This window comes from Gossypium arboreum, chromosome 2, assembly GCF_025698485.1.
Source record: "Gossypium arboreum isolate Shixiya-1 chromosome 2, ASM2569848v2, whole genome shotgun sequence".
NCBI classification, from domain to species: domain Eukaryota; kingdom Viridiplantae; phylum Streptophyta; class Magnoliopsida; order Malvales; family Malvaceae; genus Gossypium; species Gossypium arboreum.
This window is the reverse complement of record NC_069071.1, coordinates 106,769,012-106,841,100: the sequence shown is the minus strand read 5'-3', so window position 1 is coordinate 106,841,100 and position 72,089 is coordinate 106,769,012. Positions and strand designations below refer to the sequence as shown.

Below are 72,089 nucleotides of genomic sequence, written 5' to 3'. Positions count from 1 at the left end.
ATTAAGTTCTTCCATCAACTTCGTCGTTAATTTAGACGTTAAATGTTAGGTTGAATATGACATGTAACATTTTTGAATCACGTGTACACCTATTTTATGAACATCTTAGATTTGACATGCTAAAAGAAATAATATTTCTAAATTCTACTAATAAAGTCATGATATTCTTCAGATATTTGAAATTTAGTAATTCTACTTTTTAAATTTAAAATTTAAATCTTGTGTTAAATTTATTGGTGTAATATTTTAAAATAAAAAATTATTCATTTAATAGCCATTTAAAATGAAAGACATAATAATGAATCTAAATTTAATAAAAGAAATTTAATTATGTCAATACTTGATCTTTCGTTTTAAAGTTAAAAAGTAGGAGAAACTTCGTATTTTAATTTTTCATTTTTCAACTCGTCAAATCTAAGGAATTCATGCAATACATACGCAATTAATGCGTGTTTTAAATATGCATAACTCCTATTTGAGAAGACAAAAGCTAATAGTGAGATTGATAGAAATATATTAATATTTTTAGGATTCAATCAAAACGTTTTGAAGTATTAAGTATCAATTTAGAAGCTGGATGATAGTTTGCATGGAATTAATCCAATTAGTAAAAGTCCTTTTTTTCTTCTGAAATAACATTGGAAGACTGCATTTTGGTGTGTTTAATACAGGAATAGTGAAGAAATAGGAAAAAGTTCAAATTGTGGTGATGAGAAATCTTTAACAACACAACTCACAATTTTCTACGCTGGGGTTGTTAACGTGTATGATAATGTTCCCAGTGATAAGGTGACAAATACTTTGATATTCTACCTTAAAACCATGCATGTATATTTGTAATAATGGAAAGATTAATTAGGCACAAGCCATCATGCTTCTGGCGGGAGAGAGTTGTGTGACAAAGTCTACCGCAAAAGAAAAGACATTAGTAGAGGCAAAAGCATCACCCAACCAACAACAAGCCGTGGGTAATAACTTTAACATCCATTTATTTTGATAGATGTCAACTATTTCCCATTTCACTAATCACTATTTTCATTTTAAGAGGTAACCATCCAGTTTTGCTACCCTATTTCAGACCTCCCCATTGCAAGAAGAATTTCACTCCGTCATTTTCTTGAAAAACGCCGGCGCAGGTATATATACACACATTATTCATTAACAATGGATGAAATGATTTCTTTTCAGTTTTCAGTTTTTTTTATAGTAATTTCTTTTAAGAAAAGGATGGTATGAAATAGAGACGTTATATCATTCTGTATTTATTACCAATTATTTAATGTTATTTCAGAATCTTTTTTCATGTCATTAACACATTATTTTAGTAATTTTTTAAACGTTGGACCTTGGACCATAAATCTTAAACATTGGACCTTGGACCCTAGACCTTGAACACTGGACCTTGTAGTGGTGGAGCCACTAAGAGACACAGGAGGGGCCATGGCCTCCCTAAAATAGTTAACTTTCAATTTAGACCCTTTATACTTTATAAAATTTTACATTAGTAATGGTAAAATTGTATTTTGGACTTCAAAAACGATAATAATTTGCTTTAAAAATTATAAATATAATAGGCTATTAAAATGACGAAATTATATTTTTACTATAGTGAAAATAAATAATTTAATTCTGGCACCCCTAAATTTTTTTTTCTAACTCTGCACTGAGACCTTGGATCCTAAACCTTGAACCTTGAACCTTGAACCTTGGATGAATCTTGGACCCTATACCTTGAAACCCTGTACTCGAACTCCAAATCTCAAACCCCAAACCCTGGACCCTGAACCCTGAGTCCAAAGTTCAAGTTAAAAAAAATACCAAAACAATGTATTAATGACATGAAAAAAGATATTAAAATGATATTAAATAATTTGTAAGAAATACAAAATGATATAACATTTCTATTTCACACCATTCTTTCCCTTTTCTTTTAAACAAATCATAAAGTGCTAATTGCTGTTTGTGCTTAAAATGGGGTTTTGTTTTGCAGGATAGTAAACAATTCTCCTTATGCAGCAGCTATTAATTGTTGTAAAAATAATAGAGATGAAGAGAAGAGGAAGAAGGAGCTAAACTTAGACCATCACATTTCCATGCAAAATAATCCTAGTATTTCTTTTTCACCATTACCTTACTGTTTAGCTGTACCACCTAATTGACCTTGACAGCCTTCATCATTATAGTTTTTAATTTGTTAATAAGTATATAGTTTTATGGATAAAGTTTATTTATAACTATTTATAGTAGTAATTTTATATTGCATGCAATAATTGATAAGTCTTTACCATTGCCCGAATTAAGGTCTAATAGACACTGTACATTTGCAAGATAAATTTTATCACAAATATAACTAAAATCAGTTAAACAAAACATTGATCATATATAGGAGTATGAAGATTATTTTATAAAAATTCATAAGTTAGAGTTGAAAATAAGTTGTAAGATAGAGACTCAAAATTTTTTTAATGGTATCTCTATTTAGTAATATAAAAAAATTTAATAAATCCACACTTCTTGAAAGGTTTAAAGCAAAATAGTAAAGTTTAAAATCATTACTCTTTAAACTTCCTTGAATAAAATTAGAATCTCCAAAAATATTAAAAGAGCGAGTGATTAAACTGTTGGAAAATTATGTACTATAAAACAAATTTGTTAGCACTGATTGGAAAGTAGATAACAAATTATGAAATAAAAAATTTACCCTGTCATGGTAAATTCACTGTTTTATAAACGAATTTGTCCTGATCAGTGTAATTGTATAGTGGACATCATCACCCAAGGTTAACACAGTGCTTCAATATTCATACACATGAATATGGAAGATGGAACTCGATTGCTGTTGCTCTTCTCAGGAAAATCACAGTAGGATCGATTCTCAAGAAAGTTTGGAGGGGTCACAGTTGGTCTCACTTGAAACCCAAATTCCTAGACAAAATTATCTCTAAAGTGATTTAGGGGAAAATCGATAGAGTTTATGAGGAAATCGAAAAGCAAGGCAGAGGAGAAAAGTGTTTTTTTAGAGAGGGTTGTGTTTTCTGTTCTGTGTGAAAAATGAGGAAATCAATCATTTATTTATACTAGTAATGGAAGGACAAAATGATAAATAGGCAGGGGTAAAAGAGTGAGAAAAGAGTTTTTCAGAAAAGGTTGTGTTTTTTGTTTTGTGTGAAAATTGAGGAAATCAACCTTCTATTTATACTAGTAACAGAAGGACAAAACGATAAATAGGCAGGGGCAAAAGAGTAAAAAATGCAAGAACAATTTTGAAATTGCCCTACTATTTCCACGCCTAACAGCCAAAATATATATCAGCGGAACAGTGAAATTTTCTGAAAAATAATAAAACTTTTATCTAAAAAGATATACATACGATACGTGCTAAAGACATGTGTTAACACGAGCATGAATGTGTTAACACGGACCGGATCAGACCAGGTGGGCGGCGCGCGCGCGTGTGATAGGCCTATGGCTCAATTACTCAATGAGAGCAAGAAGAAAAGCTATATAAAAACTTTCTTGATAACTTGTACTTAGCCAATGTAAGATACACCCATTAACAACAACCCTTTGCATTACCAACATAAACTACTGAGTAAGTAAGAAGTAAAGCTATATAAAAACTTTCTTGATAGCTTGTACTTAACCAATGTAAGATACACCCATTAACAACCCTTTGCATTACCAACATAAACTACTCAATAAGTATATAATATTTGCTTTAATTGAGTTAAGCAAGCACCAAAAAGAATATTTATATCAAATTTATTTGATTGAAAATATGTAATTGCAAAACTTATAGGTAATCAGTAACATATAAAGAAAACATATTTTATATACCAAAATATAATTCAAACATATAGTTTGTGAATTTTAAAGCCATACTAGCATGTTTAGTGTAACACCCTAGATCCGACCGAGTAGGTTCGACTCCAGTTTGATGTGCCACATTAGCCACCAAAGTGGGTCTCTGTTAACTCCCAACCTATCCTCCAACACACCACTTGATTACAACATAAAATATGCTAAGTTATCACACAATAGTGAAATGTTCACACAATAGTATATCAAACATGTGAGCTTACAAAATAAATAAGAGAAATGTTCGAATGTCAAACAGTAAAATGACTTAAGAATTCGCAAACATAAAATAACATAAGGTTGCATAACAACATTCAACATGAGTTTGCACAATAGCATAAGTTCGCATAGTACTTAAGTTCGCAATATACAATATGGTTTTGAACTAAACAAACTTCACCAACAAAAGAATCATGCATGTATGGGTTTTCATACTTTGATAAGGTTCGCAAAAATACATGGGTTCGTATACCTATATGGGCTCGCAAAATTTGCCTGGTTTCGCTAAGTAGACAAACTATCTCTACAGTGGGTATGCATGTAATTTTCGAGGTCGTAAAAAATAATATTAATAAATCTGACTCGCGTATTATGACAAAAGGAAATACATGTAACACTTATGCATGAACAAACATCAAATTTATTTGTAATAAAGGATAATAAAATATTTTAAGATATGGTTTGCAAAATAACTTAACTTCAAAGAAATTTTTCAATAATAGAGTCAACTATTGATAAATCTAATCTCATGTAAAACAAAATCCCATCACCTAAATTCTAGGTTCATCAATATCTGTTTAAGGATGAGCCTTGCTAAGTCATCTACCTCGCCACTACCATCCGCAACCTATTTACTTGCGAAGTAAGAGATGAGTGGGTAAGTTCATTGCGAACTCAGTGAATAATTAGGAATCAACAAGGTATGCTTAAAACACAAGGTTTTCAAACAAATAGAAAACTTAGTTTCAAAATCATGCGAGACCTAGTTCATCGTTTTGCCTGTTTGTTAGAAAAACATATAAGTGTGTAAAAATAGTTTCAGTTGTGCTTGTAGAAAAATCATACTTGAAAACTTAGCTTGTTCTTGCTTAAAAACGGATCTAAAAATAACATGAAACATGCTCACACACTTGTCTTATCAAAAAGGCTGAGAAACATGAAATATGTTCTCACCCACACTTATCAGAATCTTGTCTCCTTGGATATGCAAATCCTCTTATAACACCTTAGAATAACTTAAAGAGTCCTTATAACATGTCCTATAAGTGCAACGCGAGGCAATACACTCTTCAATACACCAACATGTTCTAGTGAATGGAGCACAGCTCAACATTCCCTTGTCTCTCCATATGTCCTAGAGCTTTAATGCCCAAAATCACAAAACTGAAAGGTGAGTACTCACAATCTTTTGGTATATTAATATATCCAACATAAGGCTCGTAAAGGAGCACGCACAAAGACTTATCATAGAGAGCTGGCATAGGGAGCTTGCTTGAAAACACTTGCTCACATATAGCTCGCACTAAAGTGCGTAAAAACAAAGTTTATAAAATCGTACTTTAAAATCACACATTAAAACATAGGCTCGCATAGGAGCTTACATAAAACATATCTTTAAAATCATAGCTTAAAAATATATCTTGAAAACAGAGTTTCAAAACTTAAAAATAGAGGTTTGGAGAAGACTTATTTTTGGAATTAAGTTTTAAAACAAAGTTCTTAAAAACCATAACAGTTTGCACACAAGTTACGAACCCTGAACATTCATACTGGAAAACATGGTAGTTAGCACACTTAGGCAATTCATAACCACTCATTAATAAAGCTGATACACTAAACAAGCTTGGATTTGCTTTTATCCCTGCTGGTAGATAGTTCGGCTGGTTCACAATATAAACAAACACAAAAATTACTAAGTAGACAGAACTTATAGAATTCACACATGCAATCGAACCTAGCTTCTCTAGACAATCAACTTTAACAGGACAGATACTTACCTTAGTTGCTATGAACTTGGTTCAGAACAAAGACCTGACGAGGGAATTCTAATGGAATACGCATTGTATTTATAAGCACTAAGTGTCCTAAAAATATTAGGATACCCTACTTGACTTAGGAAATGTGTTACTTGCACGTAAAGAATTCTTAGATACACCATATACTTATTTCCTAATTCGAGTCTTACTCAATCTTTGACTGACTAACATTAGCTTGCCAAACAGATTGGCGAACTCCAATTCATCAAACAGACTGGCGAACTCTAGTTCGTCAAACAAACTGGCAAACCCCCTCTTACTGCATCTTTTGGCGTATACAACTACTCTAAAACACTTGGTAAACACCTTGCGGATACTCATTTGACGAACTCCCTAATTCGTCGAAGCATTGACGACCATCTAGTTCGTTGAAACATTGTCAAACTTTTACTTTACGAGGCCAAAACTTCCAGACTCGGTCTTGGGATGTTATTTAGCTTGAGTTTTATAAATCTTGGACAAAAATATCATATAAAATCTAAATAACATAGAACATTCAAGGTTAATTTTTTTTGAGAATTAAACACTTAAGTCACTTACCTAATTCACAAATTTGATATTTGAACAATGATTTACACAATTCTCCGATATTATAAAATTTAAGAATGAAATTGAAAATTAAAATTTAATTAATAAAATTACAAAATTAAAAGGTATGCATCTTTTAGTAATAAATTTATCTTTTAGTGGGAAAAATATAATAATAAGTTACATACTAAAAATATAAAATCACAATCTAATAAGATTCTTGATTAACTAAAATTACAATTTAAATGAGATGTTATTCATATGTTTGTATAAATTCCTATAAACTTTTCACCTTAATAAGTAAGATTAAAACAATTTAATAAGATACATGTATATGAAAATTTAATAAATTAAAAAAATGAAAATGGAATGATTTTTAATCAAATAATATGTAATTGGACAAATAATAATAGCTCTGTTGGCATTATTGTTGTTGCAACAATTTAGAGGATGTGGATTCGAACATAGTTAAATATGTGATATCTTTTACTTTAGGGATTGGAAAGGTTATAAACAATTTATGCATTATATAAAAAACAATTAAAATCAGAACTTCGAAATTTTGCTTGTTACCCATGGGCTTAAACAACCCCCACAACAATGACATAAAAGAACTCACTAAAGTTTTGATACACACCGACTTTGCATTTTTTATATGATCGTGACATGTAAACATCTAAATAGGACTTCTCATTTTTGGAAAAAAGAAGAAGAAGAAAGAATTGGAATTAGGGGGAGGGAGCTATGTAGATTGATACTTTACTGGTGATACTTTTGGATTTTCAGTTCTAGTTTATTGGTGAACTTTTAATTTGGGCATGTATTTGGATTCTGATACTACTTACTATTGCTATGTTATTATATTTTTTCTCTTATTAATTCTATTTGTTCTATTATATTTTTTCTCTTATTAATTCTATTTGTTCTATTGCATTAGTGATTGATTTCATAGTTTACTTACATAGTTATCAGATTGAATTAATGGGGAGTGTTATTTTGAAGATCACTTCACATTGCTTGAGATTGCTACTATGTTTTTAGTAAAAAAAGACAAAAGGGGGAAATTGTTTGTGTGAGTTGCATGGCCCAAATGCAACATTAATTGCAATTGGCTTGTTGTGCACTTGTCATATTTGTTGGTATTAGTTTGACCAAAAAAAATCATAAAAGGTATCAAGTAGAAATGAATTGTATTAGATCATGATGAATATTAATCAAGTTAGGACTATTTTGAAAACTTTTGGTGTGATTGAATTTCCTTAAATAAAGAGACTTGATTTCTAAAAGAAGCCTACTCCTTAAATATGCCGAAAGTTGCTGAGTGACACTCGGTAGTGCCAACTACAAACTGCCATTGAAGTGGTTAAATACTTATCTTATTTGGTTTGGCAATTCAATGAAGAAAATCATTGGACTTGGTTATGTGTTGTTTAATTAAAGATCTTTTATTTCATTCATGGAAACCAATCCTTGACTTTTGGATATTGAATTTGATTCGAGTGTGTAACACCCCCAACCCGTATCCATTGCCGGAATAAGGTACGAGCCATTACCGGAGTTTACTAAACATTTTCAGATAATTTTGAGTCATTTATTACTCATATTTTGAAAATAACCATAACGTTTCTCTATTAGGCCCTCGAAGCCCCAAACATACATTAAAAACCAACTGGAATTGAATCGGGATAAAAAAAATTTCGCAAAATCTTAAATTATATTTTCATCTAAGTACTTACCATTTCAATGCTCCTTATAATTAAACATGTTACCATTCAATCAATAGCTTGGCACTTGTCTAAGCATCATACAACAACATTGTTAGTATACTTGCACATACTTCATATAAATTCAACAATGATATACCTATTTTCTCAACATATCACACTTAAGTTCAATAATAGTCTCAACTTACATAATTTCCTTATATCAACATATCAAAGATAGTTATATATGTACATGTCACAAAATATATTATTCTCTTACTATTTCTTCATAAGCATATATCATTCCTTTCGTTATATCAATATTTCATGCATCATCATTTCCTTATATCTTATGTATATTTACTTTGGTAATAGTTCAGTATTAAACTTAACATAAATTAAATTTCATGTATCTATACTTATTTCATTTATCTATCTTCTTAATTATTTCATACAACTATTTTGTACATATATTTCCATATGACCAATTCTCGAAAACATTTCACACAACCATTTTGTACAACCAATTCATATAACTATTTGTCATCTGGTACATATTACCTGAATATTAGTTGTTCAACAGATATCTTGGCGTCTCTCTTACACGGTCTTATTTATCTTTGACATGATGCCATAGTGTCTTTCAACTATGGTCTTACTCATTTTCTGTCATGTTGCCATGGTATCTTTCAACCATGGTCTTATTCATTTCATGTCACGCTGCCATGGTATCTTTCAACCATGGTCTTACACATTTCATATCAGGCTGCCATGGTATCTTTCAACCATGGTCTTACACATTTCATATCAGGTTGTCATGGTATCTTTCAACCATGGTCTTACACATTTCATATCAGAAAACACACTCCCGCGAACCTTATCCTTACAGTGGGATTACCAGTCCAGGCTAAATCCCCTGCAACGATAATTACTCTAATGAGCTTGGATCTGAATTACCAGTCTAGGCTAAATTCAGACCCTAATTCGGATTACCCGTCCGGGCTAAATCCATTTTCCACATATTCTTCGGGAGGGCTATATCAGGATAGGATCACCCGTCTGGGCTAGATCCTTTTTACCGCCAATTCCTTTTCAGAGATCCATCGAAATTTCCTTTCATTCAACCGGGATTTCTTCCCATTTTATCAAATATATCAATGTTTCATCAATTTTCATACAATGAACATTCAAATCATATTCACATCAATTACATATATTTCAAGCATTAAAGAATATAATTCAAGTTACATAAACTTACCTAGCGAAATTGTAGAAATATCAAGATTTAGGGACATTTTGGTAATTTACCATTTTCTCAATTTTCACCCGATATTAAATTGAAAATTTTATTCAATTTATTAATTTAGATAATAAAACAATTCATTCCCTTCAATTTGATCATTTTGACATTTTTACAAAATTACCCCTGAAGTTTTACTTTTATTCAATTTAGTCCTTAAGCCTAAAACATGCAAATTAGCCATGCAAGCTAGATATTCATATATATTTTTCCTCCTCCTCCTCTCCATTCCACATCCTTAATGTATATAACACACTTGTAAGTAACATCATCTATAATTTTTATTATTTACTTTTATGAATATTCAAGCTGTCCATCGTGTCATAGTCACTAAATTATTTATATATGGATCTATAGAACTCTAAATTAATATCCGATAATTTTCCCTGAAACTATACTCATATATATTCTTACCATAAAATTTTCAGAATTTTTGGTTTATTCAATAAGTACAGTTTATTCTTTAAAGTTACCCCTATTCTGCTGTCTGACAGTTGTGACCCTTCTTCACTAAAAATTAATTATCTTCTCGTATAGAATTCGAATGATGTTCCCATTTATTTCTATTGAAACTAGACTCATTCAAGATTCTAAAAATATAAATTTAAGCCCATAATTATCATTATCCAATTTTTTATGATTTTTCAAAGTCAGAATAAGGGAACCCGAAATCATTCTGATGTTGTCTCACAAAATTTATTATATATCATGATTTACAAATCTATTACTTACACCGTTTCTTAACTAGACTCAATAAGCTTTAATTTAATATTTTGTTCATCTTCTAATTCGATTTCTAAAATTTATGGTGATTTTTCAAATTTAGTCCACTGCTGCTGTCCATTTTTCCCTTAAGCTTTAATAAATAACAATTTCGTCCCTCCTCAATTAGCCTCTCAATTGAGCTGATTTTTCGCACTTAACACTTTATTCTATCACTTTAAACTACTTTACAACTTTTGGAAATCATAATTTCAGCACTAGACTTTAATTCCAACATTTTCACAATTATGTCCTAAAATCAATTTCCATTAATTTTACTAACTTAATTCATACTCTATTTCTATTCAAGTTCCATCCCAACTCAAATTTAACTCCTAAATTTTCAGCTTATTTAACTAGTTTCAAAATTTCCTCAAATTAGCCCTTCAACATAAAACTTATGAATTACTTTACAATTCAATCCTTATTTCATTTCTAACTTGAATTTCTATCAATTTAACCATTATTTCATCATTTTACTCAACATGAACAGTATCTAAAAATCTAATATCTTTTCAAAATATCAACTTAATTTCATCAAAATCTTGTCCAAAGCTTCTAAAATATCAAAATTAAGTAAAAAGGGCTCAATTGACTTACCTATTAAACTTTCAAGCTTCACATCTTTGATTTTTCCTTTTTTTTCTTTCTTTCCTTCCCCTGCTTTCTGTTTCGTTTGCTTTGTTTCTTTATTTCTCTCCTTTATTTCTTTTTTCCTTTTTATTTTCCCTTTTTTATATATACACACATGTATTTATATTTGAATAATAAGTATTATTTATTTATTCATGTGTATATTATTTGTACATTTGTATCCATTTATAACCATACATTTGTCATTATTTAATATATTTATCATATAAAATCTTATAATATAATTATTTAATTAATAAATATCTATTTAATATCTAATACATGTATTACAAATGTATGTATTTTTATCCATACACTTGTATATTTTATTTACTATACATTTGTCTTTATGTTAATTTGTTTATCATATAAATATCTTATAATATAATTATAATAAATTAATTTAATATCATTTATTACTAATATATATATATATATTAATTAAAATCTAAGTAAAAATCTTAGATTTTTATTTTATATCTTTGCCTCACTTATGCTAAATGGCATAATTGCCATTTTGGTCCTTTTATTTTCTTTTAATCTATAATTAAACTTTCACACTTTATTCAATTTAATCCTTTTATCCAATTATCCTTAATTAAGCTAAATTCACTTAATTAAACTCTAATTAACCACTCTGAACTTTTTAAATATTTTTGATAAATATTTACGGATCCTTTTTTTTTTTTTTAGTAACGAAGACTCGAAAATACACTTTTCCGATAACTGCAAAATTCGGGTTATTACAAAGTGAATCAAATCAACCATTGGAATATTGAGGATCGATCAAGATTATGTTGCTATTTTGGAAGTTATAGCTTCGGTTGATTGTTCTTTGATTAGTGTGATTGTATTAGCTATTTTCAAGGAGTTACTTTGTATTCACTTAGATTTTATGTTAGCAAGTTGAATAGAATATACGTGGATAGGCTTGTATAGGTTTTATATGAGAGCTTATTGAGTGAATTTAAATTTATTCATTAAGGAATGCTTTTGTGGGAGAGTGCAAATTGTATTGTAAACATTATTGAGAGTGTTTACTACCCAAGTTCTCAATGGGAAGATTTGGAGGTGAGTGTTCTAGTCTTTAGAAACAAAGGTAGGATCTTTATACTTAGGGAGTGATAGAGTGTGAATCACTTATTGTATTCGTGTTCAAAGATAGTGGAATTACTCACTGAGCTAAGTTTCGTAGACTTAGGGAAACTAAATTGTGTAAATAAACCTCTGTGTTATTTTTGTTTTGTTTGCACGATTTTTCTTATTGCAAAGCCATAATGGCCACTACAATCTGACACTTCCATTATAGTTTTGCATTTAAGCAAATAAGCAACTTAAGGTAGAAACAAACACAATTGAAAGGGATTGAAGTTCGCATTAATTGATGTTCTACAAACCTAAATTGCCTATTTAAAGAAGGCTTATTAATGTGATTTAGTACGATTAGAATAGAGCACTTACTTGACTAGTGTTAGGCATTTGTTTTGGTGAAGTCACTTCGTAAACTAATTATTCTTCATGTTAAGTTTATAATTAAGTTTTCAAAGGAAAAATCTTATGCAACAATCTGATTTTTACCAATGTCGGAAAATATGGTTTCGAAGTCGATTTTGTAAGCTATGATAGTGAAATTATGAGTAGAATAATTTATGTATTTAGTAAAAAAAAATATTTGTAGACGATCGAGTACTTAAATTAAGAAAATCGTTTATTATAACATAAGGATTAAATTGTAGAAGTGCAATCTATATTGAGTATTAACGTAGAAAAATACTTGAGGGCTAAATTAGTAATTAAGAAAGGGAATTAATGATTATTTAACCATTATTATTTAAGTTAGTGGATGAGATCAATCCTATCCATCCATGCCCACCATACTTGTTAATTATTAATCCTAGCCTTTCATTTGTGATTAATTAAGATAATCAACTTAATTAATCATTTGTACATATATATACATATTGTGAATGGGAGAAAGAACCAACCATTTATCTTTTCTTTCTTTTGTGTCATTCATAGCGTTAGAAAGAGCAAAAGAATTCTCAATTTTTCTTAGTCTCTTTTGGATCATAATCAACCAAGGTAACTGTAGCACCCCAAACCCGGCCCAGAAATTATGGCCGGATCCGACATGGCACATCAAAAATGTTAAAAAAAAAAAATTTCCATTCTAAGTCCAGAAAATCGTACTTGATGTTCAAAAGATTAATTCATTAAGGGTTAAAGTGAATGGAAGCTGTGCACCAGCTAGGAAACCAGAAAAGAGGTGGTGAGTCCATCGGACTGCTTAAGTACCAAGCTCCCTTCGGATCTAATCCTAGACATGCATACCGCCATTGCCACACCTTAACGTCATGGATATTTCTAGGAAACCGATTTGATTAAGTCATTTTTAGGAAAAGTGATTAATTTTGGAAAAATACTTTCATTGCGGAAGCTTTGCTTGTTGTCGTGTTATTTTGAAATCAATTGTTGTTTTTGAAAACGCGCCCTAAAGCTATCCAATTTCGACAGTTAAAATAAGTAATACCTATCTTAGTAATACATATTAAAACCATAAAAAATAATTAAGCGGCCTTATTACATTTGAAAACCCAAAACTTCAAACGTAAATAAAAGGATGTCCAGTTCACCAGAAGAAAATCAAACTTTCAGAATGGGTGGCCACTCCGAATTCCCTCACAGCTCCAAGCCCACTATGGTTGGGGATTTCCTGTGTGGATGAAAATAAAAGGGTGAGTTTGGGGAAACTCAGTGTGTAAATTAACCCAACCATAACCTATATCAGCTTAAACCACAGAAATAGAATAAGTTGGCCTTAGCCCAGAACAGAATTCAAAATAAAGCCCATAGGCCCATAACAGAACAGAACAGATATTACATGTTTATGCAGAAACCCAACCATATCCAACTGTATACACCCCCATACCAACCTTACACCGTGTGGGGAGACAACTCGACCCACCCAACCGCTACACACCACAGGATTTGTAGCATGGCTGCTGAATCAGATAATGTGATGAGTCACCAGATCATGATAATCGTGGCGGGGCCACCGAAGCAGATATATGTGGCAGAGCCATCAGATCAGATATTTGTGGCAGAGCCACCAGATCAGATATTTGTGGCATAGCCACCAGAATGCTTCCTCCATAATATAACCCATGTCCCCATGCAACAGATATATAATCATGGCATACATCATACAGAATCAGATCGTCATACTTTTCAGTCAAAATTAACCCTAGGGGTATAACGGTAATTTTACACCTAGGGGTATAACAGTAATTTTCCATACATAGGGGTATTGTAGTAATTTAGCTACTTTTAGCATTTTCATGCATATCCTAACTATTTACGTACTATCAAAACACTTACCGCGCATACTTACCGAATTGGGCCCGTTGGCCCATGAACCCGATCTTTGGCCCATTAAGCCCAAATTATCAAAATGTACGAAATCGCGCGTATTGCAGTTTATTACTTTAGATTACCAAATATACAAACCCAACTATCTTACAAGCATTCGCACACTCGCAAATTCCCAAAATACCGACTTTTCGGCATTTCGGCTTTTCAGCTTTTGCCAATCTTGTCTATGAGAGGGTGTCAGTTACACACCTGTTTGCGACGATATGCTGACGAGATCCATACACGAACCGCCTAGAATTGGATTACTAACACGTTAATCTAACTATTCAAATACAAACTACGTATTAACCCCTTACAATATTCGGCCAACCACACCTACAGATCATAGTAAGCTTATAAGAAATCAATAAGCAACTCATTAACAAATTTTTGTCAATGTTTACCACATAATCATAATTTCACTGCAAGCTGTCTTCCTGAGCAACAGTCACTAAATTATTTATAACTGGAGCTACGAAACTCCAAATCAAGTGCCGTTAATTTTCCCTGAAAATAGACTCATATATCTTTTATCCATAAAATTTTCATAATTTTTGGTGTAGCCAATCAATACCAAAATTTTCTCAAAGTTTCCCATGTTTCTCTGTTTGACTAATCTGACCACCCTTCATTACGAATCAAATTTCTCATTGTACAGAATTCAAAATATGTTCTTGTTTATTTCATTAGAAACTAGACTCAATAATATTTAATTACATAATTTATTCAGCTTCTAATTCTTCTCCCACAATTTATGGTGATTTTCCAAAGTCACGTTACTGCTGCTGTCCCAAGCAGATTTATTACCAAATCACTCTTTCACACATACCTTGCATGCATGTTATTTAAACATGTATATCACCAATCAATCATCACATATCTATGATTTTACTTAAGTATGATCTCCATTTCATTATTTTAAAGCACAACATGTTAGCTGATTTTTCCCTTTAACATCTAAGGCACATGCATGCTTATTTGTTTGGCTCAACTTCACCTATCTTCCATTTTTCATCAAAAGAACATGAAACAACAACCATTTCCTTCATTTTAATTCATGACTAAATGCTCACAACACAACTAAAAATCAAAATATACTTCAAGAGTTAAGGTAGAATTAAGAAGAACTCATGAACCTCAAAATAGAAGCAAGGTACCAAAAACTTACCTTCAATTTTCCTCCTCCTAATGACCGAATACTCAAGAGCTTTCTCCTCTCCTTTCTCTTCTCTAACTTTCAACTATGATGAACAACGATGGACAAAACTTTGTTCTTTTCACCCCTTTTTCTTTTAATAAAACTTCATATTTCATCCATTTAATTCTTTAATACAAAAGACATGAAATTCTTATCATGAAACATTTACCTAACCCATTATCATGAAACATTTACCTAACCCATTATTATGAAACATTTACCTAACCCATTATCATGGAACATTTACCTAACCCATTATCATGGAACATTTACCTAACCTATTATCATGGAACATTTACCTAACCTATTATCATGAAACATTTACCTAACCTATTATCATGGAACATTTACCTAACCTATTATCATGAAACATTTACCTAACCTATTATCAATTTGTATCAATTTGTACCATAAATTATGGATATCAAGTGTACATTTTGTCTAGAACAACATGATGGCTGGCCACTTCATGTAAAATGGGAGGTTTGTCATGCAAATCCTCCTATTTTGTACTCCTATTTATTTGGCCATTTTAATTTAGCCTATAGCATTTTCAAACATTTTCACATAGGTCCTATTTCATAATTTCACTCCCTTTTTCTTATGGAACAAAAATTAACTACAATTACCGGGTTCTATCTTAAGCTTGGGCCTTCTAGAGGCCCACTAACATAATTAAGCCTATGCCAACATTCACAGGATTCTCGAAAATTGAGGCGTTACAGTAACCAAGCCTTTTCTTTTAAATTCTCATAGATTTCTTATCATTTAAGCTAGCCCGTGCTTTAGATTTTTTAATTATCAAGTGTTTGTTGAAATACCATTATCGTTGTTTGATGAATTTAAGCTTGTTAGTTATGAGATTGTGAATAATATGTTTATATTATGATAGGACTAGGTTATAAAGTGGAGAAAAGTATTGGATTTAATAAGAAATTTAACTAAGCTCTATAGTTAATTTTATGGCATTAGAGACTGAATTGAATAAAGTGAAAGTTATTGGAAAATCATGTTATAGATTGAATGTTTGGAGCTCCTAATGGAAGAATATGAAATCATATTTCGATTTGATATTAAATATAAAAAAATACGAGCATTTTAGATATTAAAGCTTACAGGGGCTAAAATGAATAAAATGCAATTTATGTATAATTGATGTGTTCCATGAGTTTTATGTGATACTAGTACTATTTCTAAAGTCAAATTTATCATTCATGGTTAATGATGACACTAGGATGTCGAGGATTAAAGGGAAGATAAGGGTTGTAGACATGTAACCTTTATCTGGTATGTTCAAACTTAATATTATATTATTCTATGCTTGATTTGATATTTGATTATAAACTCAATGTTATTATAAATGAAATTACAACTTGTTTCATATGTTGTTGATAGACACTCAGTAGTGTGAAAGTTAATGACAATTCATGGTATGATAAGTGTACAAGGTAAGTAACTATGTTCTATGTTATGCTTGAATTGAGGTGGTTACTAATGCCATGTTTGAATTATATAAATGACTTTAAGAATGCTTGAAACTAAGAAAGAATATAAATGAAATACGAACAATGTCATGGAATATAACAACTTACTCAAAAGGTGAAATCAAGATGTAATACTGGAGGACACATTGATATGCTAATATTCGAATTAGGAAATTTTAGTGTGTTAAGTTAATTAGATAATTAAAATTTAATACTATTGTTACGATTATCTAATCTATATTTATATGCTTTGTTTTGAATTATGATAGCACTATTGAATTTCTTGCTCAATGTACAATTTTGTTTATTTCCATGCGCAAGTTTTGACTAGATCTTGAAAGCTCAAAGGGGTCGACAACATCTAGGACTCAAATTTCGGCTCAACAAATTTTGCATAGTTTTATTTTCTTTGTAGTAAAATGGCATGTACCTAAGGTCACAAATTGGTTTTCAAATCCGTCTTGATGTTTTGGTACCTATAAACTAGTGAATTGTGATTAAAATGTGGTTACATAAGAATAATGATAAGTAATCACGTGATGCTGTACCTATGATGAAATACATGACCTTAATAACATGTTTAAGCTATGTTTGGTATCACACTTGCATACCAATTAGTGGAATTGATGCATGGAATTAGAAATGTTGAGTACATGATTGTAACCATGTGTTTGTGTCATGGGCCGCGGATCAAAGCCCATAATGAATGCACACAAAACATCTCATAGAGGTCGATTGAATAAATGGGGCTCATTTGAACGACTTGAACTAGCCCGATTCATGGAACATATGGAAAAGCCCATCTACTTGAACTTTTGGTGTCCTGGTAGAACATATGGATATGCCTTAGTAGTTCGACTATGAAGATTAAGACTATTAATTCCAAACAGGCCTCAACTGTAGGAGTAGCATAAGGAGTTGAGCTACAAATCAGCAAGTGAAAAGGCAAGAAAGACTTTGAGGTAATTTATTTAGATGATTATGACTTTATTCTTGGCTTGAATTTTCTTGACAAGATTAATGCTCTGTTGGTTCCTTTTGCCGATTACATATGTATCTTGGATAATCGTCAACGATAATGTATTGTGTCGGTAAGTCATGATGAGAAAGATGGAACCAAGGTATTCTCGGTAATTCAACTAGACAAGAATGTTTATTGTAGAAAGAACATTGACTTGGTATATCAAAGTGCTACGGAGACTCTTTTAGAAATATTAAGGTATGAAAAACCGATGTGAAGCCTGTTGAGTTATCAGTGGGTTTACCATTTATGAGGGAGGTGAGTCATGCATCATACTTTGAGAGAAAAGTGGTGATGCAAATTGGGCATTTAGATTAAGTAAATGCTACGAGTGAGGTACATCTCAAACACTTTACAAGTATTTCACATTATGACTTACCATTAGCTTGACAAAGACACAAATGCCCTTTCAGAGTTGGAGGCAACACTCAAGGTTAACCCGATGTTTAATATAAGCATGCCTAAGCCTATTTGTGAGGATCAATGGGATCCTAATTGAGGCAAGTCAGAATGAAAGCAAGCAAGAGCGATGGGCTCTTACAAACGTGATGTAAAAATGAGGGAAATAGTTTAACTTAGATGATGACAGAGATATAAGCTGAGGCAAATATTGCTGAGACAAATGTTTTGAAGGGTAAAGCTACCCAACAGAGAAAAAGGTTGAGAATCAGTCACTGTGTCGTGGTAGTTTCAGACGAGTTAGATTAGTGTCATTTCAAGGATGCGACGAGGGCGTCGCAAGAATGGATGATGGGAGATTGTCATAGGCCTCAGATCAAAGCCTGTGGCAAATGCACATAGAACGTACCATGGAGGTCGACTGATTAAATGTGGCTCATTTGATCCACTTTAACTAGTCCGATTTATGGAACATATGGAGAAGCTCATCCTAAGGGAAACACTCCAGTAAAACTAAAGTTACCATGATGAATATTGTAAATCCTAAGGGATAAAGTTGTATAGAGTTTACATCCCTTAGGACTCTCATATTGTAGATAGGCTTTAATCTTGACCGTTAATGTAATTTAAACTATACTGTTGGATCTGGGGGAGCTCAACTATAAATAGAGACCTTAACCTAATTTGTAATCATCTCATTGTACCTCATTCATAGTAATTGAATACTATTGAGAGAATTTATTCAAACATTTGGTGTGCTATTGCTTTCTTGTAGCTTTTCTGTTATCTCATTATTTCTTTATCTTTGAGTTGTTTCCATTTTATTTTTAATGCCTTGGAGAATTTCCTTTGAGAAATCTTATCTTTCTAGAGTAGACTGACTTAGGTGAATTCGAAGCTAAGAAATCGCCTATGGCCGCATGAATTACAAGACTAAAATTCTAGTCCTGTGACATTTGAATCTGGTTGGCTAGGCTTTGATGGTGTTGAGAACTTAATTTTAGTGTCTTTTAATGTTTGAAAATGATTTGATATTGCTTTGGGTCAAATTAGATGTGTTTTAAGGTCACATTTGGGTTCTGGCAATCTTCTACGAATACAAGTGGTTAGGTGTATCGGTACAACTAAGTTAGTAGCAAAAAATGAATAGTAGCAAGAACTTCTACTATTACAACTATGCCAGAACAAGGTTCTTCCCCTGTTTTGACTTGTTTTGACCCTCGGAGACCCGAACTTGGTCTCGACCATTCCCAAACACCTAAAACTCGATTAAGAATGTTTCTAAAGTGTTTTAATTTCTAGAAAATGATTTTAACTAATAAAATTTTATTGTATGAATTGATTATAGTTTGATGATCTTGTTGAAATTGAAAAGGAAGTTAGTTCAAGTTGCTTCGCAACGAATTTGGTGCTTCATATTCAAACCTAGTTATCAGCTTGGGTGTGGAGTGTTACATCTTAAGTTTATAAATAAGCTTTCAAAGGAAAACTCTTAGTGAGAAGAGTATTCTAATTGGTGTATAGAAACAAGGTTGCAACTTAACAAATGAGTTAAAAGATAAATAATATATTGTACTGTGAATCAATAGTAGATTACTCTCTAAACAAAAAATCACAGACATAAAAAAGTCTTCCAAACAACATAATCATTTTCCATGTTGATATTTCCTTTTACTCTTCCAATCAATTAAATGTGTTTTCAGTGAATTCTTATCACTTATTTTTTGTCCAAAAAAATATTGTTACTAAAATAGTAACAGTAAATAAACAATTGAACTGATAAAGTATGAGAAAATATTAAGTTACACTTTATACTCATATTTTAATTACGACTTCATTTTAATTTAAATCATTAAAATCTATAGATAATTTGTAACAGCCATTTTCAGTGAAATCGAAACCGTGGTTTCGGGACCACAAATCCGAGGCGGAAAGAAAATTTATTTTAATATTATTGCATGATTTGCGTTATGATAGAAATGTCATATGAAAATTCGGATAAGAAAATTTTACCGATTATGTGCTTAATTACGGAAATGATGAAATTGAAAAAAATGTAAAAGTTGAATTCTAGTAGCTAGAAGGACTAAATAGCTATAGAATTCAAAACTTGAGGTCCTTATATGGTAATTAGATCATTAAAGAAAAGTTAGTAGATATTTTTGGTGAATCATCCATGGAAAAATTAAAAAAGGCTAAGGACTAAATTGGAAATAGAAATAATTAAAAGATGATAAATAATTAAATAGAATTAATATCATTTTATATCATCTTCTTCCCCAATTTTTCTATGGAAATCCTAGGAAAGAGAAAGCAAGCTTTCTTGGCTTAAATTGGTAAGTATTCAAGTTCCTTTTTTAGTAATTTTTATATTTTTGAGATCAGGATGGTCTAATCTATCTATTTTGAGGATTAATTTGAAAATTTATCAAAGTATAGAAATTTTACAAGGGATGAATATGTTGAAAATTTGAAATTTATGGTAGAAAATGAAAGGTTGTTGATAGATAAACAACTTTTACAAAGTGAATTTTGATGAAAATGTGATTTAGGGACTAAATTGTAAAGTTGTGAAAATTGAAGAAAAATTCTGAATTTTGTAGAATACATGTGTTGTAAATTTTATATTAAAATTTTGGTTAGGCTTGGAATAAGAAATAAATTGCATAAATTTCATTTTCCGAGCCTAGGGACGAAATCAAAATTTATAAAAAAATATAGGGGCAAAATGGTAATTTTGCCTAGGGTATAAATTGAATTCAGTTGAATATGAAATGTGAGAAATTGATGATTAAATTCATTTATATAGATCCGGATAACGTAAATTCAAAGTTGGATCGAGGAAAAGAGAAAGTTTCAAATTAGTAGATTTTCTAATATAAACTATTATCAAGGTAAGTTCGTGTAACTTATTTATGCATATTAACATGTTTGAATTGAATTTTGTATTTGATTTGAATGTAGTATTTGTTTATGTTTTTTTTATGAATGTTATAAATAACATGAAATGATTACATGATTGAAAACGTTACAGAGAAGTTAAGTTCCGTTGAAGAATGAAAATCGATGGATACAAGTGATTTCCCGTATATGAATGTGATTCTGCATATGTTGCAGATAGGATTTAGCTCAGATGAGTAATCCTGATATAGCCCTCTCGAGCATCCTGTGATATAGTTCTTGCGAGTATTCTGACCAGTAATGATTTTGCATTTGTTGCATATTGCTGCAGCTCTTTATAAGCGTCCTGATACATGTTTCAATTGGTTGTGATCTAGCATATAATGCAGACACAAATGCAGCTCTTTATGAGCGTCCTGTTAAGCTCACTTGAACTCCCTGTTACCTTATCCTGTGCTTCCTGATAGTATTTTTTCAGAGATATCCGATTAGCTCTAAGAGCTCCTTGAGTAGAACTCTTATGAGTTTTCCTAATAGCTCGGATAAGTGTCCTGTTACATAATTACATGGCTCATTTGAGCATCCTGATATGTGGCTCGAGAGTGTGCTATCTGATTATGTGCTTTGATGGGTACCCCTAATTATGAATTGACAGTTTACAGAATTGTACACCTTGAGTGTACTATTTGAGTATCCATCGATTTTTTAATAATTCAACAAATAAAACTCTTGACATGAGAAAATGATGAGATAAATAAAAATATGCCTTGAATGTTTTTGAATTATTCGATGAAGGATTATATGATGAGCTCATCTATGTTGATTTGATGTATAAATGTTTTATATGACTAACTTGCTTGATTGAGTATATGTGTGTTTAGGTAAACTTGCCAAAATGATGAAAGTATGTTAATTGTATGCTTAATTTTAATAAATGAGATAGGTAAGTTTAATTCTTGTTATACGAACTTACTAAACATATAATGCTTACGAGGTTTTATTTTCTCTGTTTAAAAGTGCTCGGAAGCTCGCGAAGGTTGGAGATTGGTTGGAGCATCATTACACTATCCACTAACTTGTTTTCGTATAAATAGTAAACTTATTTTGGTATAATGACATGTATAGGTAACTTGGACTTTGTTGGCATATGAATGTGGTTTGTAAACTAACATTTACTTACAAGGTTATAATATGGTAAATAGGTATGTGTTAAGTATAATGAATATGTTTGATCAAGTTGTGCTTAATACATAAGTTAAACAAAGGTAAGATTATAATCATAAAAGCATATGATAAAATATTATACTAGATATTAGAATTGACTTGGATTTAATGCTTGAATTGGTTGGTATATACTTGTAAGTTTTGGTGTAGGTTATTGGCAAAATTTGGGTGAGAAATAAAGCTAGGAAATGGCTTTATTTTGTCCACACAGGTAGACACACGAGTGTGTGTCATGACCGTGTGTGGCACACGGCCTGACACATAGGCGTGTGGTTTGGCCGTGTGTCCCTTACATCTTAAATTTGAGAAACAGAATTGTAACAGCCCAATTTAGACCCTAATCGAAACGGTGGTTTCAGGATCACGAATCCGAGTCAGAAAAATATTTAAAAATTATTTTTTGAGTTTATTTTGTGTGAATTTATATCTGTGAAATTTTCGTGCTTTAATTTTATCGTTTGAGTGTCCGATTGAATAAATGACTTAATCACTTAAAATGAAAATTTAGTGGTTATTTTTAAAAATGGCTGAATTGCATTTGGCTTTATAAGTGGAAGCCTTTATGTTGCAATTAGCCCATTGAAAGAAAAGGTGGACGGTAATAGGCATATATTATATGGTTTTGTTATAATTTTATTAAGGTTAAAAATGTAATTAGGTAAAAATATTAATATATGTTATAATAACATAAAATAAGCCATGTTTTATGCATTCTCTCTTGATCGAAACTAAACAAAAAGAAAAAGAAATAACAAAAGCTAGGGTTCGGCCATCTTTAAAGCTGAATCAAGGTATGTGTTTAGCTCGGTTTTTGATAATTTCTATGTTTTTGAGATCGTTGCTAAGTTATCTTCAAGACCCAAGCTTGAATTTTTTATTTTGATGAATATTTTGAGTTATGCCATTGTTGAGAGTTTTTTATTTTTGTTATTTGATGATGGAATATGAAAGATATGTTTTAGATTAACATGTTTTGTATTAGAGTTTTTGATGATTTTGAGTAATTAGGACTAAATTGCAAAAATAATAATTTGAGAGACTAAAATGTGAAATAAATGAAATATATGGACTGTAAGATTTGACCAAACATAGGTATAGGAAATTTTGCATATTTTGTGTTTTGTGCAATAGGGACTAAATTGTAAAAAAGTGTAAATGTCAGGGGTAAAATAGTAATTTGTTCATTTATGTATTTTTGGACTAAATTGAATGAAAATATGTTTGGATTAGCTTAATTTTAATATGTTTAGATCAAGAACAAAAGAAATCGGATTTGGATCGGTGGAAAGCGAAAGTTGTCGACTAACTATCCCGTTCTATTTTACATCGTCCGAGGTAAGTTTATAAGCAAATAGACGTACTTAATTTTAAATAAACGCAAATCTTATGTGCTGAAATAAAATTTTGAATTTATAAATGCAAATGCCGAATGTATAAAAGCTTGGTATCTATATTCGTGAATTCGTTTCAACCGAGTTACGACGAACGAAAGCCCCGTATGAACCTTAGGAATAGCTAGGATACATATGTCATGACATAGGATTCCGATATATGTGTGCGAGTAAGACCATGGCATCGATATGTGATTCCGATATATGTGTGCAAGTAAGACCCTGTCTGCGACAGTGGCATTGATATGTAATTACATGTAAGACCACGTCTGGGACGTTGGCATTGTACGATATGTGTGATTATCCGAGTGTCCTATCCAATTTCGAATGGTTCATTGGGCATCGATAGGTTGTGATCGAAAGTCTAAAATGAGTTAAAACGACCAGGTATGAATTAGTTTGCTACCTAACTAAAATAAGGTAAGTAAGTAATTTGGTTATTTGTTTTAAATCATGTGTGATGTAAATAAAGGATTTATGTGACCATGATTTATGTGTTTGGTCTTATGAATAAATGATATGAATATCATGGAATTGGTTTTTCAATAAGTATATACCAGATCATGTATATTCGACCATATAGATAATATATATATACAAGATGTTATATTATGATTTTGAGCTCATGTATATAAGTGTATGTATATTCGATATATATATTGACATTTTGGCTTGAAGATTGTATGATAAGTAATTATTTGGATTATATCAACATTCGACCAATGTGGTGACTGTGTATGAAAAACACATTATTTATGAGACATGGTAGTTGCAATTAAATGTAATAACTATACTATATTCTAGTTTAGTTTAATTAAGTTAATAATATCAATTGGTGGTTTATTTGCTTATAACTTACTAAGCTAAAATAGCTTAACTGTGTGTATATTTGCTTCTGTTTTATAGATTTTGGATTCAAATTACAAGCTCAGGGATCGTCAGCAAAGTTCATCACACTATCTACAGCTTCGATATTTAATTAGTTGAACTCGAACTATGGCATTTATAGGTAGGGATGTGTTTTGAAATGTTATATTTTGGTTTTATATTTTGGTTATGTATAACTAAAGCTATGCGAAAATGGCTTTACTTCTAATTTTGGTTTTGATTATGTTTGATTATGGTCTAAACTGCTTGGTAATGATGCTATGTGTTATGAATGCATGGCATAGGTGATATATGATATATGTTTTGGAAATGGTTGAGTAGTGACATGTGTTTGAGCATGGAAATTGATTAATGACTTGGATGAGGTATGAATATATTGGCCATAATATATATATGCATATATCCTTACGTATGTTTGGGTGTTTTAAATGTGATTCATATTAAAATAAAGTATGTATGAAAATTTGGTTGACATGCCATTAAGGTATTAATATATGGTATAGCATTAATATTTATTTGGTTATATTTGAACTTGAGATAAGTTTGTTTGGTATGATTATTACACAGCATGTATGAGATGTGTTTTGAATAGGTTTTAAAGAACAATTGGCTATGTTTCAGGGTGATTAGGGTTGATATTAGAATATGTGTTATTTGCTATGTTTGGTACTTGGGAATAGTAAACTAGTTTCAGCTTAGTACTAAAATGTAATAATCATCATATGCATGCATATATTTGAATGGGTTTTAATTGTTTAAATTTGGTTGTGATAGTTATATAACGAATGAACCAAATAATGATAATTTGTATGTGTTGTTAGGATTTATTAAATTACACTACATTATGGTTCGGCAAATGTGATTAAAGTAGCCAAATTTTAGCAAGTTTGCATTCGGTCTTGGCTCATTAAATGTTGTTATTATTATATTATATAATATGTATATTGATTTGAATGTTTGAAAAGCATAGATTTGTAAAATGATAGAGTTAAGTTGTAAGTGAGTAATTGTTTTAATTAAACTTGTATTCGGCTAAATGCACTGAATAATAACCAAATGAATAGCAATTTGTGCAATGGTAAATCATGAAAATAATGTGTTTTTATGTGAAGTATAAGTGTCCAACTTGTTATTAAATGAATGCCGAATATGATATGACTTTATTTAAATGATTATATGTAATAAATTTTGTATATTCCAATTATGTATAGAATACAGTATGCGATTAAAGTGTAATAATATTTGAATGTTTGCACATATTATAAGTTGAATTAAAAGTTTATTCAGTTATGTGATATTAGTAATCGCATCAACTATTGATGTTAATAAATAATTGTTCTTAAAAGTTTATGCAAGTGTACTCCTGTGAATGCTTGGATTTGTGTTTTGATTGGTAATACCTCGTAACCCTAATCCGGAAACGGATACGAGTTAGGGGTGTTACAAGAATGCTCAGAATTGAGCACACGGGCAGAGACACGGGCGTGTGTCTCAGCCGTGTGTGCTACACAGCCCAGAACATGGGCGTGTATTTTGGCCGTGTGAAACTTGCACCTAATTTTAAAAATTAAATTAACCACGCGGCCTAACACACGGGCGTGTGGCTGGCCATATGGCATAAGTCAAAGAGCTATACAAGGTCGGACACGGCTTGCGACATGGGAGTGTACTATGGTCACACAGGCGTGTGAGCCCTGTAACTAGGAAAAAAATTTAAATTTCGCAAAAAATTCTCTGAGATCTCGATTTAGTCCCGATTCGATTCTAATGCTTATAATGGGCCTCAAGGGCCCTTGCAATGGACAATAATACCATTTACAGGAATTGAATAGTAATTAACCTGAATTATTTTAAATTGCCCTATAAACATCGGTAATACTCTATAACCCTATTCTGACAACGGATACGGGTTAAGGGTCTTACAGAAATTAATTATAGTTACATATATAACCTTTTAATATAATGATGTACTCTTTTATTACGTATGACTAACAAGATAACAGTATAAACATATGATGATGTTATTAACATCTGTTAAAAGGTGGCTTACATGCAGACCAAAGCAGTTCGAGCCATACAAGTTGCAACTGAAGTATAAGTTGTTATTTTGTTACTTTTTAGTTGATGTTTTGTTGCTTAGTTACATTAGAACTAAGTTAGTGATACACTTGATGTAATTTGGTGCTAATAGATTTGATAAATCAGCTTAACCAAGTGTGCAAGCAAAGTTTTATAAGTTTCAAGACTTTGTTAGTGGAGTTATGTATGTTTAGGTGATGTTTTTCATCTTTTGACAAGTTGATTACTTGTTATATGTAATGCTTTTGTTTTCAAAATTTGATGATGAATCATTTAGCAAATTCTTCTTCTTGTTTTTCGTTTTTATTCAAGTATTCTGTTCTTATAGCTTGAGCTTAACTCATTTGTTTGTTCAGCAAGATATCGAAGCTTAAAGCTTAAGTTTTTGCTGAAATTTCTTATTCTATTTTCTAAGTTCCTAAAATTGGCATCTAGAGCTGACTGCTTAGAAGACCTTTCTCTTTTCTACTTTCAAAACAATGTTTTCATCAAGTTTCTCTCCAATAGCACAACTAGTATTCAATGGTGAAGGCTACCACATTTGGGTAGTGAAAATGAAGACCTACCTGCAAGCATTTAACCTATAGGAGTTTATCAATGCTGATGTTGAACCACCACCCTTGAGAGCTAGCCCCACAGTAGCTCAAATTAGGCCTCTGATAACAGAGCTAAGAGGTACAATGCAATGTCTTGCATTCAAAACAGTGTGTCAAACTTGATTTTCACAAGGATTATGGCTTGTGAGACTTTAAAACAAGCTTGGGACAGACTTAAAGAAGAGTTTCAAAGAACTGAATAAACAAGACAACAACAACTTTTAAATTTGAGAAGAGACTTTGAAAACTTGAAGATGAAGGAGTCAGAGACAGTTAAGCAATATTTAGGCAGGATCATGACTATTTTGAACAGCATCAGATTGCAAAGAAACCAGTTCAGTGAAGCCATAGTAGTAGAGAAGGTTATTTCAACCTTACCTGAGAGATATGAAGCCAAAATCTCTTCTCTAGAATATCCAAGAGATCTTTCAAGCATCTCTTTGACTAAGCTGATCAATGCTCTCTATGCTCAGGAACAAAGAAGAGCTAGCAAATAGGAGGAGCATCAAGAAGGTGCCTTTCAAGCCAAGAGTAGACTAACCTCGAGCTCCTCTAGCTACAAAAGGAAGAAAACTTGGCTAAACAAGTCTAAGAGAGATAGAGCAAGGAGAAGATATCCACTTTGCTCATATTGCAAAAGGGTTAGCCATCCTGAAGCAAATTGCTAGTATAGACCTGATGTGCAGTGCAAAGTTTGTAAATAGATGGGCATGTTGAGAAGGTTTGCAAAAACAAAGGCCAGCAGAAGCAACACCAATCTCAACAGCTTAGAATAGGAGCTCAAGTGGCAGAGGAAAGATGTGCTCAAGAAGAGCAAGTATTTGCTGTCTCTTATTCAACAAATAGAAGAAAAATCACAAAAAAGTGGCTGATTAATGGTGGCTGCACCAACTACATGACACCTGATGCAACTATTTTCAAGAACATAGATAGAACTTTCAATTTAAGAGCAAAAGTGGACAATGGACAATACATCAAAGCAGAAGGTAAGGGAGATATGCTGATTGACACTCCTTCAAGTACCAAACTTGTTTCCAATATTTTGTTAGTACTTAGAAATAGATAAAATCTGCTAAGTATTGCTCAAGTAGTTGAAAAGGGATATTTTGTTGTATTCAAAGGCAAATAGTGCCTGGTTAGTGATTAGAGTGATCATCATTTGGTGCCTGGCATTTCGCTTACCAAGGCCCGCCTAGAAAAATGGGAGGTTTGGGAAAAATATAGGCCGAAAAATGGGCTTGGACAAAAAACGAGGCCGTTTAAAAAGCAGGCAGACCTCGGGTAAGAACTTTTTGGCGGGCGGGCCTACCTACCAATTATATATTAATATATTTTTTATTTTACTTTTAATTATTTTAAATTTTAATATAACTATTTTTTATTATATTGTTAATTTGTGTATTGTTTTAAGAAATGTTTTAGTATTATTTTTATTTGTTTTAATATTTATTTTATGTTTTTAAATATATTTGATTTATTATATTTTTAAATTTTTTATTTAATGAAATAAAAAAAAAATTAATATGGGTAAGTAGGGCAGTAGGATCGAGCTTAGTAATTTTATTTGAATGGGGCTTGGCAAAATTTTAGGCCCATATTTGGGCCAGGTAGGCGGGCCTGCCTAAAATTTTATCTGGGCCAGGCCCATGATCACCTCTATTAGTGATCCAAGTAGATCTAAGCTCATGTCAATAACCATGACTGACAAAAACTTTATTGTTGATTGGAACAAGAGTTCAGTTATTGCCTATACAACAACTTTAGATGAGTCCAAATTCTGGCATAAAAGGTTAGGCTATGTCAACTATAAGTCTTTACTTCAGTTTTCCAAAGAAGACTTGGTTGAAAGTTTCACAAAAATAGTTGAAAAATAGGATATCTATGAGGTGTGTCTGCTAGGAGCAAGCTAGGCTTCCATTTCCAAAGCTATAGTTAGTCCACACTAATGTGTGTGGCTCTATGAAGACACAATCCTTAAATGGCAGTAGGTATTTCATTCTCTTCATTAATGATTATTCAAGGTTCTACTGGGTTTACTTTTTAAAGCTCAAGTCAGAAGTAGCTCAATGTTTTAGAAATCCAAGGTTTCAGCAGAAACTCAATCAGGTTGCAAGTTCAGGATATTAAGGTTAGACAATGGGACAGAGTACACCTCAACAATGTTTTAGAGTTTTTGTGAAGAATCAGAGATCTAACACTAGCTCACAAACACCTACACACCTCAGCAGAATGGTGTCAGTGAGAGAAAGAATCGAACTCTGATAGATATGGCCAGATGCTTTATGTTTGAAAGGAATTTGCCCAGAAGTTTTTGGGCTGAGCCAGTGAACACTGCAGTTTATCTTTAAAACAGGCTACCAAATAAAGCCTCGTTTGAAAAAACTCCATTTGAGGCATGGTTTGGGTTCAAGCCATCAATTGCTCACCTAAAAGTCTTTGGTTGCATATGTTATGCATACATTCCTGTTGTCAAAAGGGACAAATTGGCAAAAAAGGCTCAGCCTGGCATTTTAGTGGGCTATAAGAGTGTCAAGAAGGGCTATAGGATTCTGGATCCTACAACTTACAAAGTCTTTGTGAGCATTGATGAGAGGTCAACCTGAAATTGGGATAAAAGTGAACCAGAATGTACTGCTGATGACCTAGTGATAGTGCAAACTTAAGTTAATCAAAATGATCCAGAGATGGACATTGATCATGAGCTAGTTAGATGAACTAGATCACTTAGTGAAATATATGATAGGTAAGATGTGGCTACTGTTGGACCAACATGTTTTGAAGAATCTCAAGCTCAAGAAGGCTAGAAGCAAGCCATGCTTGATGAAATGTTCACAAAAACCAGACCTAAGAGTTAGTTGCAAGACCAGTTCACTAGAAGGTCACAGGAGTAAAATGGGTGTTTCGAGCTAAGCACAATGCTGATGGAACTTTGAACAAGCTTAAGGTAAGGTTAGTAATAAAGGGATTCAGTTAGAAGTATGGGACTAACTACTTTGAAACATTTGCACCAGTGGCAAGACTTGATACAATCAGACTGCTGGTTGCATTGGTTGCTCAAAGACAGTGGAAAATACATCAACTTGATGTAAATTCAGCCTTTCTCAATGGTTTTCTTGATGAAGAAATATTTTTTGAACAGCCAGAAGGTTTTTAAGTTGTTGGTGAAGAAGGCAAAGTGTACAAGCTGAGAAAAGCCTTGTATGGCTTAAAGTAGGCACCAAGGGCCTAGTATGACAGAATTGACACCTACCTAACAAGCTTGGAGTTCGAGAGAAACATTAGTGAGCCAACATTGTATATGAAGAAGCAAGGTGATGAAACATTGCTTATAGTCTCCTTATATGTGGATGACTTGTTAGTGACAGGTGAAAACAATGCCATGCTAACAGTTTCAAAGGAAAAATGAGGAGCATGTTTGAAATGTCAGATTTGGGTAAAATGTCTTATTTCTTTGGCATGGAGGTGTCTCAAACTCAGCAACGAATTTTCTTAAGCCAAAAGGCATTTGCCTTGAAAATTCTAAACAGATTCTCTATGCAGAATTGCAAAGTAACCAGCACTCTAATTGTTGTTCGAGAAAAGCTATCAAGTCATGGCAATTATGAAAAGTTTGATGAATTATGTAACACCCCTAACCCATATCCGTTACCGGAACAAGGTTACAGAGCATTGCCAGAGTTTACAGAATAATTTCATAAAATTCATATCATTTACTATTCATATCTGAAATTAATCATAATGTCCCTTGAATGAACCCCCAAGGTTGAATCAAGTCGGGACTGAATCAGGAACTCAGAAAATTTTTCGCAAAATTTTAAAATTTTTCTAGATGCAGGGTGCACATGCCCGTGTGGTCAAGGGATACAACCGTGCTACATGCCATGTCTGACCTGGTGTAACTCTCTGACTTGTGCCACGGCCAGCTACATGTCCGTGTGCTAAGTCGTGTGGTCAATTTAATTTTCGAAAATTAAGTGCAGGTTTCACATGGCCAAGACACACGCCTATGTTCTAGGCCGTATATCACATACGGTTGAGACACATGCTCGTGTCTCTACCCGTGTGCCCAATTTTGAGCATTTTGTTTCTAAATTTTAACGTAAAAGGGATACACGACCAAACCATATGTCCATGTGCCAGGCCATGTGTCACACATGGTCAAGACACACGCTCGTGTGTGTACCTGTGTGGACAAAATAAGACTATTTCCTAGCCTTATTTCTCACCCAAACTTTACCATCAACCTATCAAAACACTTACACAGTTAAATCAACCAACTTCAAGTATTTAACCAATCAAAACATCATCAACAGGTATGATATAGCATTACCTATATTCATATAACCAAACTTACCTTTTTGTTAAGGTATATAGTTTACCTTAATTTAATCTAACCATACCATACACACACACACACACAAATATATATATATATATATTAACATGATGTAACTTTGTAGTAATATACCAAATCCAACATCACTAGTCGTACCAATATCTAGATTACAAACATTCATTTACAAGCCATCATTTGGCTAAGTTAACCTATACATGCCATTATACCAAATTAAGTTTACTGTTTATACCAAAACAAGCTAGTGGATAATGTGACGATGCTCCGACCAATCTCCAACCTTTGGGAGTTCTTGAGCACTATAAAACAGAGAAAATAAAACCTAGTAAGCATTTAATGCTTAGTAAGCTCGTATAACAAGAATTAGACTTATCAATTACATTTATTCAAATAAGTATAAAATAACATGATTCCCAACCAATTGGAAAATTTTCCTAAACGCATAAACTTAAATAATTATGTTAGTCACATAATTCATATGTACATTAAATAGCATAGATGAGCTCATCATGTTACAAATTTTCAAGAATTTCAGGAACATTTGATATATAATTCATTTAATCTCATAAATTCTCATTTCGGGAATTTATCCGTTGAATCATTGAAATTTCGATGGATACTCAGGTAGTACACACAAGGTGTACAAAACCGTAAATCGTCAACTCATAATCAGGGGTACCTATTAGGGCACTTAATATGGAGTACACTCTCGAGCCACATTTTAGGATGCTCAGTTGAGCCAAGTAACAGGACACTTATTCGGACTAAACAGGAAACTCAAAAAAGTTTTAATTAAGGAGTTTATAGAGTTTATCAGGTAACTCTGAAGAGTTATTATTAGGGAGCACCAGATAAGGTAACAAGGAGTTCAAGCGAGCCATGTCAGGAAGCCCATAAGAGCTTATATCAAGACGCTCACATAGAGCTGCGTTTGTGTCCGCATTATATGCTAGATCACAATCGATCGAATCATGTAACAGGACGCTCATACAGAGCTGCGGTAGTGCACAACATATGCAAAATCACTACCGATCAGGATGCTCGCTAGAATTATTTAACAGGATGCTCGAGAGGGCTATAACAGGATTGCTCATCCGAGTTATAATTTGTCCACAACATATGCAGGACCATATGTAATATGGGAAATCACATATATCTATCGAATTTCATTATCCAAACGGAACTTGTCATTTATCAAGCAATATCGAACATGTAATTTATTTCATACTTTAAACATTTATATAATTCAGCCAAATACAACATTGAACTCAAACATAGTAACATACATAAATAAGTTATACGAACTTACCTTGATAATTGTCCGTATAAGAAATTCTACTAATCCAAAACTTTTTCTTTTCCTCGATTTAGCTTCGAATTTGAGTTGTCTGGATCTATATAAATGAATTTAATCATCAATTTATCACATTTAATATCCAATTGGATTCAATTTACATCCTAGAAAAAAAATACCATTTTGCCCCTAAACATTTCATAGATTCCAATTTCATCCTTAGGCTTGGAAAATGAAATTCATGCAATTTAATCCTTATTCCAAGCCTAATCTAAATTTTCATATAATATTTACAGCACATGTATATCACAAAATTTAGAACTTTTCCATAACTTTTACATCTTTACAATTTAATCCCTAAACCATAATTTCATCAAAATTCTCTTTGTAAAGGTTGCTTATCTATTAACAATCTTTCATTTTCTACCATAAATTTTAAAATTTCAGCATATTCATCCATGAAAAAATTTCTATACTTTGATAACTTTTCAAAGTAATCCCTAAAATAGATAAATTAAACTATCTCGGTCTCAAAAATATAAAAATTACTAAAAACGGGACAAGAATACTTACCCAATTAAGCTAAGAAAGTCTGCTTTCTCTTTCCTAGGGTTTCCATAGAAAAATTGGGGATGAAAATGATATAAAATGATATTAATTCTATTTAATTATTTATCATCTTTTAATTTTTCTCATTTCCAATTTAGTCCTTAGCCTTTCTTAATTTTTCCATGGATCACCAAAAATATCTACTAATTTTTCTTTAATGGTCTAATTTCCATATAAGGACCTCAAGTTTTGAATTCCATAGCTATTTGATCCCTTTAACTTCTAGAATTCAACTTTTGCATTTTTTGCAATTTGGTTCTTTCCCTAATTAAACACATAATCGATAAAATTTTTCTTATCAGAATTTCATGACATTCCTATCATAATGCAGACCATGCAATAATATTAAGATAAATTTTCTTTCCGACTCGGATTTGTGGTTTTGAAATCACTGTTCCGATTTCACTGAAAATGGGCTGTTACAAATCAACCTATAGGAGCCTAGTGGGATATTTACTCTACTTAACAACCACAAGACCAGACATAATGTTTGCAGTCAGTCTCCTATCCAGGTTCATGCATTGCTGCAATGTGAACCATTTTCAAGCTGCAAAGAGAGTTCTCAGGTACATTAAAGGTACTCTAAGCTTTGGAATGATGTTTACCAAGGTTGACATCAAGAACCTCCTTGGTTTTGCTGACAGTGACTAAGCAGAATCGATTGATGACAGGAAAAACACTTCAGGGTATCTATTTACCCTTGGATCAGTTATTTTTTGTTGGAGCTCAAAGAAGCAAACTATTGTTGCTCAATCAACAGCTGAAGTAAAATATGTAGCTGTTGCAGGAGCTGTTAACTAAGCAATTCGGTTAAGGAAGATCATGGCAAATACGAACTTGCACCAAAGAGAAGCAACAGAATTAGAAGTGATAATCAATCTACTGTTGCAATTGCAAAGAATCTAGTGTTTTATGGGAAAACAAAGCGTTTTAAGATCAAGTTTCATTTTATTAGAGAAATGAAATAATCTCAAGAAATCAGACTGGTTTATTGCAGTTCTGAAGATCAGTTAGCTGATATCTTGACAAAGTCTCTTTGTGTATCAAGGTTTAGGAGCTTGTTGCATAGAAGCCAATGAGGAGTGTCAAAAGGTGGCTAACATGCAGACCAAAGAAGTTTGAGCCATGCAAATTATAGCTGAAGCATAAGCTATTGTTTTGTTACTTATTAGTTGATGTTTTGTTGCTTAGTTACATTAGAACTAAGTTAGTGATACACTTGATGTAATTTGGTGTTGATAGATTTAATAAATCAGCTTAACCAAGTATGTAAGCAATAAGTTTTAAGACTTTGTTAGTGGAGTTGGGTATGTTTAGGTGATGTTTTTCATCTTTTGACAAGTTGATTACTTGTTATTAAAAGTGATCATGGATCGGGCCAGACAGGGCTCAACTAAAAATTTAGGCACATGTACTAGGCTTGGGCCCAGCCTGGCCCGAAAAATTGGCCTAAAATTTTGCCCAAGCTCGACCCGGATAAAAATGCTAAAATCCAAGCCCGACCTGGCCCGCCCGTATTAATTTTTATATTATTTTTATATAATTTTTAAATATATATAATACACCAAAATACTAAAAATTAAAATAAATATTTCCCAACAAATTGAAAAAAATTTTAAAAATATGTAGACTTAAATAACACTAAGATAAATACAACTTAATAAGCAATCGCCTCTAAAATAATAACAAAATTAACAACTGCCTTTAAAATAATAACAAAATTAACAATAAAATAAGTTTTATATAATATCCAAACAATAACAATAAAATAATTGTAACATAATAATAAAATAGTAACAAAATAGGAATAAAACAACAAGAAAATAACATTCAACAAAAAAAAGAGCAATTTTTTTGTCTTTTAGTGAACTTGGGTCGGGCCGGACTCGAGCCGAAAATACTTTACTCGAGGCTTAACCTGTTTTTTAAATGAGCCTTATTTTTTTGTCCAAGCCCATTTGTCGGGATCTATATTTTTGCTCAAACCCTCCCACATTTCGGGCGGATTTTCAGGCTGGGCCGAGTGGCCCGACCCATGATCAGGTCTACTTGTTATATGTAATGCTTTTGTTTTTAAGAAATAGATGATAAATTATTCAACAAATTCATCTTGTTTTTGGTTTTTATTCAAGCATTCTGTTCTTATAGCTTGGGCTTAACTCCTTTGTTTGTTCAACAAGATATCAAAGCTTAAAACTTAAGTTTCTGCTGAAATTTCTTATTCTGTTTTCTAAGTTCCTACAACATCAGTATATTCTTTCTTTACATATCCAACTTCCTCATTTTTACAATGTTTTGAACTTTCTATAAGGTTTCTCCTTAAGATTTGTGAATATTGTGATGATGACCCCTTGTGGTCCTTTACGAAGACCAAGTGATCAACAAACTTCCACAATTTTACCAATGCATCACCACTTTCAAACAAAAGTTTTGTTCAATTCATCGAATCAGTTCTTATAATATTTCTGGCAGTAGTAGACAAAACTTTTACACTTGGTCACTCTGTCATCTCCAATGTGTGACCTTATATTGTTCGATGGATAGTACCAAGATGCGTGTGCCTGTTTACACATTCAACACAGAACAGCATCATAATCGAGTGTGAAACTTAAAAAGCACAACTGCATCTTGTAAATACTAGAGTAGGCATCAACTAATTGTAGTCTATACAGCCACAAATCAAAGATTAAACGTTCTCATCCAGTCAAAGTCATCACCCAATTACGGACCATTGTGTTCACATCATTTGCACAACTATCGTCCCATCGTCTGCCCTGTTTCATAATTACTTATATTAACTTCAAAAATCGACATTCTGAGAAACTGAGCATCCCTCTAAGCCCATGTCTGGTTTTATGCTTCTTTCTTTTGCATAGGTGCAGTTCAAATACATTGATACGCCAAGGAAGTACACGCAGTCATGCTTGCTCTAGCAGAATTCTCCCTGAAATCATATTTATCTTTATTCATATGTTTGTGTATCCTTTACAGACTATATATCCATTACCTGAGCTTTAGAAGGCTCATCATCAAAACCATCCTTAGATCCCGAACCAGACAACAAGTTTAAATCCTTATTTTCCTCCACATTCTTATCTTCTTTTATAACTTCCCCTTTATCAGCATTTGACATAACCTTTCTTTTCCTCCTAAACACTGGAACACCATCTCTTTTTCGAAACTTTTCCGACTTATTCATAAGATGAATATACCTAAACCGCATACCCATCAATGGATGCTTCTCCATCAAGAAATCTTTCCTATAAGCTTCCTTAAGCACCACGGTCTGTGTCCTAATCTTATTCGAAACATAAAATATCCCCGGAAAATGCATCACCGCCTTCTTAAATCGGTTCTCGAACCCTAAATACTCTCCCAAACAAAACACATTCTTTCCTTCAGTCTTCTTTGACACCAACAGCCACAACAACTCGTGAAGCACTGCCACAGTCCATTTCTCCGCCTGGTCACTATTAGGCCCTAAATGAAATGAATTTTCGTAAGGTGAAATGTAAGGCAAATCTTGCCATGTGTCAACCCAATTCTTCACCTTCTTCTCTAAATCAAACCCATTGGGTAATTTCATCGAAAACCTTAACGGCAATCCTTTTTTCAATTTCACACTGTCAGAAAAAGAAGCTCTCTTTTCCATTTCGGAAATGGCAAGTTCATTCCTCCAAGAAATAAGCTCTAAAAAAAGGGTTTCTTTTCCATCAGAAGGGTTTTTATATTCACAAATTTGGAAATAATCAGGATAATCAGAAAGAAGAAAGGTAATATAATTAGTGGGAAGGCCGAGATCAAATTTGAACTTGTCTAAGATATGTAAAGGCAGCCTACCTGCTTTAGTCAGCATTAAGAGCTTAGCCAACCTGTTTACGACGTCGTTTCGATGAGGGGGAGAGTTGTGAATGGCTAGCTCCTCTTTGTGCAGAGTCATAGCTTGAGGGGTGAGCTTGACGTGGAGAGGAAGAGAGGAGAGGGTTGGAAGGGGAGAAAATGGAAGGTAGTTTTGAAAGAGCTTGGAAGTAGAGGTGGGGAGATTGAAGTGGGATTTGAGAGGGGAGAGAGAGGAAAGGGGGAGGGATTTGGAGGGAGAGGAGAGGATTTGGTTTTTGAGGGAAAGGATTTCTTTGAGGTTTTTCTCTCTTTCGACGGCAATGTCTAGGTATGGGTCACGAACCCACTTGATCCTGGCGTCAACGAAGCTGCGGATTAGAAGCAGCCGGTGAGGGAATCTTCTCCAGAGCTCCATGCTTAGCATATCAATGCAGTTTGCATTTGAACTGGAGAACTTAACGACACCAATGGTAAATTTTTGTTTTGACAACTTAATTAAAAAAAATTATAATTTGGTGCTCACTGTGCTATTAAGTGCTATTTTTCTTTAAAATTAATATAATAATTGTAGTAAGCAAAATTTGCTCGGGATTTAAAATTGAAAAAATAAATAAATGTTTATTTATTAAGCAGTCCTTTTACAGCCCATTTAGCCTAGACCTAGCAGACTGGTAACCCAAATACCCCATAAGCATGCCCATTACACCTTTGACCCAATTCAACGGCTCAAAATGAACTAGGCCCAAAATCTAAAATTTCCAGCTAGGGTTTTCGACCCTAGCTCTTTCCCCTCACGCCGCAGCAGCTTTTGGAAGCCTTGGGGAGTGTTTGTTGAATTCCCCAAAATCGAGGCCATTAATGAGCCTTCTCAGCACAGCCTAGACGACTCCTCAGCTACCAACCAGCACCTCACCGACACCATCGCCAGACTTCAGGCCTCCATCAACGCCAGTGATCCTTCCATTACCGGATTTTTCGCGAGCACCTGCAAAGAAAGGAAAGAAACACAGCAGATACGAAAAGCAAAAAAAGGAAACTAAAATAAAGAGATCACAATCAAAGATATGATACAGTAGACGAGAAATGGAAAGAAATCTTTGATTTCTTTCCAGTTTATGTAATAAACAGTGGCTATAAAAGCCCGAATGAAAAACAATGTAAGGGACCTTTTTTTTTTTACAGAAAAAGAAATATACTTACACAAATTTGTTCAAGAAAAATACCAGCAGTTTCTCAAAAGGTGATTTACTCGCATATTTTGTACTTTATTCTAAATATATATGAAATGTTATAACATATACGAGAGGGATCTAAAGTAAAGGAGGTTACCTGGGGAAGGATGAAGGTTTTAAACCTTCAAACCACCATGAACGACGGCGCGTGAGGCGCGTGGGCGAATAAGGCCTAGTGGGCGAATAAGGCCCAGTGGCCGAAGGCCAAAACTGGAAACTCCTCCTATCCTCTCTGCAGAGAGTTTCAAATTTTTTTTTTAACGGTGCAAAATGATTTCTAAGGCTGAAGTTTTGGCTTATATAGCCTCTTTGAAACGACATCGTTTCTGCTTAACTTAATAAGCTCAAAACGGTGTCGTATCAAACATCAGGATCCGCGCGTTGACCCGATTACCCGGGGAGGATCTGTGCATTTTTTAGAATTGGGTTAATTACCCAACCAGTCCTTATATCCTTTTGACTTTATAATTACATTTTATTTTATTTATGATTTGGCCCTATTATTTTGTTTTAGTTTTAATTTAGTCCCAACGGTTATTACATTTTGGAAACGGTGTCGTTTTGGATTAGGGAAAATTGCCCAGTGAGTCCTTTGTCGTCTTAATTTTTGCAAACCAAGCCCAGAACTTATATTATTTTGCAAATTAGCCTTATAAATCTATTTGAATTCTATTTTAACCCTTATTTTTACTATTTTTAAATTTTGTTATTTTATTTTATATATAAACTTTTTTTCCTTAAAATATATATATTATTATTAAAATACTACTTATATTATTTTCCTCTATATCTATACTATATTTTTACCATTTAATGTTTAAATATCTTTATCTTTATATTATCTTACATTTTAACAATATGATATTTTATATTATTATTTTACATTATTATTTATATGGTTATTATATTTTACTTATATTATATTTGTATATACTGTACATTATTTTTACGTACATATTATATATTATTCTATATTATTATGTCATTTTTTATACTATCATATATATTTATCTATATGTTATTATCATTAAAGACTTTAACTTGTATTATATACTTATCTTTATTTATATATTAATAATTACTTTATTTATATTCTATTATTACCTATTTTGAGGATATTATAATATTATAATTTGTATAATCACATATTTCATCATTAATTACTTATTTTATATTATACTAAACTTATATTTATATATTATATAATTATTTTATTATAAAAATCCTTTTACATATTTGGAATTTTATACATTATTTTTCTAAACCAATATATTTTTATTTTTATATAATTATTATTCTTTTATAAATTTTTGTTATTATATATTATATATTGTATATTAAATACTATTTTATTATTAAATATCATATTTTATTTGTATTATATGTATATCTTGTCAAACAATCACTCACTTTATTTTATATATAATAACTTGTTGATATTTTTATATTGTATATATCATTTGGGTATTAAATGTCATTTTTTTGTATTTTTTGCTTATTTATATATGCTATGAATATCTTTGTACGTATGTTAAGATTTGCTATATTTATTATTATTTTTATATATGTATGTATCTAATGCATGATCTTTATGTTATTGCTATCATATTGTTTAAATTCATGCTTTTACTTACCTATTATGATAATATGCCATATTGTATGTCATCCATGCTCTTTCATGCATCAGTTTTAAAAAACGAGACTTCAAAGTTTTCAAAAAAATAAAAGGCAATGCTTGATGTTTGAAAACTTCGAGAAAAGTAGTGTCCTAACTTATTGGGTTGCAACTTCTCTCGTTGAGTTCGAATAGTCAAAGTACCCTTCTAAAATTTTTTAGATTTTCAAAATACGAGCAACTATCTTGAAATTTCAAAGCGTTGTGTCCTAACTTATTGGATGCGGTGTTTTGTCGTTTTGAGATAGGGATTTCAAAAAAAAAAAAGGATAACTTAGTGTCAATATTTTGATACAAGTGAATCTCAATTTTAAAAAATCGAAATATTTTAAAGCGGATTGCATCTTAAAATTTTTAAATTTCCGACCTTAAAGACATTTGATAATTAATTAGGTACCAATTTTTGGGCGTTACGAGGTTGCTAATCCTTCCTCGAACGTAACCGACTCCTGAACCCTTTCTTTTATTTCGTAGACCAAAAACTAATGATTTTAAAACAAAATGTTTTAAAGGTGATCCAATCACACCTAAAAAGGTTGGTGGCGACTCCCGTTTTCATTTTAAAGTCGATCCCCATTTTCCAAAACTCGATTTGAAAATGGTTTCGACAATAATATTTTAGTCTAACTCTTATTTTGTATAAAAATTGTAAAAAAAAATTCAAAATTATTGAAAAATAGAAAATTCTATATAAAAGTTTAGAAAAATAAAATCTCGAAATGTTGTTGAAAAATTAATTGAGAAATAAAAAAATACCATTCAATAAAATTTAATAACAAATTAAAAATATAACAAAATAAAAAATTAGATCATTAAATACTTTTTCTCAATATTTCTCTCGAAACTAAATTGCTAATACCTTCAAATAAATTTCTATACCTATGAAAACCATCTTGAATTGATATTATAGAGACTCATTAAAATAAATTCTAATGCCATTTTTAATATATATATATATTTAGATTAATTTGACCACTTGATGCTACTAAATTTCTATAAATCAACTTTGATGCAACAAAAATAATTATAATGATTTTTCTTTACTTTAAGCTTGACATAAAAATTGAAGATCATATAATTAAAAGAAATTTGAGTTTTATATGCCATTATAAAATATGAGTTAATAGAGTTGATTTTAATTTGGAAACATAAAATAAAATTTTAAATTTTAGAAAAAGACTTAATTGAATAAATTTATTTAATTGATTTTGATGTTTTGAAATTTATTTATTTAACAAAATTTTAATATTATACTATAAGTCCTTGTATTTTTCATAAATTTAAAATTTAATCTTTTTAATTTTAAATTTTAAAATTCAAGTCTAATTATTAATATTGTTAATTTTTTTAAATTTATTGGTGTCCATTTTGAAATAAAAATAATTACTTAATAGTCATATAACTAAATAACAAACCTAAATTTAATAAAATAATTAAATTTTGAAATATGAATAATAAATGCATATTTAAACCCCAATTAATGGGAAAAAGTATACACGTAATCATCTTCGCTACCACAGCCTCACCGTACTCAGAAAACTACCTTGGGACAAAATTTTATCTTTTAGATATTTTTATAGATTTAAATTCTAAACAGAAGATTTTCCAACAAGCCGTCTTAGCTCAGCCGGTAGAGCGCGTGGCTTTTAACCACGTGGTCGTGGGTTCGATTCCCACAGACGGCGGCTTTAGTTTTGTAATTTTTCTTCCAAACAAACTTCACTGAAATCCCAACGTCATATGTTATCCATATACTCATTGGATTTTCCTCTCTTTTATTTTATTTCTTTCTCCCTCTTCTCATTGGATTCATTTCCAAAATCAATGGATTGGGAACCGTTAGCTGCAGCAAAAGCCTCCATCTCTCCCTACGATCTTCTTTTCCAAGCACTTGCTTTAATCCCCTTCTCCCATTATTTCTTCGCCGCTTCCTTTCTCTTTCTCATATTTCTTTACAGATTTTTGGAGATTCATTTTCTTCACGATTTACTCACTCTTTCCAGAGGCGATCCCGTTACGTTAACTTACAACTCCTGCTCCGACCTTGCCCAATCAGTCGTCGCCAACTGTAAGATACTCCAAGGAAGGTAAATATTATTATTTTTTTATTCCTGGATTTCTCAGTTAATCAGTCGAAACTCGAATTCACATCTTCTGCTTGTTTACGATTTGTTCAACAATGGCGCAGGTACTTGGCCACTCCATGGCTTTCTAGTCCTCATCTTCAGACTGCTTTCTTGAGTTTTCTGGGAAGGCCTCCTCCACTTACTTATAGACGGTCAGTTCAATTCTTTTTCTATTCCTTTTTCAAGTTTTTTTTCAATTTCATTTTCTTTGGATAAATGTTAATCTGCTAAGCGTTTATTATTCTTAGACATTTATTCCGTGCCTTTGATGGTGGAACAATTGCTCTGGACTGGCTAACTTACACGGATGGTCAGATTTTATTCATCTTCTCATGATTTTATTCTTCTATTTTTTATTTTTTAGAACATTCATGTGTGTTATTCAAATTTAAGAATGGGAGGGAATTCCTTCTTTAAAGTAATATATATGGCTTAATTTTTAATATTGTGCATCTGTAACTAATAACAGTTGTGGGTGGTACCTCCTGCATGCCTGATAGTTCCGCTGCTCCTAAAGGTGATAAAACTCCGATTGTGATTGTGATTCCTGGCTTGACCAGCGATTCTGCTGCTGCGGTAAGTTATTTTTTTCTTTTTAAATGTGTAGATATTATATTTATATTTGTTCTCTCATATTGTCGTTGAAGTAGTTAATAGAAGCGTTGCTGCGTGTACAGTATGTGAAGCATCTTGCGTTCAACTTGGCAAGACAGGGTTGGAATGTTGTTGTAAGCAATCATCGTGGACTGGGAGGTGTATCTCTAACGGTGAGTTTTGTTACGGAACCTTTTTTCTGCCTAGATTCTGAATCATCTAAGTACCATTTTCAAACTTGTCAATTCCACCTAAATGAACTTATTTTCAGTCTGATTGCTGTTATAATGCTGGATGGACTGAAGATCTACGGAAAATCATTGACCATATACGTTGTGAATATCCAGAAGCTCCTCTGTATGCTGTTGGAACTAGCATTGGTGCCAATATTCTGGTATCTGAATTCTTCTGATTATGTTTATGAGCATCACGAAAGTAGTTGAGTGTTAGAACTTGCATGTCATTTAGAAATTTTCCTTGGATGTGATAATGCTTCTTCTATTTTTTTTCTAACTGTATCACCTGTGACGATATTTATGTGCTTTAGCTGATTTATTACTCTTAACTTTCAGATGAATATTTACTTTTTGTTTCATCTGCTGCAGCCAGGTTAGGTAAAAGAAATGTCAAATCTAATTCTGGGTTTAATTTTGAATTATGAATATAAACCCATTTTCTGTTTGTTCCTAATGCACAATATTTGCTATAAAAGATAATTGTGGTTCAGATCCAGCCTTCTAAGTTCAATGTATTTTTAGTAATGTCCTTGTCCTGTTTGACAAATGATGTCCATATTGCCAAATTCTTAATATTTTGTTTTTTCCACATATAGAGTTGTTTTAGTTATTGTTTGCAAGCTCAAATATATGCTTTCTCCTTCCACTCTCAGGTAAAATATCTTGGAGAGGATGGGGCAAATACTCCTCTTTTTGGTGCTGCAGCTATATGCTCTCCTTGGGACCTCTTGGTTAGTATTTTTATTGCTATCATACAACCAAGACTCCGATCTCTATTTCATCTGCATTTTTCAAATTCTATATCCTCTTTTGCTCCCAATTTGTGAAAGCTTCTATTGCACTAAATTAATGTGTTAAGCTCACGGCTGATGGATCGAGTCACCAGGTGATTCACAGGAAAGTTCGCTTTCAATTGAGGGAGCTTCCCTATGTTGAGATTTGTAGCACGAGCCTAACCTATCGTTGAAGAGGGCTACTAACCTTAGGTTAGTTAGGAAGGGAGTCTTAAACCTTGGAATTGAAATAAAATTCTAACTTGTTTTATTACTCAGAATCATCCTTCTTAAATGGAGGTACACAGGGTTTACTCTTTAGAGTAGGAAACCAAAATTAAGGAAACTAAAAAAGAAGGGCTTTTAATAATGCAATAAGATACTTGCTAAAATAAATTATTCTAATTAGGAGTATTTCTAAAACTAAGATTACTTGTCTTCCTTTTCGTCTTCAACGCCTTTGACTTCTAGCGGCCTACGCCTCACATGTGTTGCCTAGAAAGGCATCTGTAATTTAATACATCCACTTTTGGCCTAAAATATAGGAATAGAAAAGAGAGATAAAGGAGATAGATGATAAGAGGACTTAACCATCCCTATTGAGAATAAAGTTCTATGCATTTGTTGCGAGGTAATTGCTTTTCGAAACCCCACCAGAAGGTTCAAGTTTAGAAGAACAAACAGGGATAGTCAACTGCCATTACGTTGATCTGGTTCCACATGACCTAACCATGGAACCAAGTAATTCCTTGCCTTATATAGGTATATCGGTTGAAAACATGCCTGTTTCTTTTGAGCTTAAATATGTCGGCATTTCCTATTGCAGATATAAGGGGAGAAACCTTCTGCAATTATGCTACTGCCACCATTGCCAAGTCTGTCATGGATGGCCAATGGCTGTAGTGGCATCTTGGACCACTTCCTGCTTAAATCAAATCTCACTTACTCTTTGTCTCTCATGAACTCTTAACTAAAGTGCTGCCACTTTGTCTTCTTTTTGGAAAGGTTATGTACTAAATCTCTTCTTTGCAGATATGTGATAGGTTCATAAACCGTCGACCTATGCAGAAATTATATGACAGAGCACTAACAGTTGGCCTGCAAGGTTATGCACAATTGTACGCATTCATTACTTCATTTTGCAGAATCAGTTTACTTACTTTCGAGGTACCATTTTAATAATATACTTTGTGCTTTTATTTAGGCATCAGTCTATCTTGTCTCGTCTTGCAAATTGGGAAGGCATTGAAAAGGTACTCAAAAATTTCCTACTGTATGCGAGAACAAGCATGTCAGTCACATAGTTGAAGCATCTTAGAGGGATAACATTGCTAGCTGCTTTGACACAAATAGTACTGGTTTGAAAATAGATGTAATATGTCCTCAAATGGCGATAAACTCCACCAAATCAAATGCCTCGTCTCGTTTTATTTCATCCTCTTTACTCCCAACATTGTTTCAAAGAAATTTTCAGTTTCTTTTTTCCTAATGAAGAATCTCCTAATTCTTTTCTGCTTGTGTTTTCACAGTCAAGTTCTCTTAGGGATTTTGACAACCATGCTACTCGAGTTCTTGGGAAATTTGAGGTAAAAAATTATTATTCTATTTCTTTTCCATATTTCCATTCTAACAAAGGCCACCATGCGTTTCAGACTGTGGATACATATTATAGGAGATCAAGCAGTACTAATTATGTAGAAAATGTGTCAGTGCCTCTCCTGTGTGTCAGTGCTTTGGATGATCCAGTGTGCACCAGTGAAGCTATTCCATGGGATGAATGTAGGTAAGAAATCACTCTTCATTCCCCAATAACCTCTCTTTAAAAGCCTTCTCTGCCCCATTTTTTGGGGCACTTGGACAAATAAACAGTGTGCTACTTACTTTAGATTCAAGTGAGTGGAACCATTTGATTCCTTAGTATTATTATAGGTTTATGTGCATTAAATTTGCAGTTCCACTATGAGCATGACATATTTTGTTGTATGAAACTCTTTATGTGTTCAAGCTTACATTGCATCTTATCTTTTTATACAATTAACATAGCAGTCACAACAAGGAGGGGTTTATGAGCAGAACATTTTTATTCCAACATCAAGTAAAACCTAAACTACTAGTCTATACTGCCAACACTGAAATGAGTCTTAACATGTTGGTAGTATACCTTGTTGATATTGCCAAACACTCGATTACATTCTCCACTTGAATGGTAAAGTTATATGTCTGACCCAAGTTTCATGTCATCATCAATATTCCATCATAGTCTAACAAGGACAATATTATACTTGACTTCCTTCTTTTTAAAGCTAACCTTCTGTTTGGTTTACTTCTAGGCTCAATGAAAATATTATTCTAGCTACTACACCGCATGGAGGACATCTAGCATTCTATGAGGGGATAACAGCATCTAGCATATGGTAATAATTGGCATCTTTGATACTATATACATATACACACACAAACAAAAGCTTATCTTTGTGTGTATATATATATCATGTTCACAATTTCATTTATCTCACCTCAAAACTCACATTCATGTTTCTACTTTACACCTGAGCTCCCAGTTTATGATTCGCAAGGATCCTAACAGAAGAATTTGATAGAATTGGTGGGGTTGAAAAATAACCCGTACTATTATTCATGATTGAGCATCTTGTAAGACATGCTATGACTATGTGTAATTTCATATATTTGTTATACTAGCAGCTGTGTCTGATTATGTAACAAGTTGTAATATAAGGTTCATTGTGTCAAGTTACACGGTTTCTTATTCATTGAATTGCAGGTGGGTAAGAGTTGTTAATGAGTTCTTTGGTGTTCTAAGGATTAGCCCACATATTGAAGGAAGAAAGAAGGTAAAAGTTTCAGTTAACTTATTTTGTAGGAAATTGTTGTACTTTATTTGAACAAAATGGACATATCTGCACCCATTTTGTGATATGATAACGCAGTCAGGCACTCTCCAAAGTCAAAAGCCTGTGAATTAAAATTCTCTTTTAGCAGCTAAATAGTTAATTCTCCTACCTCATTTCGTGCTGCCTGAACCAGCCTAGCAAAAATTCTCTGCAGTTCCTCCCAGCAAGGCAGTGAAATATGTGTCAAACTAGTAACTATCAGCGACCAGTGGGATCTGATCAACTCCATTAGAATTCTTAATGTTTAATGGGAAAATTGGTTAACTTGGTGACAACTCTCTTAACAATTGTGGTGGGAAGAGGCTTCTGTGTTAACTAACTGCCTGTTTCTACAAATTCATTCAACTTTAATGTTTTCTTGCAGATGCAAGGTTCTACTATGCCCAAGCCACTGCAAAGTTCAATTGATCAGGCACCTTATTTGAATGTTATGGAGGATGGAATGGTGACTGCAATGAGCAATGAACAAACAGATGCTTTTGTAGAAGGCATTTCAGACGAGGATACAACTCACAGTAAGAAGGATGAAGGTACAATTTCTGATAAGGGAACAAGTGTTGACTTGACAGATAAACTAAACCCTGAGAAGCAAATAAAGCAGCAAGTGGAGCAAAATGTAAAGGATTTGATTGTCCCTGTTCAAGGACGCATTGATAAGCTTTCACGGCGGAGCAGACAATCAATCTGGTTGCTTGTGTACATTTCCATCATAACAACTTGGCCGTTTGTTGGCTCTGTTCTTCTTTCAGTTCTTAAGAGAAGGTTCAAAACTTTTAAACCAGGTACGTTGTTTAGAAAATAGAGTTACTTAGCAGGGAGTTTAGGGTCAATCATGACCAAATACAATCTATAGAATATCATTGATGTCCTAAATTGAGGGATAATAAAAGATGCTAACTGCTCTGACCAGTAAGTATCCATTGTTGTATCAGAAAATAATAGTATTTCAAGAGGCATCCTCCTTGCTAAACTTGTAATCTCCTTGATGATATAATTAAATGCCTTAAATATGCTTGAGGCCATTTCAGCAATGAACAAAACAGGCCCTAAATAAACCTAGTATACATAACTTGATTAGTTTTCATTTTAAGTTGTGAAGAAAACAAAAACTTGAATATTACTTGTGATCCTTTTGAAAGTAGAATTACATTATAAAATTATAAGATTTGTTTGGTTCACCAAAATGTAAAACTATTTTGATAAGAATATTATTGGAATATAAGATTATTTAACATGGTTATTCTTTTGAGTAAAAAATATTTTCATTAATAAGAAGGAAAAATAACACTAATATAAAGACTTGATATACGGTAGAGATATTGCATAAAAACATTATAAATTAATGCACAATAGAGGAGAAAATTTTATGGTAATCACAACATTGAGAGGTTTAAAAATTAGTTAAAGATGCATCACATTGATCAACCGTTAATGGTTGTATCTGAGTCCAATCATTATTAGACCACTTATGTAACGGTACCAAATAGATATAACAATGTGTTTGCTTCAGTAAATTTTGAATATACGCTAGAACACATCTAGAAATAAAAATAAAATAAAACTCTAGAACCAGACTTGAAAATATTGTTTAAGCATATCTAAGTTGGCATGGGAAGTACCGTGAAAAACAATATCAGAAAAGAACAAATAAAATAAATGGATCAAGAAATAGTTTAGTTCAGACTTGAGAGAAACTAGAAAGTTATAAAAATCAAAATTGGACCGAATGTATTATTGAAAGCATGTCATTGGAATGGGACATTTTATTAATTTATCTTTAATTATATAAACTATACTCAAAGTAGGAAGTTTACCATGAAAATATAAAATAAAATAGAGACAATATCAAAATACAAAATTTCTCAGCCAATAACGAAAAACTACTTAAAATAATTAAAAATTTAAGTACTAGTACCATTAAAATCCAATCCCTTTGTCCTTAATATACTTCTAAAATCATACCCCGATTGGTATGGTGTATATTACGATAACTAAAACAAAACTGCTCAATTCGATAGACAAAATCAGCACATCAAAATCATTACTTGGGAATTGCGTTTAAAATGTCATCCATGGAAGAAACTTTATCAAGTTCCTGGAGCAGTATCTTCAGGAACATTCCGAATCGGTAGTTGACAACTAAAAATACATTCCCAGTGACATACAGAAACCAGGGAACTAATAACCTGCAATCTGCAGATGAGTAAGCATTCATACTACTAATGTCCACAGCCATCTAATGTGCGCGGGTCATCTTCATTCTTGGCATTGCTTTCTTCATCTGCCGAGCACGATCTTTTGCTTCTCTCTTGCGAGCCGCTTCTGCACTGAGCTTTGCCTCTGCCTCTTCTAACATCTTTTTCTTCTCTGCTTTCTTTCTCTGCAATGCTTCTTGCCTTGCATTTTGAAGTTCTTTGTATGCTTCTTGGGCAGCCTTCACTCTTGCAGCTTCAGTTTTGGATCGAGCCTGCAATAAGAAAGAAAAGATTTCGAGAAGATTACCAAGTTGGACATGTATTTGACAATTTGATATATAATCAAGTGTCCCAGCTGAAGCACCTGTGAGCTGAGCTTGTACCGCCCGATTAAGTCAATGTAGTATGGTACAAGAGCTACCAAGCGAGTGATTTCAGCCATGTGGTTGGCATCAGGGAGGGCAAACTTAAACAACAGCATCTTCCTGTGCATACCAGGATGTTGATCTGAAAAATGCATCGAAATGAAATTCTTTCCGTATTTCTCAAAAGCTTTGTCCCCAAAAACCTGCAGGTTATCAATCACAATTAATTCTGCATGTTAAATCTGCCAAGTAAATTTGAAGCAAACCTTAACAGGACAATAAAAGGGTAGTTACAATGGGCCCCAAAAATTAGTATGAACAACTGAACTATTTCAAAGAACCACATAATGTACTGGATAACATGGGTCATAATCTCTTCACTGAACTTGAAAGCAAAACACATAGATTATTGAAACTTAATTAAAATTATCGCATTCTCCCATGGAAAAAGACTACTACTAATAGTACTAATAAGTACGATGGTTGAGTAGCTCACACGCATGCACCTAGAAGAATTTGATAATTTTTCCTTTATCCATAAGCCATGGAGTTTAAAAGGAACTTCATGCCATGATTCTTATTAATAAAAACTTTGAAGGGACAAAAGAAGCGGAAGACAATCTATATGAAAATCCTTGAGACAAACTGTCACAAGCTCGCAGCCATCCCTTCAATCAAGACCTTAAAAAGCTAGGAATCTAACAGAGAAGAAATCCTTGATAAAATCTGATCACACAAGCTTCAGTACAAAATGGAACGAACAGTAAATTTAACACCCAACTTGTGATTTTAGCTACTAATGTAGCAATGTTCCATTCTTTTCATCCCACTCGCACAAATACATGTTTCAAAACAAATTAAAGCAACTGCTTGCCAGCGGCCTGAACTATTGTACACAACACGCTTAAGGTTTAACATGTACAGAAGCTCCCATCCATGCAAAGGAATCACAAACTAACAATTAAAATGGTTATGAATTCCACTTCTAGATTTCCTACTGATCATTTTCAAATACATCTATCTTCATTAATGTTTAAAACATAATGGATCAAGTAGGCAAATAACCCTACCAACTCTAACTAGGTATTTATCCAAAATGACTTAAAATTAACGATATGCCCCTAAATATTTTCAAAACTATCATAAAATCATGCATTGCTTCATTCAGCATTGACTTTATTGTTCCTATACTAATGAATCTCTGAGTACACACAGTGCAACAAGAGAGATCAGAGAAGAATTTCATAGAACTGTATGCTACAGAAATTCAACCATATGAACCAGGCTTGTAGCCTGCCACTTTAAAGTACTAAAACTCTCGAATCAAAACCTATGACAAACAACACTAATGCATTAGTCCCCATAAATCCAATTTCTTTACCAATCAACTAATTCAAATGAATAACACAAGAAATCCAAATCATGCTACGAAGTGGCAGAAAAAATTATTCCATTAAATCAAACAAATAATTAAGGAAACAATAAAATCAACATAAGTCTAAAGCTTTGACCAACTAACCTGCTCAAGCACAGTCTCGGTAATCAGATCCCCAGCAACCTCCTTTGATTCGGAAATGACGGATAGTTCATCCACCACCCATTTTCTTCCACTAGGAGTCGGCATCAACCCGGCAAATCTTTGTAAATCTCTCACCTCTTTTTGCATCCCTTTGGCCGCTTTCTTCTTTGCCACCGCGAAAACCACCTGATCCATTGCTTCGTCATTCATATAAACTTCAAAAGTAATTTCATCTTTACACGGGACCACCAAATTAAACAATCTCGATATCAGATCATGTCTGCTCTTTAACTCCATCGTTGCCAGCAATCCCTGGCAGTATCTTCGTCCACTCGCGTAGAATTTGAATACGGTTTGCCCTTCTTTTAACAGTAACGGCGAGTCCTCCCCTTCTCCCACACCCAAAAGACTGAAATTTTTCTCAAAGATAGAACCTTTTGTAGCGAATTTGGCTGCCCATGCCAAAGCAAGGTTCTCGTTTTCACGTTTACCGGTAAAGTAATTGACTATAAAAACAATCAAGAAAGACCCACAGGCAATCTCCACCGTGAACGACTTCTTCGGAACCGTAGCGTTTTGGGGCTTCGAGGTTGTTTTCGATTCTGGGTCATCGGAAGTAGCGGTTTCAGTAACTTTTGGAGGTTCGGGTGGTGGTTGTTCGATAGGTAAACCCTCGAACTCGTCCTCATCCCAGTAGTCGAAAGAAGTAGTGGAGGGCTTTTGAAGATCCGATTGGGACGGAGGATCCGAAGTGGGGACAGGATTCGGATCAGGATGGGATTTGGTTTCAAGATCTGAAAGGGGCCGTGAGTCGGACTGAGTTACAGGAGGTGATGGGATGGAATGGTGATGTAAGATGTCATCTTCAACAGGGTCATCCTCTTCGGCGTCAAATCCTTCAAAGTGGGAATCAGCGAGTACATGAGAGAAAGAGAGATGGGTTACGAAAAGAGAGAGGAGAAAAAGCAAGCGGAAGGAAGAAAGGTCCATTTTTGGAGTTGGGAATTTGCTGTTCTTTTTGGGCTCTGATTAGTTATATATAGAGAGAGATGGATATTATAAAGTGGGGAAAAAGCAGTAGCAGTGTTTTGTTTTGCGGTGCGGCGGCCTATATGGTAATGGTAGACACTCCAAACTCTCAAACGTTGAACCATCGACTATCATAGGCTAGCTCTTGGGAAATGCTATTCCTCGTAGTTTAATTAAATAAGTAATTAATGAATTTACAATAGAAATAAAAATTTCAATTCCCTTCAATTAGTTTATATTGATTTGTTGGTTAATCAGTTAAAATTTTTTTTAAATTATTTTGTCAATCAAATTCTGATGTTATGAATCAAATTAATCTGTCTGATTCAGTCTGGTTTTAAAAATCTTGAAATTAATTGTATTTGTTTCAAAAGTCAATATGAATTTACACATTTCATACCAAAAATTAGTATTAAAAAAATAAAAATTTAAAAGTTACCATTTTTTCATTACAAAATCTTAATGAAATTTCTTAATATTATTAGAAAATAATTTTTCTTACTCTAAAATTACATTTCTCATTTCAAATCCTCATCTTGAAACTATACAAAAATTTTCAGACCATACAAAAAATTATGAGGGTGTACCAAAAATAATGATTATGATAAAGTATCAAATTTCTTGACAGATTACAAAAAATTCTAAGGAAGTACAAAAAATTATAAGGGATGATGATATTAGTGTTTAACAATGATGAGAAAGGAAGGAGAATTGTTTGGAGGTCGATTCACTTGTGATAGGTTGAGAGCTAGAGTGAAAGGGTAAAAAGAGAGGAGGAAAAGGCTTACGATCTCTCTCTCTCTCTCTCTCTCTCTCCTTTCCCTCTCCTTCTCTCTCCCCTCCCTCCCCCTCTCCCCTCCCCTCCCCTCTCTCTCCCTCTCTCTCTCCCTCTCCCTCTCCCCCTCCCTCTCCCTCCCCCTCTCCCTCTTCCTCTCTGTCTCTCTCTCCCCTCCCCTCCCTCCCCTTAGGGTGTACCAAAAATTATTATTATGATAAAGTATTAAATTTCTTGACAGATTACAAAAAATTCTAAGGAAGTACAAAAAATTATAAGGGATTATGATATTAGTGTTTAACAATGAGGAGAAAGGAAGGAGAATGTGGTAGTTGTTTGAAAGTCGATTCACTTGTGATAGGTTGAGAGCTAGAGTGAAAGGGTAAAAAGAGAGGAGGAAAAGGCTTACGAATCTCTCTCTCTCTCTCTTTCTCTCTCTCTCTCTCCCTCTCCCTCTCCTTCTCCCTCTCTCTCTCTCCTCCCCCCCCTATCCTCTCCCTCTCCTCCCCTCTCCCTATCCTCCCCTCCCTCCCCTCTCTCCCTCTCCCTCCCCCTCTCCCTCCTTCTCTCTCTCTCTCTCTCTCTCTCTCTCTCTCTCTCTCTCTCTCCCGCCATATTCCTCCCCCCCCCCTCGCCTATCCTCTCTCTCTCTCTCTCTCTCTCTCTCTCTCTCTCTCTCTCTCTCTCTCTCTCTCCTTGTGTTTAAGTATATGTAGGTGAAGGTCCCCTTACTTGATAGTGCCATGTCATCGACAATACAAACAGTGGCCTACTTGTAACAACTCAATTTTCAGTGGTGTCGAAAATAGTGATTCGAGATCACTAAATCTGATGAGTGAGTTCGAAAATTTTATTATTTATTATTTATTATTTAGTAGTTAAATATGATTTTAGGAAGCCATTCGAATTATTGATTTGTGTTTTAGAATGAATTATTAGATTAATTGGTATTGAAAACGAGGTATTAGGACCTCAATTTCTTAAATCGAGCTGTAAATATTTTTATAAATATTTACAAAGTGTCATTGAGTTAGTATTAAAATTTTGTTAGAAAATTTTAACATTTTGATAGTTAATTAATTAAAAAGGACTAAATTAAAAAATGTGCAAAACTTGTTAAAATGATTAAATGGCTTAAGAGGTAATTAAGAGAGGACCAATAGGAAATTATACACTTATTATAAGGCTGGACAGCATGTGTGTCCAAGAAATAACAAAAAATAGTGTGAACAAGGGGTAAAATTAGAAATTTTGTAAAATTAATCTTAGAAATTGAATTTACAAGAGAATTCTAGACAAGTTCTCTTCAAAAACTTCAGAAAAACACCATAGGAGGTCCCTAAGAAGCCGATTTTTCATATTTTCACTTCATATGAGTCAATTCTTGCTCATTTCTTGAAATTTTTGTGTTTTTAAAACTTTTACAATTACGTCCAAGTATCTAATTTATTGGTTTTTGATTCTATGAGTAATTTTGAAAGTTACCATTGATGATTTTATATATTTATGATGAATTAATATGGATTTGAAGCTTTAATTTTGTTATATGAATATTTCATTAAGTAATTTTGATAGATATTGATTTTAGGACCAAATTGTGAAAAGGTTAAGAATTAGGGTTTGGTGTTGAAATTCTAAATATCAAAGGTTGTATAGTAGCCTAAAATAATTAGAGAGTGTTAATTGAGAAAATTTAGCTCAATTGATGGGTTAATTGCTTAGGCACTAAATTGTAAAAATCGTAAAAGTTAGGGTAAATGTGTAATTTTGAAAATTTAAAAGCATAAATTGTGAAGTAAATTAGAATTGAATTAGATGCTAATGAATGAATAATTTTATATTATAGATCAAGAAGTTGAAGACAAACGTGAAAAAGAGAAATTAACAGAATAGTCCCTAAATTACTACAACTTCTACAATCTATTCCAGGTAAGTTCATATGGTTGAACTTTCATGATTAATTGTTTAATTAGGAATTATATAATTTATTATTTCATATTTTTGTTATTGAATTATGATTATTGTAAAAATATGAAAATTGAATTGAAAGTTCAAATTAAATGGAACGCAAGATTAAGTACGGTCGTTCCATGACACAAGATGAATTGACGGATAAGACCATGGTTGGACCATGGCAATGTTTAAATGTAAGACCATAGCTGGGCTATGACATTTTAATGAAAATACCATATTGGGTTATGGCACCTTAGACGTAAGACCATGGTTGGACCATGGCTGTATATATATGTGTAAGACCATAGCTAGGCTATGGCATCCTGAATGATAAGATCATAACTGGGTTATGGCACTATGAATGTAAGACCATGACAATACATATGTAAGACCATAATTGGACTATGGCATAAAGAAAACGATGTACTCAAATCCATAAGTCGTTCTCTAATTTGAAAGTATTGGTAAGTGTCATATGAAATTAACATGGAAGAAATTAAGTAGTTATTGATATTGAGTTCAATCAAGTGAATTTTATTAATTGAAATTGTGATTGGCAGGAAATGTTAGTGAAATGCTTATTTAATGAATTATTGTTGTAGCATGTTCGGTAAGATTTATTTTAAAGCCAATAAACTTACTAAGCTTCATTAAGCTTACTTGTGTCATTGAATGTTCTTTGTAGATTTTCAAGAAGTTCGGAGGATCAGATCAACACATCGAGCTACACAATCCAGATTGCTCTAGTAGACTTTGTTATACATCTTATTATTTATATGGCTTGTATAGGGTTCAATCAAAAAAGAGTTAAACTTGAAATATGGTTGTGAATGATATATATATTTATATGCATGTAGAGAGTAGTAGATTTTAGTAAATCAATGAATGAAGTAGTTTTGGTAAGTTTATGCAAATGATTTTTGTGATGATATACTATGTTTAAGATATGATTTTTGGTTTGTATTGGGTTGCTTGGTTGAGACATGTTAGTGTATTTAAATGTTGTGTGCAGGTTAGTATTAAAAATGGTGAGAAAAGTGGCATTGAAATGGCCTATTTTCGTCCACACGGGCGTGTGTCTCAGCCGTGTATGACACACGGCCTGGCACATGGGCGTGTGTCCCCTACACCTTGCAATTTTAAAACAGAATACCCAGGTTTTTACACACGGCCTAGCACACGTTTGTGTGGCTTGACCGTGTGACCCCTGCACTTTGCACACAAGTCAGAGAGTTACATGGGTAAGGGCATGACCGTCTGTCTCACATCGAATGTTTACACGGCCCAGGACACGGGCGTGTCTCTTGGCCGTGTGAGCCACACGGTCTGGCCATACGGGTGTGTGTCCTCTATTTCTAAGAAAAATTTTGACATTTTACGAAAAATTTTTAAAGTCTCCGATTGGGTCTTAATTTACTTCTAACACCTATTTTTGGGCTTCGAAGGCCCATATAAGGGACCATATGAGTGTTATATGAATGAGTTATGATATGTGTATTAAAGATTATGAAACAATCGTATTTAATCTGAAAAGTCCAGTAATACTCTATAACCCGTGTAATGCCCTGAATAATTTATTCCTATCTCTGTAAATATCTTACACAAATAACTGTCTGCTTCAATGGTTAAGTGTTCTGGATGTGTATATGAGGTCTTAGGTTCAAGTTCCAGATTTATTAATTTTGATCTAAGTCTTACCTTTGTTCAGTGGGCTTATATTTAATGTTATGTAAACCCATATTAGAATGAGCTTGTTGGTTCGAGTGGTAAGGGAACTGGTGTGTTGGAGGTCCTGTGTTGGAATCCCTGTACAAGCGTGGGTATTATTTTTGCTCAGTTGTCTGATAGAGTTTCGGTGGAGTTAAAATTCTAAAGTGGTTGTAAGTTAGTGGGTTAGTAGGAGGAAAATTAGGGAAGTTATCAGATTTCTGATTCTGTCTAGTTTTGAAATCATTTTCCCAAATATTTCTTCCTGAGTTTTCTTCCCTTCCCCTACATTCCACTTTCGTTTTCTTTTCTTTTTTCTTCAAATTTCTATATTTTATTGTTCGACTGTCTTGCTATAATTTTTGGATTCGTTAATAGGCTGGTAAGTAGTTGGATGATTGTTAACGATTGGTTTTTCCTTAAACTATGGGCAATCTTAATAATAGTCGATAAGTAGTAGTAATCGATGAATTCTGTTGTGTAGGAGAAGGTTGTGAGGCAAGAAATTGCTGTTCAACAGCTTGATTCAAGGTGGTAAGCCATATGCGAGACACGACCGTGTGGTCGACGAATGCATAACTGTGCATAGCATACGACAGTATGATGGCATGAGTGTAGCTGTACGGGCCACACAGGCATGTGGGCCCATACGGGTATGTTACACGGGCGTGTGGATTATTGGGTCAGGCCGTATTGGCCACACGGACAAAAGCCAATCTAGGTGTGCGGGCCCACACAAGTAATCCACACGGGCATATGGGCCCATTTTTCTAAAATTTTCCCTAAGGTTGCATGGGTCGTACCAATTGACTATGGGCTTACCGTAAGGTCGGTAAGGGCTAATCAAACCCCAAAACTGTAGCTCTAATGGTCTGATATTCTGTTTTGAGTATGTTAATGCTATGCATGTCTGATTGTTCTGATATCTGTACATAAGCATGTTGAGCATGTCTAGTATGTTATTCTATATATGGTTTTGTATATGATTGCGGGGTGGGATCTGTATATGAGGAGGAAGTATTCTGTTCGACGTTAATCGCCTTTATGCTGGTAGCTTGGCTGCATATTGTCTGTTATATGTCTTAATGGCACAATATGGTATATAGGGATGGGCGGGTGTTTTTAACCCTACATGGTGTGATGGAATAGACGTAGTTGGTGTGTAGAGGATGGGAGTAGGATTCTACATATCTGAAATTAAATCTGTTATCTAAATCTGAATCTAAAATTGAATCTGTTTCTATATTTGACTGTGCATAAAATTTTGTATGTTTGTATGCTTAATTCTGCTGGGTTACACACTAAGTTTTTGTAAACTCACATCTGTTGTCTGTTTTGTCAGGTAATCTACAGATTTAGATGGATCGGTACGGCGGGGCCTCTTGGTGACCACGAGTTCATAAACCGGTTATGTTTATGGTCTTATTTTAAATATTATTTTTGGATTTTTGTAATAATTGGCTCTTCAAACTTTCTGGCTAATTTTTTTTTGGATTTGGATTTTTGTTTTAGTATTTAATTTGCGATTGATATCTGAAAACTATGGTTTCTTCTAAAATAAATGTTTTTCTAAGAATACAATGTTTTCGTAAGCTTCTGCTAATAAACACAATTTAAGACTAATTAATTAATTGAATAAATGTTTTGACAATGGATAAAGGCATATAGGAGTTTTAAAACTGAAATGGTTTTAATGTGTAGAGTTCGATATCAAAATCCATTTTTTTGTGACATCTCGAAATTCAGCCATAACGTTTAGGCCGGGTTGAGGGTGTTACAACCCTGTTTCGGCAATGGATATGGGTCAGGGTTGTTACATTTATTGGTATCAGAGTCAAGTTTAGACGATTCTTATAACGAATGTAACATGTAAAGTGTCTAGAAATACATGTTATATAAATATGTGATAGTGTGATGTGTATGATTCGATCTAATCATTATTTTTCTTATAGATTGTAAAGATGTCAAATAGATCTGAACATGCTGAATGTGATGAAGCTAATAGCAGAGGACAAACATCTGAGCATGGGACAATTAGTAGTATCCCAATTTCTCCGATGCAAGAACATGAACTCAAAAATATGTTTCATGGGTTTATGAACCAATGGTTTGATGAATTTATGCAAGAAAGAAATTAGGCTCAGCAACCTCCTCCCCTACCACACTATCTGTAGCTCCCCCAGTTGTACTTTCACCTTCTCCGGTAATTGAATCCAGTAAATGTACTCCTATAAAAAAACTCAAAAAGTTTGGGGCTAAAGATTTTCGGGTTAGGTCAAATTATGATCTAGTGAAAGCTGAATATTGGCTTCAGAATACAGTGAGAGTTTTTGAAGAAATGGTTTGTTCCCCAGATGATTATTTGAGATGTGTTGTTTCTTTATTAAAAGAGGAAGCATATAATTAGTGGATGACTATACTGGTTGTAGCACCAAAAGAGAAAATCACTTGGGAATTTTTCCAGAGTGAATTTAAAAAGATGACAAGAGATATTTGGATAAAAGAAGAGGGAATTTCTTGACTTACGACAAGGTAATCGATCGGTAGCCGAGTATGAAAAGGAATTTGTATACCTCAGTAGATATGCTCGGGAAATTGTATCAATTGAGGAAGAAATGTGTATTCAGTTTGAAGAAGAACTGAACGATGAAATTAAAACGATGATTTGGGGTAATGAAATATGGGAATTTGTTGTTTTGTCAGATCGTACTCAGAATATGGAAGAGGTGTACAATAGAAAAATGCAACAAAATAGAAGGAATAAAGAATCCTACAAGATAAGTTTCTCTAAATCATTTTTAGCATTTTCGGCTAAAAAGTGTAAAGATAATTTCAGTCGACCCACCTCAATACCGGAACAATCAAGTAAGAATAAGATGACTCAACAGGATTTCAGGGTAACTATTAAACCTACAGTTAATGTAGGCAGTGTACAGAATGCTCCTAGGTCTAAATGCAAGTATTGTGGGAAAAGTCACTACGATGAATGTAGAGGCAAGGTAGAAGCTTGTTACAAGTGTGGGCCATTGATCATTTTATTCGAGACTGTCCTCAATTGCTAAAAGATGAGGGAGAACAAAAAGAAAAACATATAGTCACTTCTCAAAGAAGTAAACGATCAGGCCAAAGCAGTGTTACTGGAACTGCTCGTTCGAGTATGAGAGATTTGGCTGCCCCGTCAGAGGTTAGGGCACCTGCATGTACTTATGCTATCCGAGCGAAAGAGGAAGCTACAACTCCGGACGTAATTTCTGGTACATTTTATCTTTTTGATGTTATTATGTATGCATTGGTTGACCCTAGGTCTACACATTCTTACGTTTGCACTGCATTATCATCAGAAAAGAAATTATCTGTTGAACCTACTGATTACGATATTCAAGTCACTGATCTATTAGGTCAAAGTGTAATAGTAAATTTAGTGTGTCGTGATTGCCCACTGAAAATAAAATGTATGAATTCCTTATTGATTTGATGTTACTATCTTTTCGGGAATTTGATGTTATATTGAGAATGGATTGGTTGACGAAGCATGATGCCATAGTAAATTCTACGAAAAAACGGATTGATCTGAAATGTTAGACAAGAGAGATGATTACTGTTGAGGCTATAAATCTGAAAGAAATAGTTAGAATTATTTCAGCTTTTTCAAATCAAAGGTTAATGCGGAAAGGTAACAAGGCATTTTTAGCCTACATTCTTGATACCTGGGGTTCTAAATTGAAGTTAAAACAGTTAATAGTTATTAATGAGTTTACTGATGTGTTTTCTGAGGAATTGTTGAGTTTACCACCTAATCGTGAAGTTGAATTTGTGATTGATGTGATTCCGAGAACAACTCTGATATTAATAACACCGTATTTGTGATTGATGTGATTCCGAGAACAATTCTGATATTAATAACACCGTACAAAATGGCACCAGCTGAGTTAAAAGAATTAAAGACACAGTTGCAAGAGTTACTAGACAAAGGGTTTATTAGACCGAGTATGTCTCCCTGAGGTGCAACTGTTTTATTTGTGAAAAATAAAGATGGTTCTTTGAGATTGTGTATAGATTACAGACAACTGAATAAGATTACAATTAAGAATAAATATCATTTGCCTCGTATTGACGATTTATTTGACCAATTGAAGGGTGCTGTAGTATTTTTGAAGATAAACATCAGATCTGGGTATTATCAATTGAAAGTTAAAGAATGTGATGTGCTGAAGATTGCTTTCAGAACTCGGTATGGTCATTATGAGTTTTTAGTAATGCCATTTGGTTTGACCAATGCTTCTGCTGCTTTCATGAATTTGATGAATCAAATTTTCCAACCTTATTTGAATAGGTTTGTAGTTGTGTTTATTGATGATATACTGATTTATTCCAAGACGGAATCCGAGCATGCATAACACTTGAGAATTGTATTACAGACTTTGAGAGAAAAGCAGTTGTATGCAAAGTTCAGTAAATGTGAATTCTAGCTTCACGAGGTTAGATTTCTAGGTCCTATTGTATCTGCCGATGGAATTCGAGTTTATCCGAGTAAGGTTTCTACAATAGTGAATTGGAAAACTCCAAAGATTATAACAGAAGTGCAAAGCTTTCTAGGTTTAGTAGGATATTATCGGTGTTTTATAAAAAACTTTTCGATGATTGTTTCGCTGATGACTCTACTATTATAGAAGAATGTTAAATTTGTATGGTCTGATGAATGTCAATGGAGCTTTGATCAATTGAAGAAGATGTTGACAGAAGCTCCAGTATTAACCTAGCCAGAATCGGGTGTACTGTATGTTGTGTACAGTGATACGTCATTAAATAGGTTGGGTTGTGTATTGTTGCAATCAGGAAAAATAGTGGCCTATGCTTCTCGACAGTTAAAACTGCATGAGAAGAATTACCCTACACATGATCTTGAGTTGGCTGCAATTGTATTTGCAGCCAAAGCAGTGTTACTGGAACTGCTCGTTCGAGTATGAGAGATTTGGCTGCCCCGTCAGAGGTTAGGGCACCTGCATGTACTTATGCTATCCAAGCGAAAGAGGAAGCTACAACTCCAGACGTAATTGCTGGTACATTTTATCTTTTTGATGTTATTATGTATGCATTGGTTGACCCTAGGTCTACACATTTTTACGTTTGCACTGCATTAGAATCAGAAAAGAAATTGTCTGTTGAACCTACTGATTACGATATTCAAGTCACTGATCTATTAGGTCAAAGTGTAATAGTAAATTTAGTGTGTCGTGATTGCCCACTGAAAATAAAATGTATGAATTCCCTATTGATTTGATGTTACTATCTTTTCGGGAATTTGATGTTATATTGAGAATGGATTGGTTGACGAAGCATGATGCCATAGTAAATTCTACGAAAAAACGGATTGATCTGAAATGTTAGACAAGAGAGATGATTACTGTTGAGGCTATAAATCTGAAAGAAATAGTTAGAATTATTTCAGCTTTTTCAAATCAAAGGTTAATGCGGAAAGGTAATGAGGCATTTTTAGCCTACATTCTTGATACCTGGGGTTCTAAATTAAAGTTAAAACAGTTAATAGTTATTAATGAGTTTACTGATGTGTTTTCTGAGGAATTGTTGAGTTTACCACCTAATCGTGAAGTTGAATTTGTGATTGATGTGATTCCGAGAACAATTCTGATATTAATAACACCGTATTTGTGATTGATGTGATTCCGAGAACAATTCTGATATTAATAACACCGTACAAAATGGCACCAGCTGAGTTAAAAGAATTAAAGACACAGTTGTAAGAGTTACTAGACAAAGGGTTCATCGGACGAGTATGTCTCCACGAGGTGCAAATTGTTTTATTTGTGAAAAATAAAGATGGTTCTTTGAGATTGTGTATAGATTACGGACAACCGAATAAGATTACAATTAAGAATAAATATCATTTGCCTCGTATTGACGATTTATTTGACCAATTGAAGGGTCTTGTAGTATTTTGAAGATAAACATCGATCTGGGTATTATCAATTGAAAGTTAAAGAATGTGATGTCTTTGAAGATTGCTTTCAGAACTCGGTATGGTCATTATGAGTTTTTAGTAATGCCATTTGGTTTGACCAATGCTTCTTTGCTTTCATGAATTTGATGAATCAAATTTTCCAACCTTATTTGAATAGGTTTGTAGTTGTGTTTTTGATGATATCTTGATTTATTCCAAGACGGAATCCGAGCATGCATAACACTTGAGAATTGTATTACGGACTTTGAGAGAAAAGCGGTTGTATGCAAAGTTCAAAATGTGAATTCTAGCTTCACGAGGTTAGATTTCTAGGTCATATTGTATCTGCCGATGGAATTCGAGTTTATCCGAGTAAGGTTTCTACAATAGTGAATTGGAAAACTCCAAAGATTATAACAGAAGTACAAAGCTTTCTAGGTTTAGTAGGATATTATCGGTGTTTTATAAAAAACGTTTCGATGATTGTTTCGCTGATGACTCTACTATTATAGAAGAATGTTAAATTTGTATGGTCTGATGAATGTCAATGGAGCTTTGATCAATTGAAGAAGATGTTGACAGAAGCTCTAGTATTAACCTAGCCAGAATCGGGTGTACTGTATGTTGTGTACAGTGATACGTCATTAAATAGGTTGGGTTGTGTATTGTTGCAATCAGGAAAAATAGTGGCCTATGCTTCTCGACAGTTAAAACTGCATGAGAAGAATTACCCTACACATGATCTTGAGTTGGCTGCAATTGTATTTACAGCCAAAGCAGTGTTACTGGAACTGCTCGTTCGAGTATGAGAGATTTGGCTGCCCTGTCAGAGGTTAGGGCACCTGCATGTACTTATGCTATCCAAGCGAAAGAGGAAGCTACAACTCCAGACGTAATTGCTGGTACATTTTATCTTTTTGATGTTATTATGTATGCATTGGTTGACCCTAGGTCTACACATTTTTACGTTTGCACTGCATTAGAATCAGAAAAGAAATTGTCTGTTGAACCTACTGATTACGATATTCAAGTCACTGATCTATTAGGTCAAAGTGTAATAGTAAATTTAGTGTGTCGTGATTGCCCACTGAAAATAAAATGTATGAATTCCCTATTGATTTGATGTTACTATCTTTTCGGGAATTTGATGTTATATTGAGAATGGATTGGTTGACGAAGCATGATGCCATAGTAAATTCTACGAAAAAACGGATTGATCTGAAATGTTAGACAAGAGAGATGATTACTGTTGAGGCTATAAATCTGAAAGAAATAGTTAGAATTATTTCAGCTTTTTCAAATCAAAGGTTAATGCGGAAAGGTAACGAGGCATTTTTAGCCTACATTCTTGATACCTGGGGTTCTAAATTGAAGTTAAAACAGTTAATAGTTATTAATGAGTTTACTGATGTGTTTTCTGAGGAATTGTTGAGTTTACCACCTAATCGTGAAGTTGAATTTGTGATTGATGTGATTCCGAGAACAACTCTGATATTAATAACACCATATTTGTGATTGATGTGATTCCGAGAACAATTCTGATATTAATAACACCGTACAAAATGGCACCGGTGAGTTAAAAGAATTAAAGACACGCTTGCAAGAGTTATTAGACAAAGGGTTCATCGAATCGAGTATGTCTCCACGAGGTGCAAGCTGTTTTATTTGTGAAAAATAAAGATGGTTCTTTGAGATTGTGTATAGATTACAGACAACTGAATAAGATTACAATTAAGAATAAATATCATTTGCCTCGTATTGACGATTTATTTGACCAATTGAAGGGTGCTGTAGTATTTTTGAAGATAAACATCAGATCTGGGTATTATCAATTGAAAGTTAAAGAATGTGATGTGCTGAAGATTGCTTTCAGAACTCGGTATGGTCATTATGAGTTTTTAGTAATGCCATTTGGTTTGACCAATGCTTCTGCTGCTTTCATGAATTTGATGAATCAAATTTTCCAACCTTATTTGAATAGGTTTGTAGTTGTGTTTTTTGATGATATACTGATTTATTCCAAGACGGAATCCGAGCATGCATAACACTTGAGAATTGTATTACAGACTTTGAGAGAAAAGCAGTTGTATGCAAAGTTCAAAATGTGAATTCTAGCTTCACGAGGTTAGATTTCTAGGTCATATTGTATCTGCCGATGGAATTCGAGTTTATCCGAGTAAGGTTTCTACAATAGTGAATTGGAAAACTCCAAAGATTATAACAGAAGTACAAAGCTTTCTAGGTTTAGTAGGATATTATCGGTGTTTTATAAAAAACGTTTCGATGATTGTTTCGCTGATGACTCTACTATTATAGAAGAATGTTAAATTTGTATGGTCTGATGAATGTCAATGGAGCTTTGATCAATTGAAGAAGATGTTGACAGAAGCTCTAGTATTAACCTAGCGAATCGGTGTATCTTGTATGTTGTGTACAGTGATACGTCATTAAATAGGTTGGGTTGTGTATTGTTGCAATCAGGAAAAATAGTGGCCTATGCTTCTCGACAGTTAAAACTGCATGAGAAGAATTACCCTACACATGATCTTGAGTTGGCTGCAATTGTATTTACAGCCAAAGCAGTGTTACTGGAACTGCTCGTTCGAGTATGAGAGATTTGGCTGGCCTGTCAGAGGTTAGGGCACCTGCATGTACTTATGCTATCCAAGCGAAGAGGAAGCTACAACTCGGGCGTAATTCTTTGGTACATTTTATCTTTTGATGTTATTATGTATGCATTGGTTGACCCTAGGTCTACACATTTTTACGTTTGCATCGCATTAGAATCGAGAAAAGAAATTGTGCATTGAACCTCTCGATTACGATATTCAAGTCACCGATCTATTAGGTCAAAGTGTAATAGTAAATTTAGTGTGTCGTGATTGCCCTTGAAAATAAAATGTATGAATTCCTATTGATTTGATGTTACTATCTTTTCGGAATTTGATGTTATATTGAGAATGGATTGGTTGATGAAGCATGATGCCATAGTAAATTCTCTGAAAAAGCGGATTGATCGAAATGTTAGACAAGAGAGATGATTCTTGTTGAGGCTATAAATCTGAAAGAAATAGTTAGAATTATTTCACTTTTTCAAATCAAAGGTTAATGCGGAAAGGTAACGAGGCATTTTTAGCCTACATTCTTGATACCTGGGGTTCTAAATTGAAGTTAAAACAGTTAATAGTTATTAATGAGTTTACTGATGTGTTTTCTGAGGAATTGTTGAGTTTACCACCTAATCGTGAAGTTGAATTTGTGATTGATGTGATTCCGAGAACAACTCTGATATTAATAACACCATATTTGTGATTGATGTGATTCCGAGAACAATTCTGATATTAATAACACCGTACAAAATGGCACCAGCTGAGTTAAAAGAATTAAAGACACAGTTGCAAGAGTTATTAGACAAAGGGTTCATCAGACCGAGTATGTCTCCCTGAGGTGCAACTGTTTTATTTGTGAAAAATAAAGATGGTTCTTTGAGATTGTGTATAGATTACAGACAACTGAATAAGATTACAATTAAGAATAAATATCATTTGCCTCGTATTGACGATTTATTTGACCAATTGAAGGGTGCTGTAGTATTTTTGAAGATAAACATCAGATCTGGGTATTATCAATTGAAAGTTAAAGAATGTGATGTGCTGAAGATTGCTTTCAGAACTCGGTATGGTCATTATGAGTTTTAGTAATGCCATTTGGTTTGACCAATGCTTCTTTGCTTTCATGAATTTGATGAATCAAATTTTCCAACCTTATTTGAATAGGTTTGTAGTTGTGTTTTTGATGATATCTTGATTTATTCCAAGACGGAATCCGAGCATGCATAACACTTGAGAATTGTATTACGACTTTGAGAGAAAGCGGTTGTATGCAAAGTTCAAAATGTGAATTCTAGCTTCACGAGGTTAGATTTCTAGGTCATATTGTATCTGCCGATGGAATTGAGTTTATCCGAGTAAGGTTTCTACAATAGTGAATTGGAAAACTCCAAAGATTATAATGAAGTACAAAGCTTTCTAGGTTTAGTAGGATATTATCGGTGTTTTATAAAAAGCGTTTCGATGATTGTTTCATTGATGACTCTACTATTATAGAAGAATGTTAAATTTGTATGGTCTGATGAATGTCAATGGAGCTTTGATCAATTGAAGAAGATGTTGACTGAAGCTCTAGTATTAACCTAGCCAGAATCGGGTGTACTGTATGTTGTGTACAAAGGATACGTCATTAAATAGGTTGGGTTGTGTATTGTTGCAATCAGGAAAAATAGTGGCCTATGCTTCTCGACAGTTAAAACTGCATGAGAAGAATTACCCTACACATGATCTTGAGTTGGCTGCAATTGTATTTACAGCCAAAGCAGTGTTACTGGAACTGCTCGTTCGAGTATGAGAGATTTGGCTGCCCTGTCAGAGGTTAGGGCACCTGCATGTACTTATGCTATCCAAGCGAAAGAGGAAGCTACAACTCCAGACGTAATTGCTGGTACATTTTATCTTTTTGATGTTATTATGTATGCATTGGTTGACCCTAGGTCTACACATTTTTACGTTTGCACTGCATTAGAATCAGAAAAGAAATTGTCTGTTGAACCTACTGATTACGATATTCAAGTCACTGATCTATTAGGTCAAAGTGTAATAGTAAATTTAGTGTGTCGTGATTGCCCACTGAAAATAAAATGTATGAATTCCCTATTGATTTGATGTTACTATCTTTTCGGGAATTTGATGTTATATTGAGAATGGATTGGTTGACGAAGCATGATGCCATAGTAAATTCTACGAAAAAACGGATTGATCTGAAATGTTAGACAAGAGAGATGATTACTGTTGAGGCTATAAATCTGAAAGAAATAGTTAGAATTATTTCAGCTTTTTCAAATCAAAGGTTAATGCGGAAAGGTAACGAGGCATTTTTAGCCTACATTCTTGATACCTAGGGTTCTAAATTGAAGTTAAAGCAGTTAATAGTTATTAATGAGTTTCTTGATGTGTTTTCGAGGAATTGTTGAGTTTACCACCTAATCGTGAAGTTGAATTTGTGATTGATGTGATTCGAGAACAACTCGATATTAATAACACCATATTTGTGATTGATGTGATTCCGAGAACAATTACGATATTAATAACACCGCACAAAATGGCACCGGTGAGTTAAAGAATTAAAGACACAGTTGCAAGAGTTATTAGACAAAGGGTTCATCGAATCGAGTATGTCTCCACGAGGTGCAACTGTTTTATTTGTGAAAAATAAAGATGGTTCTTTGAGATTGTGTATAGATTACGAGACAACCTGAATAAGATTACAATTAAGAATAAATATCATTTGCCTCGTATTGACGATTTATTTGACCAATTGAAGGGTTTGTAGTATTTTGAAGATAAACATCGATCTGGGTATTATCAATTGAAAGTTAAAGAATGTGATGTCTTTGAAGATTGCTTTGAACTTCGGTATGGTCATTATGAGTTTTAGTAATGCCATTTGGTTTGACCAATGCTTCTGTTGCTTTCATGAATTTGATGAATCAAATTTTCCAACCTTATTTGAATAGGTTTGTAGTTGTGTTTTTTGATGATATACTGATTTATTCCAAGACGGAATCCGAGCATGCATAACACTTGAGAATTGTATTACAGACTTTGAGAGAAAAGCAGTTGTATGCAAAGTTCAAAATGTGAATTCTAGCTTCACGAGGTTAGATTTCTAGGTCATATTGTATCTGCCGATGGAATTCGAGTTTATCCGAGTAAGGTTTCTACAATAGTGAATTGGAAAACTCCAAAGATTATAACTGAAGTACAAAGCTTTCTAGGTTTAGTAGGATATTATCGGTGTTTTATAAAAAACGTTTCGATGATTGTTTCGCTGATGACTCTACTATTATAGAAGAATGTTAAATTTGTATGGTCTGATGAATGTCAATGGAGCTTTGATCAATTGAAGAAGATGTTGTGAAGCTCTAGTATTAACCTAGCGAATCAGTGTATTGTATGTTGTGTATAAAGTGATACGTCATTAAATAGGTTGGGTTGTGTATTGTTGCAATCAGGAAAAATAGTGGCCTATGCTTCTCGACAGTTAAAACTGCATGAGAAGAATTACCCTACACATGATCTTGAGTTGGCTGCAATTGTATTTCTGATAAGCAAATTAGGTTATCGAACCGCTTTCGTTCGAGTATGAGAGATTTGGTCGCCTGTGTCGGAGGTTAGGGCACTGCATGTACTTATGCTATCCAAGCGAAAGAGGAAGCTACAACTCGGGCGTAATTCTTTGGTACATTTTATCTTTTGATGTTATTATGTATGCATTGGTTGACCCTAGGTCTACACATTTTTACGTTTGCACTGCATTAGAATCAGAAAAGAAATTGTCTGTTGAACCTACTAATTACGATATTCAAGTCACTGATCTATTAGGTCAAAGTGTAATAGTAAATTTAGTGTGTCGTGATTGCCCACTGAAAATAAAATGTATGAATTCCCTATTGATTTGATGTTACTATCTTTTCGGGAATTTGATGTTATATTGAGAATGGATTGGTTGACGAAGCATGATGCCATAGTAAATTCTACGAAAAAACGGATTGATCTGAAATGTTAGACAAGAGAGATGATTACTATTGAGGCTATAAATCTGAAAGAAATAGTTAGAATTATTTCAGCTTTTTCAAATCAAAGGTTAATGCGGAAAGGTAACGAGGCATTTTTAGCCTACATTCTTGATACCTGGGGTTCTAAATTGAAGTTAAAACAGTTAATAGTTATTAATGAGTTTACTGATGTGTTTTCTGAGGAATTGTTGAGTTTACCACCTAATCGTGAAGTTGAATTTGTGATTGATGTGATTCCGAGAACAACTCTGATATTAATAACACCATATTTGTGATTGATGTGATTCCGAGAACAATTCTGATATTAATAACACCGTACAAAATGGCACCAGCTGAGTTAAAAGAATTAAAGACACAGTTGCAAGAGTTATTAGACAAAGGGTTCATCAGACCGAGTATGTCTCCCTGAGGTGCAACTGTTTTATTTGTGAAAAATAAAGATGGTTCTTTGAGATTGTGTATAGATTATAGACAATTGAATAAGATTACAATTAAGAATAAATATCATTTGCCTCGTATTGACGATTTATTTGACCAATTGAAGGGTGCTGTAGTATTTTTGAAGATAAACATCAGATCTGGGTATTATCAATTGAAAGTTAAAGAATGTGATGTGCTAAAGATTACTTTCAGAACTCGGTATGGTCATTACGAGTTTTTAGTAATGCCATTTGGTTTGACCAATGCTTCTACTGCTTTCATGAATTTGATGAATCAAATTTTCCAACCTTATTTGAATAGGTTTGAAGTTGTGTTTATTGATGATATACTGATTTATTCCAAGACAGAATCCGAGCATGCATAACACTTGAGAATTGTATTACAGACTTTGAGAGAAAAGCAGTTGTATGCAAAGTTCCGTAAATGTGAATTCTAGCTTCACGAGGTTAGATTTCTAGGTCATATTGTATCTGCCGATGGAATTCGAGTTTATCCGAGTAAGGTTTCTACAATAGTGAATTGGAAAACTCCAAAGATTATAACAGAAGTGCGAAGCTTTCTAGGTTTAGTAAGATATTATCGGCGTTTTATAAAAAACTTTTCGATAATTGTTTCGCTGACGACTCTACTATTATAGAAGAATGTTAAATTTGTATGGTCTGATGAATGTCAATGGAGCTTTGATCAATTGAAGAAGATGTTGACAGAAGCTCCAGTATTAACCTAGCCAGAATCGGGTGTACTGTATGTTGTGTACAGTGATACGTCATTAAATAGGTTGGGTTGTGTATTGTTGCAATCAGGAAAAATAGTGGCCTATGCTTCTCGACAGTTAAAACTGCATAAGAAGAATTACCCTATACATGATCTTGAGTTGGCTGCAATTGTGTTTGCTTTGAAAATATGGAAACACTATTTATACAGTGAGAAATGCTATATGTACACAGATCATAAAAGTTTGAAATATTTGATGACATAGAAGGAGTTGAATTTGAGACAAAGACGGTGGCTAGAGCTACTGAAAGATTATGATCTGATTATTAACTACCAACCGGGGAAAGGTAATATGGTGGTAGGTGCACTCAGTAGAAAATCATCTTTGTTTGCACTTCGAGTGATGAATACTCATTTATCTCTTAATGAGGATGGTTCGGTATTAACAGAGTTGAAAGCAAAACCCGTATTCCTTTAATAGATTCGAGAGTTGCAAGATGAAGATCCGAAATTAGTGTTGAAATGACAGATGGTACAAGACAATCTGATTTCAGAATTTAGCATTGATGATGGCGGTATGTTGCATTATTGTAACATAATTTGTGTTCTGAATAATTCAAACATGAAAATTAATATTCTTTCTAAAGCTTACAGTAGCATGTACTCCATTCATCCGGGTAGTACAAAAATGTATTGTGGTTTGAAACGAATGTATTGGTGGCCAAGTATAAAAAGAGAAATTTGTGAGTTTGTAGCAAATTGTTTGATTTGTTAGCAAGTCAAAGCAGAGCATCAGGTACCAACGGGTTTTACAATATGTCATGATTCCTAAGTGGAAATGGGAGCATGTCACTGTGGATTTTGTATTTGGATTACCTATGACTCCGAGAAAGAAAAATTTGATCTGGCTGATTGTGGATAGATTGACTAAGTCAGCACATTTTATCTCAGTCAGAACAAACTTTTCACTTGAGAAGTTAGTAGAATTATATATTTGAGATTGTAAGACTACACGAGGTTCAACATCATCGAGGTTTACATCGAGGTTTTAGAGTAAACTACAAAAAGCCCTAGGTACTAAGCTAAATTTCAGCACAGCATTTCATCCTCAGACTGACGGGCAATTAGAATGAGTGATTTAGATTCTAGAAGACATGTTGAGATGTTGCATACTTGAGTTTGGAGATAGCTGGGAAAGGTATTTACCCTTGGCTGAATTTGCCTATAAAAATAGTTATCAGTTCAACATAAAAATGGCACAATTTGAAGCTCTTTATGGAAGAAAATGTAAGACTACATTGTATTGGTCTGAATTAAGTGAATCCAAATTAGTAGGAGTCGACTTGATTCAGAAAAAGTTCAGATTATCAGGGATAGTTTGAAAGCTACTTATGACCTTAGAAATCATATGCAAACTTGAAAAGAAGAGAAATAGAATTTGATGTGGATGATCGAGTGTTTTTAAAAGTTTCACCGTGGAAGAAAGTATTGCAGTTTGGTAAAAAAGGGAAACTAAGTCCAAGATTTATCGGACCCTATGAGATAGTTGAAAGAATTGGCCTTGTAGCTTATCAGTTAGCTTTGCCTCTGGAACTTGAGAAAATTCATAATGTGTTAAGACGATATAGATTAGATCCTTCACACGTGATTCTTCAAACTGAAATTGAGCTTCAACCGGATATGACGTATTCAGAAGTACCAATGATGATTTTAGCTCAAGAGATTAAAGAATTGAGAAATAAAT

At 33.3% G+C, this 72,089-nt stretch overlaps 4 protein-coding genes, 1 long non-coding RNA gene and 1 other non-coding gene across 6 annotated transcripts in view; 3 read left to right on the top strand and 3 right to left on the bottom strand.

Moving 5' to 3' along the window:
* LOC128285245 (protein TIFY 11c-like) overlaps positions 1-2,159 on the top strand; it is a 2,609-nt gene extending 450 nt beyond the window's left edge. The window contains exons 2-5 of the mRNA XM_053022650.1: positions 672-789; positions 860-968; positions 1,079-1,136; positions 1,991-2,159. Of these exons, the coding sequence (XP_052878610.1) occupies positions 672-789; positions 860-968; positions 1,079-1,136; positions 1,991-2,159 (454 nt within the window). The remainder of the gene's footprint in view (positions 1-671; positions 790-859; positions 969-1,078; positions 1,137-1,990) is intronic.
* Positions 2,160-13,289: 11,130 nt separating this feature from the next.
* Positions 13,290-15,558, bottom strand: LOC128283983 (uncharacterized). The gene is made up of 3 exons (XR_008274287.1): positions 15,400-15,558; positions 14,442-14,483; positions 13,290-13,533 (listed from the first exon to the last, which is right to left on the bottom strand). It is a non-coding gene; the product is annotated as an uncharacterized LOC128283983 (long non-coding RNA).
* Positions 15,559-35,761: 20,203 nt separating this feature from the next.
* On the bottom strand, positions 35,762-38,714 carry LOC108466448 (protein WHAT'S THIS FACTOR 9, mitochondrial). Its single transcript, XM_017766809.2, has one exon. It carries the CDS (start codon positions 37,931-37,933, stop codon positions 36,662-36,664), a length of 1,272 nt encoding a protein of 423 aa, XP_017622298.2. The 5' UTR covers positions 37,934-38,714; the 3' UTR covers positions 35,762-36,661.
* Positions 38,715-42,028: 3,314 nt separating this feature from the next.
* On the top strand, positions 42,029-42,101 carry TRNAK-UUU (transfer RNA lysine (anticodon UUU)). Its single transcript has one exon. It is a non-coding gene; the product is annotated as a tRNA-Lys (tRNA).
* On the top strand, positions 42,101-48,097 carry LOC108467259 (uncharacterized). The gene is made up of 14 exons (XM_017767853.2): positions 42,101-42,503; positions 42,605-42,694; positions 42,791-42,852; positions 43,012-43,118; positions 43,220-43,309; positions 43,408-43,530; positions 44,026-44,103; positions 45,178-45,263; positions 45,350-45,398; positions 45,675-45,731; positions 45,798-45,928; positions 46,476-46,559; positions 46,928-46,997; positions 47,422-48,097. Exons 1-14 carry the CDS (start codon positions 42,157-42,159, stop codon positions 47,857-47,859), a joined length of 1,812 nt encoding a protein of 603 aa, XP_017623342.2. The 5' UTR covers positions 42,101-42,156; the 3' UTR covers positions 47,860-48,097.
* An 818-nt stretch (positions 48,098-48,915) lies between these two features.
* Positions 48,916-52,303, bottom strand: LOC108467145 (uncharacterized protein At5g49945). Its single transcript, XM_017767684.2, has 3 exons — positions 51,137-52,303; positions 49,617-49,820; positions 48,916-49,524 (listed from the first exon to the last, which is right to left on the bottom strand). The coding sequence occupies exons 1-3, from the start codon at positions 52,124-52,126 to the stop codon at positions 49,294-49,296; spliced, it is 1,425 nt and encodes a 474-aa protein (XP_017623173.1). The 5' UTR covers positions 52,127-52,303; the 3' UTR covers positions 48,916-49,293.
* Between the last annotated feature and the right edge of the window lie 19,786 nt (positions 52,304-72,089).

What these genes read in the sequence shown, in the direction of transcription:
- LOC108467145 (XM_017767684.2), bottom strand. Translation starts at nt 52,126, where the DNA reads ATGGACCTTTCTTCCTTCCGCTTGCTTTTTCTCCTCTCTCTTTTCGTA. An exon ending in CCGAGACTGTGCTTGAGCAG is followed by an intron (nt 49,821 to 51,136) that starts GTTAGTTGGTCA and finishes GATAACCTGCAG; the next exon opens with GTTTTTGGGGACAAAGCTTT. An exon ending in GGTACAAGCTCAGCTCACAG is followed by an intron (nt 49,525 to 49,616) that starts GTGCTTCAGCTG and finishes TTCTTATTGCAG; the next exon opens with GCTCGATCCAAAACTGAAGC.
- LOC108467259 (XM_017767853.2), top strand. Translation starts at nt 42,157, where the DNA reads ATGTTATCCATATACTCATTGGATTTTCCTCTCTTTTATTTTATTTCT. An exon ending in ATTGGGAAGGCATTGAAAAG is followed by an intron (nt 45,399 to 45,674) that starts GTACTCAAAAAT and finishes GTGTTTTCACAG; the next exon opens with TCAAGTTCTCTTAGGGATTT. An exon ending in ATAACAGCATCTAGCATATG is followed by an intron (nt 46,560 to 46,927) that starts GTAATAATTGGC and finishes ATTGAATTGCAG; the next exon opens with GTGGGTAAGAGTTGTTAATG.
- LOC108466448 (XM_017766809.2), bottom strand. Translation starts at nt 37,933, where the DNA reads ATGCTAAGCATGGAGCTCTGGAGAAGATTCCCTCACCGGCTGCTTCTA.